The following is a 60,948-nucleotide window of genomic DNA, read 5'->3' on the forward strand; positions in this document are numbered from 1 at the left end:
AGAGGCTGTCACTTCTTACTGAAACTGGCAGAGAGTTAGCCATTGATGATTAAGTAGCTAGGAACTAAAGTTTTTTTTCCTTTTTGCAATTACTGATTATAGCTTTTAGCTGTTTAACCCACCCATTGTTAACTGTGCTGTTTAGGCACTATGCTGACTCCCACTAGGTTCCTATAGATAATATCTCCCTGGAGCCTGGGTCACCATGGTAATGGGTGGGTGAGCTGTTTTTCACGAATTAGAACTCCTTGTCCACTTCAGGCCGGTTGAGACCACCAACTCATCAACTGGACCCATGCAGATGTCCGATAGGCGACCTTTTGATGTCAAGACTAAAAACTCCACCCTCAGATCATGCTAATGCCACCGTTTTGTGAACATGGGTCCTATGAAGAGGCATGAAGTCTGACTACGCTTGTGCAGATCATCAGTTACCTCACCTCTCACCTCCAATCACCTCTCTCCGCATTTCAGACCACCTTGCCACCTATCCTGTAAATATCCCTGAGTCCCTATTTTCAGGGAAGCGAATTTGAGACTCATGCTCTCGCTCCCTCGTGTGGCTTCCTTGTGAGTAAACTCTCTGCTCGGTGTTTGGCTTTCTGGGCAGTGGGCAAAAACAAACCTGGTTCAGTAACATTATACTGCATATTTTCAGCCCATTTCCCATAGCCAGGGCTGTTAACTGCCAAGTCCTGATCTGTGTTCAGTGTTTTGGCATTTATGGTTTCACTTTTTCTTTCTGGGGGTGATCTTTTCTGTGCTAACTGTAAGCCCTTTGCTCTTTCGTGAAGTCTTTTCAGCCTTGCTCACCCTCCTTTCTGCACCCACTGGCTTTAGTGGCGGTGGATGGACTTCAGGAGCTCTGTTGGAATTTGTTTCTTTTCTTCCTCCTCTACTTATTTGAAAGTTGCTGTGTAATGCTGAAGGCATAGGTCCTGAATGTTTTCTTTCTTCTCTTTGTTGACTTTACAGTTGTTTCGGGAGAGTAAGGAGGAGATTTGGAATTTGGTTACTGCCCTTGTTCTCCAAACCCAGAAGTTACAGAAAACATTTTTGATAAAATTTAATATCCATTCATGACAAGAATGCTTAATAAAGTAGGATTACAAGGGAATATACTTAATTAGATAATGGGTATTTATAAAAAAAACCCATAGTAAATATCATACCTTAACCTCAAAATGGAGAAAAATTTCCCTTTGAGTTCAGGAACAAGACAAGAATGTTTCCTCTAGCATCACTTCTATCAACATTGTACTGGTGGTCTTAGCTAGTAACAGAAAGGGAAGAAAAAGTATAAAGATAAGAAGGCATAAAAATGATTATTCACATATGATTGTATACATAGAAAATCCAAAAGGATCAACAAACAAGTTATTAGAATTAATAAGCGAGTTTAGCAAGATTTCTGGATGCTTCATCAGTGTACAAAAATGAATTGCATTTGTCTGGACCAGCAGCAAGCACTTACAAGATGAAATAAGAAAGATACCATTTATAATAGAAATATAACAAATACCTGGGAATAAACCTAATAAAAAACGTTAAAGATCTCTATTCAGAGAACCATAGAACATTATTGTGAGTCATTAAAGAAGATTTAAATAAATAGAAGGTTATATTCATGACTTGATGTTTCAGTATTGTAAAAATATCATTTCTCCCCCAAGTGATCTAAAGATTCAGTTTGATTCTTGCTGCTGCTTTGTAGAAACTGTCGAGCTGATAATAAAATTCGTATAGAAATGCAAAAATCTACAATAGTCAAGATTCTCTGGAAGATGAAGAAAAGAAGGAGAGCTTGCCCTACCATCCATCAAGGTTTATTATAAAACTACAGTAATTAAGACAGTGTTGTATTGGCACAAGGATAGACAAAAAGTATAGAATATAGAGCCCAGAAACAAACCAATGTACATTTAGATGCTTGATCTATGACCAAGGTGATACTGCAGAGCAGAGGAAAAAGGATATTCTTTTCATGGTTTGGGACAATTAGCTGTATGAATGAAAAAAGAGGGAAAATTTATCCCCATTTCACATTGAATACAAAAATCAATTTCAAGTGGATTAACACGCTAAATATGAGAGGTAAAACAATGAAGCTTCTAGTACATAATGTAGGAGAATATCTTTATGACCTTGCTATAGAGAAAAATTTCTTGATACCAAAGAAATCACTAATAGTTAAATTGGACTGCATTAAAATTAAGAACTGGTGTCAAAAGACACCATTAAGAGGATGAAATTGAAAATGATTGTGTAATACACAAGACTAAGAAAATTCCTATGCCCAGAATATTTAAAGGAGTCAAACAAATCAATAAGATAATCCAGTAGAAAACTGGGCCAGAGACTTAAATAGGTGCTCTATTAGAAGAGACATGCAAGTCGTCAATAAATTTATGAAAGGATGCTTAAAACTGGCTAGCAATTAAAGAAATACAAATTAAAACCACAATGAGACACTACTACACATCCACTGGAACGGCTAAAAGTAAAAAGACTAACTACTATTGGCAAGAATGTGAAACAACCATAACTCTGATGAGATTTTAAATTGGTACGGCTTTGAGAATGAGTTTGGTATTAACTAAGTTGAACATATATGTTATGACCTCATAATTCCATTCCTGGATAAATTCTCAACAGTGATGCATGGACAAGTGCCCTAAGCCATGTAAATGAATGTTCATAGGTGAATAATTCATAGTAGCCAAAAACTGAAAATAATTTGAATGTCCAAAAAAGTAGAATAGATAAATAAATTGTGGCATAGAATACTGCATCTAATTTTTGTTTTATGACATTAACATTTTTGAAGAATCAAGGTCAGTTGTCTGGTAGAAAGTTCGCAGTCAAGATTTGGCTAATTATTTCCATAAAATTAGATTCTGATTAAGCAGTTTTGGCAGAAGTACCACATAGGTAATGTGTTCTTCCCAAAATATCACATCAGAAGGCACATGATGTCAGTTTGTCCCACTATTGATTGATTGTTCACTTAGGTTAATATGGTGTCTGTGTAATATGTTAAGTTATATCTCTCCCCTTTGATCACTATTTTTACATACTCAAGGGTTCTTTTAAATAATTCAACATGTTATACACCATTACTGTCATCCTTTTTGATTCTCAAATTATCTAAAATTTTGCTAATGGGAGGCCCTTCAAGTTTGCTTCTGTGACTTTTTGCTATATCTCTGTCAGTCTTTGAGACCTTGTTTTCTGGCATAACTGGTTTTCTGCTTACTTTATATATCCCTTGCCTGAGAGTTGGATCAGTTATTTCTTCAAGGGGGCCTTTTTTTTCAGTTGGTTTGTTTGAGTTAGAGCCAGTTGGGGTCCATACATTGTGCTTAAGTCTCTCTCTCTTTTTAAAAGTAAACTTTTTATTGTAAAATAGTTTTAGATTTACAGGAACATTGCAAAGATAGTACAGAGAGGTCCTGTACACCCCTGACCTAGTTTCCCCTATTGTTAACATCTTATGTTACTGTGGTATGTTTGTCACAACTAGGAAACCAACATTGGTACATTACTATTAACTAAATTCTACACTTCATTAGGATTTCACTATTTTTGCTTCATGTTTTTTTTTTTTTCTGTTCCAGGATTCTATCCAGGATAGCACTTTACATTTAGATGCCATGTCTCTTTAGCCTCCTCTGATTTATGACATTTCCTCAGACTTTCCATGTTTTTGATGACCTTGACATCAACATACTGGTCAAATGTTTTTGTAAAATATTCCTTAATTAGGACTTTTCTGATTTTTTTCTCATGGTTAGACTGGGATTATAGGTTTAGGGTATGAAGACCACAGAGGTGCAGTCCCATTCTCATCACATCATCTCAAGGATACGTGCTAGTCACATGACTTGTCACTGATGATATTATTTTTGATCACTTGGCTGAGGTACTATTTACCAGCTGTTCCAACTGTAAAGTTACCCCTCCCTCTATACTCCATTCTTTGAAGCAAGTCGCTAAGCATAGCCCACACTCAATGAGTGGGAAGGAGGGAAATTCACTTCCCATCCTGGAGGGGAGAGTGACTGCATAAATAATTTGGACTTCTCTGTAAGGGAGATTTGTCTTTTTTTCTCCTTTTATTTATTCAATCATTTATTTATATCAATATCAATTCATAAATATTTATTTTATACTTTGTGTTATAATACAATGGTACATTACGTTATTGCTCAAATTATTTTAACTTTGGCCATTGTGAGCTCTTTTAGGTTGGCTCCTATGTCTCTTTGACATCTCCTCTCCCCATATCCTCTTTTTTTTTTCACTGAGGAAGATTAGCCCTGAACTAACATCTGTGCCAGTCTTCCTCTACTGTATATGTGGGTCGCCACCACAGCATGGCTGATGAGTGGTGTAGATCTGTGCCCAGGATCCAAACTCATGGACCTGGGCCCCCAAAGTGAAATGCACTTACTTTAACCACTACACCACAGGGCTGGCCCCTTCTCATTATTTTTTTAAAGCATTTCTTTACTTGCTGTCACTACAAGATGCTCCAGTCCCATCTTGTATTTTCTCTGTCCCAATCCTAGAGTCAAACATTTCTTCAAGAGGCCCAGATTCCCTTTATTGGTGAATGGTTTTAGAAACTAAGATCTAGGTGCTGGGTGTGCTCATTGTTACTGGAGTGCCACTGCTTCTAGGCCCTCTCCGCTGACAGTGTTAGAATATATATTTATATGTGTTTACCCATGTATGCATATCTATAATTATTTCTGTATCCATCCATATCTATATTAAGCTAAACATGAATTCATGTTGACATCTCTGACTCTAATCCACTACCACAGGTATCACTTTTGCCTGTTCTCTGGCTTATGTCTAACTTCCCTCTCCAACACTGAGAAACCCGGCATTCACAGTCTACCATCCATTTACTTATTATATCAACTCCAGGCTACATGTATATCTATTTCAGAATGTCTATCCACATATTCCCATGAGAAACAAATTTACCAGCTAGGGTACATTGCTTATGTACGGTTTTTGTCTTTAGTTTTATAGTTCTCAGTCATTTCAGAAGGTACTTAAGTCATGTCCTTTAGTCCCCATCTCCCTTAGTGAGGTTATGTCATACATTTGTAATGCAGTTAGAATCTTTTATCACAGCTTGCATTCTATAGGATCTAAGATCCTCAACCTCCTGATTGGAGTTTTTTAAAATTCTAATTTATTAAGGTTCAATATTTATGTTGTAAAGTTGTTGATTTTGAAAAATGCATAGTGTTGTTTTCAAAGTACAGTATGATACAGATTAGTTCCATCAGCCTAAAAAATCTTCTATGCCTCCCCTAGTCAAATGCCTTCCCCTCCCCAAACTACTGGCAACCCCTGATCTGTTTCCCATCCATATAATCTTGTCTTTCTAGAATGTTATATGAATGGAATCATGTAATATGTAGGCTTTTCAGTTTGCTTCTTTCATTTAACAAAATGCACTTAAGATTCATCCATACTGTTGTGTAAATTAATAGCTCATTCCTTTATATTTTTGGATAGTATCCTATTGTATGAGTGTATCACAGTTTATTTATCCATTTACCTGTTGAAGAACATCTTGATTGCTTTGAATTTTTGAAGATTATGCATAAAGCACCTGTAAACATTTGCATGCAAGTTTTTGTGTAGATTAAGCTTCTCTTGTTTTGTTGAGATAAAATTCACCTAACATAAAATTCACCATTTTAACCATTTTAAAGTGTATAATTCAGTAGTTTTAAGTATATTTACAATGTTGTGCAATCATCACAACTATCTAATTCCAGAACATTTCTATCATCCCAAAAGAAAGCTGGGGTCCATTGAGCAATTACTCCCTATTTCTCCCTTCCCCAACCCTGCCATGCACTAATCTATTTTGTCTCTATGGATTTGCATATTCTGGATGTTTCATATGAATAGAATCATACAATAGGTGGCCTTTTGTGTTTGGCTTCTTTCACTTAGCATAATGTTTTCAAGGTTCACACATGTTGTACCATCTATCAGTACTTTATTCCTTTTTATGGCTGAATAACATTCCATTGTATATATATATATATATATATATATATATATATATATATATATACCACATGTTTATCCATTAATCTGCTGATGGACATTTGGATTGTTTCCACTTTTTGGCTATTATGAATAATGCTGCTATGAAAATTCATGTACAAGATTTTATGTGAATATGTTTTCAATTTTCTTGGGTTTATGCCTAGGAGTAGAATTGCTGGATCATATGGAAAAATGACATCTAAATTTACAAGGAACTGCCAAAGTTTTCCACAGCAGCTGGACCATTTTACTTTCTAACCATTAATGCATGAGGGTTCCAGTTTCTCCACATCCTTGCCAACATTCATTGTTTTTCATTGTTTTGATTATAGTTATCCTAGTGAGTGTCAAATGGTATCTTGTGGTTTTGATTTGCATTTTCCTAATGACTAATGGCGTTGAGCATATTTTATGTGCTTATTACTCATTTGTATATCTTCTTTGGAGAAATGACTATTCAGATCCTTTGCCTGTGTTTTTTAAATTGGGTTGTCTTTTTGTTGCTGAGTTGTAAGAGTCCTTTATTTATTCTGTATACTAGACCCTTGTCAGATATATTATTTTCAAATATTTTCACCCATTATGTGGATTATCATTTCACTCTTTTGATAGTGTCCTTTTATCCACAAAAGTTTTTAATTTTGATGAAATCCAATTTATCTATTTTTTCTTTTGTTGCTTGTGCTTTTGGTGCCATATTTAAGACGCTGTTGCCTAACTTAAGGTCTCGGAGATTTATTCATATGCTTCCTTTTAAGAATTCTACAGTTTTAGGTCTTACATTTAGGTCTTTGATCCACCTGGAATTAATTTCTCTATATGGTGTGTGTAGGCGTCCAAATTCATTCTTCTGCATGTGGATATCCTATTATCCTAGCACCATTTGTTGAAAAGATAATTCTTTCCCCATTGATTGGTCTTGGAGCTCTTGTGAAAAATCAATTGACCATGGACACATGGGTTTATATCTGGACCCTGAATTATGTTCCATTGGTCTGCATGTCTATCCTTATGCCCATATCATACTATTTTGATTAGTGTAGCTGTGGTGAAATCAGGCACTGTGCATCTTCTTATTTTGTTCTTTTTCAAGATTGTTTTTACTATTTGGCATCTCTTGAAATTCCATATGAATTTTAGGATCAGCTTGTCCATTTCTGCAAAGAAGGCAGCTAAGACTTTTAATCATTGAATCTGTAGATCATTTTGGGAGTATTGACATTTTAACAATATTAAGTTTTCTACTCCATAAACATTGAGCATCTTTCCATTTATTTTGGTCTTCTTTAATTTCCTTCAACAATGTTTTATAGCTTTCATTGTACAATTTTTGCACTTATTTGGCTAAATTTATTCCTAAGAATTTTTTATTTTTCATGGAAAATGGAATTTTTTTAAATATCATTTTGGATTATTCATTGTTAGTATGAAGAAATACAACTGATTTTTGAATATTGATCTTGTATCCTGTAACTTTGCTGAACTCGTTTATTAGCTTTAATAGTTTGTGTGTGTTTATTCTTTAAGGCTTTCAAGATACAAGATCATGTCATCATGAATAGAGATAGTTTTACTTGTGCCTTTCGAATCTGCATGGCTTTTATTTATTTATTTATTTATTTATTTATCTTCTAAATTTCCTTGGCTAAAGCTTCCAGTACAGTGTTGAATAGAAGTGGCAAGAATGGACATTCTTGTCTTGTTCCTGATCTTAGGGAGAAAGCTTTCAGTCTTTTACTGTTAAGTATGGTGTCAGCTGTGCGTTTTTTCATAGATGCCCTTAAGCTGGTTGAGGAAGTTCCCTTCTTTTCCTAGTTTGTTGAGTGGTTTTTGTATATTCTTTTAATTGTGAAAGGGTGTTAGATTTTGTCAAAGCTTTTTCTGCATCTGTTGAGATGATCAAGTGTCTTTTTTTCCCCTTCATTCTATTAATAAGGTGTATTAGATTGATATTTTTGTGTTGAATCATCCTGCATTCCTGGTATAAATCCATTTAGCCATGGTATATAATACTTTCAATATGCTGCTGGAATCAGTTTACTCGTGTTTTGTTGAGGATTTTGTCATCTGTATTGATAGGAGATATTAGCTAGTCTTCATATTATTTTGGTGGCATCTTTTGTCTAGCTTTGATATTAGGGTAATATTGGCCTCATAAAATAAATTAGGAAGTGTTTCCTCTTCTTATATTTTCTTTGAGTCATTCGTCCATCAAGCCACTAGACAGGTCAAAACAACTACCCACAGTTCTTTGTGGATGAGGTTTGTTCTGCTCCCTCTAGTACCTTGGCTGCAAATAGGGGCCATTATCTTCAAGGCCACTGCTGAACTGGGGAGCGTAGAATGGGACCAGTTAAAATGCCACAAAGTTAAAATGCCACAAAGCTTGCTGTTCTTACTAAGATTCAGCTACTTTTCTTTGATTAAGCATTCCACTGGTTGCTGCAAGCTTTTGGTTAATTTCTAAAATTTCAAAAATGTTGATTCTAGAATTCAAAAGCAGTTTTTGTGGGGCCACCTCATGGCGGAGTGGTTAAGTTCATGTGCTCCACTTCAGTGACCCAGGGTTTTGCTGGTTTGGATCCTGGGTGCAGACATGGCACCGCTCATCAGGCCATGCTGAGGTGGCATGCCACATAGCACAACCAGAAGGATCTACAACTAGAATATACAACTGTGTACTGGGGGTGCTTTGGGGAGAAGAAGAAGGAAAAAAAAAAAAAAAAAAAGGAGATTGGCAACAGATGTTAGCTCAGGTGCCAATCTTTAAAAAAAAGTTTTTGCTAGAATTGCTTTGGTTGCTTTTTGGAGGGGGGACTTTTGGAGTTCCTTACTCTGCCATTTTCTCTGCCATTTTCAAGTCTCTTAATTTATAACAGTCTCCTTTCTTTTTCCCCCATGTCATTTGCTTGTTGTTGAAGAAACAGGGTCATTTGTCACGTAGAATTTCCTATAGTCTGGATTTTGATAATTACATGATAGTAATGTCATTTAATGATTCATTTGTCTGCTGTAATTTCTATAAACTGGAGGTTATAGCTAAAGACTGTATTAGATTCAGTTTCAGTTTTCTGACAAGAATCCATATATCTGGGGCTTTGTTCTTATTTCAATACCTCAGGAGGCATGTGATGGCTTAATGTTTCACTGTTAATGATCAGTGGGTTCAGGTGTCATCAATCTGATTTATACATTATAAAGATCTCCATCTACCTTCCTCCTAATAGTGTAACATCTTTTACGTTTGGCATTCTAGGTCCTCTACAGAGTACTGTTCAGTAAATGTTCACAACTGTGTTTCTGCCCACAGGTTCTCTGGATAGAGGCCTCAGTTTGGAGGTTAAAAGTACAGCTCAAATGCCAGAGATGGAGGTGAGCCTCCAAGGAAATTGCACCTCTGAAGAGAAGTCATAGTCTGAAGAGAAGCTTTAGCTTCCAGCTCCTTTCAGACATCTTCTGAACGGCTGTTTGGAGGAAAAGCTGGTAGTGCTGGATCAGTCAACAGACAAATAGGACAAAGCTGACTTAGAGGTCCTCAGAGCATTGGCACTGGCAAGATCAGAGAGATGGGGAATTACTTGTGCTGAAGCAATTCCAGACCCTCTTGAGCAAGGAATCTAAAATTTGTCTGAAAATAATGAAAACTCTGTGTCTCTGGAAGATTTAACCCAAATGAGGAGATAAGTATGACTTACAGAAAGCATACACTAATGGACTAGACTCAGAAGAAGGCAGTCGGTAAAGTGAAAGTAGGAAACATAATTTTTCCTTACCTTTCTTTAGGCATAGGGTCAATCCTAGGTAATTTTATTTTTTATTATTGCACAAGCTTTGTAACAGTAATGGAAAGGGGAAGAAATCAGCCAGAATCTCATTTCCATAACACATCAAGTGTATTTTCCATGTGTCCTTCCTGTCCTTGCCTATATAAATGCATACTTTTTACTCAGTTATAATTGTGGAGTAGAAACAATAATTGTTTCAGACTTTTCATTCTATCACAAGCATTTTATGCATTGGCTGTGTAGTTTTCATAATTACTTTGACAGTGGTGTGTTATTCCCTCAAGATGCCATTTCGATACTTTGTAAATTTTGTTTCTTTTTATGGGATATTTGCATTGTTTGGAATTTCTGATGTTTTCGTGATGCAGGACTCATCTTGTAGCATGTGGCATTTTTCTGTTTTGTTTTGTTTTGTTTTCTGCTAAGGAAGATTCACCCTGAGCTAACATCTCTGCCAATCTTCCTCTATTTTGTATGTGGGTCGCCACCACAGAATGGCTGCTGATGAGTGGTGTAGGTCCACGCCCAGGAACCAAACCCAGGCCGCCGGAGTGGAGTGTGCCAAACATAAATACTAGGCCACTGGGCTGGCCCCTGTTTTTTTTTTAAATGATTTCTTTATAAGTAATTGCTAACAGTACTATTACTGCAAAGAAATTCTGAACAATTCTGTGATATGAGAGGCCAAATTGCTTTCCAAAGAGGTCATAACAATTTACACTGCTTGAGCACCTTAATGAAGTGGAGTTTCTCCTTAGTACTCTCATCTTCCTTTTTGTACCTATTTCTACCTCCTAGTGTTCCCCTGTCCAGGCAGCCTATGTCCTCATGATCCCCTTTCAGTTTCTGCCCGTAAGAGCATCCAGATAACTGTTGCCTGCAACCCACTTTGATAACAGAGATAGGAATTCTTTTCTCTGAATCTCGGGAACTGGAAATTACATCTATCCTTTTGCTTTCTTTGATAGCTTTCTTTGTAGAGCAGGTAGGGGTCACATCTGTTGTTCTGGGGGGCTTACTGACCAGTAATTTGTCTTTGGACTCCATGTTCTTCTGACATCTCTATCTTCGTAGGGTTCTCCCTCCCCTCACAATGGTGCACAAAGGAGAGAGTCTGGCTACCATGCTTCTGATTGCAAGGCACCAGGTAAGTAAGAGTTTGTTCCCAACAGAAATGACATTCAAGTGTTCACAGCATTAACACGTTTTACTCTCTCACCTTGAAATTTATGTTCTCATATGAGAATTCTGAAATCAAATGTTATTTGGCTTATTGTGGTAAATGGTAGGTTCTGTAGAGAAAGCTCTCTCTCAACAGTACCATTCTTTAGTAATTAGCTCCTCAAGCCATGCATTTATTTATGCATCCAGTAAACATTTTATATTAGTTTCCTATTGCTGCATAACAAATTACCACAGATTTCACAGCTGAAAACAACACCCATTTATTATCTCACATTTTTGTAGGTCAGAAGTCAGAGCAGGGCTCATCTAAGTTCTCTGTTGAGGTTTTCATATAAGCTGAAATCAGGGTGTCAGCTGAAGTCACGAGCGCATCTGAGGCTTGCAATCCTCTTTTAAATAAACTCACTTAGTTTGTTTGGCAGAATTCAGTTCCTTGTTTGTAGGACTAAAGTCCCATTTTCTTTCTGGTTGTTTTCTGGGCATTGTTCTCACAACTAGAGGCTGTCCTCAGGTCTTAGACATGTGGCCCTTTCACCACATGGCAGCTTGCTTCTTCAAAGTCAGCAGGAGAATCTGTCCAGTCTGCTGCCATACAGTCTTATATAATGTAACCTAATGAAGGGAATGATTATCCAATTGTAGTCACGGGAGCTGCTCACACTCAAAGAGAAAAGATTATACAGAGTGAGTACAATGGGAGTAGAAAACTAGGAGACACCTAGAATTCTGCCCACCATACATTTATGGAAAACTTAGTAATTAATTCAAGCAGTGCTTATTAAGTATTCACTATGTGTTTTCTTGGGGATGCTAGAGAAGTAGGAAATAGAATTTCTACCTTCAAGGAGCTTGGCATCTGAGTGAGGAAGTCAACATACAAGTAATACCATTGTAGCAGTCTTAGGTAGTAAATGACTAGTATTTTTGAAAGGAGTGGTACAGAAAAGAAGTGCTCTAGGAATTTTAAGATAGAAAGTATGGACTGCAAGGATCAGGAAAATTTCAAGTAAGAGGTGGAATCTATGTTGAGATGTGAAGGATGCATAGAATTTGAAAAATCTGGGAAGTGTGAGAAACACTATGATGGAGACTGTGGTTGTCTCCCAATATCCATATTCCTCTTCTCAGTAACAGAACCCCTAAATTTTAGCTAGCCACATGGCCAGAAAGAATAAATGCCATGCTTTTCCTGCTTCTTTTGCCCCTGTTTCATGTGACTAACTTCTAGTTGATGTATGCAAAAGTGTCAGGTGACAGCTTCTGGGAAACTTTCTGAAGAAATGGCTGATATGTGCCCTTCTTTTCCCTTCTGCCCTTCTGCAGCCATCTTGGATTATGAAGTAAGTTCATACATGATGGACCAACAAGATAGAAGAGCCTGGGTCCCTGATGCTTTGGAATGCCACGGCAGCCCTCACCACCTACCTAGACTTTTTGTGTGGTCTCTGGTTAAGTCACTGTTATTTTGAGGTTTTGGTTAGTTATAACTGAACTGAGTCTTAATTAATGAAAGTATATTTCCAACAAAGTGAATAATACAATCAAATGCTAAGAAATGAGACTAGTTCAGCTGATAAATGAGAAGTTCAGCTGGTAGAAATAAAGCAGTTGTGCTAGAAAATAGAAGAAAATAAGACTAAATTATATGGTAGTCTAGATTGTGACAAAAGAAGCACCAATGGGCCAGCTGAGTAATTTGTAATTTATCTTGCATATAAACTAGAGCCAATGGAGTATTTTTTAAAAGAAATAGGCCATAGTGAATGTAATGTTTGAGAATGAAATTATAACCAAATGGATATATGAGGTAAAGGAAAGTGAAGAATTGAAAATGGTATGCTGGTATCCTTGAGAAATGGAGTCCTGAGGAAGAAGGGACATATTTAGGATTGAGTTAGTTCTGAAGATATTGCTTTTGAGATGATAAGAACATGAAGTGAACATGGTTTATGGGTAACTGAAGATTCAGAACTAGAGCTTGAGGTGTCGGTTCTTTATTTAGAGGAACAGTGCTAATAGCTGAAACAAAAAGAATATAGAGAGAATTGCCATGCCCAAGGCCTGAGCTTTGAGAAATACTCCCATAAAAAGCATAAAAGGTAGAAGGTATCATGAAAGATCAGAGAGATAGAAGAGCCAGAATAAAAGGAAGGGGAATGTATGGACAAGGAGTGAGTTTCATGACATGAAGGATGTCATCAAATCCAGCAGAAAAATCGAAAAGAATGAGGACAAAGATAGTGGACAAAGATAGTGGGTTTAGGTGTAGCAAAGGGAGTAATTGTTATCTCAAAGGCTGAATCTCAGAAATAGCCTGGGAAAACTAAAGATTTGCAGTTCCACAAGGAAGGAACTTTTCAGTCTTCAAGAAAAGAAATCCTAGCAGGCTGTAGTGTATAGAAGGAGAGACTAAAGTATAATTGGGGCTTTTGCTAGTTGGTCCCAAGCTTATTTATGTGGTTAAAGAGATCATTTACTCACAGTGAGGGTGGAGTGTGGAGGAGATTGAAGAAAAATCTGAATGATACCCATCAGAGAAGAGAATAACCTAGGGAGTCCATGTAATACAAATAGTAGTGTTGTCTAACAGCAGTGAGGGATATATTGAAGATGGTCTGAGAGAACTTTTATTTATTTATTTTTACCAAGTCAATATATCAATTGAGAATGCTTTTGGCTACAAATAACAGAACATTTAAACTAATAGCTTAAACTATAGTCTACAGCAGAGTATGGCAAACTAGGGCCTATAGGCCAAATCTGGCCTGTTTATGTAAATAAAATTTTAATGGAACACAGCCATGCCATTTGTTTACATATTGTCTGTGGCTGCTAGAGCACTATAATGGCAGAATTGAGTAATTGGGACATAGACTGGATGGCCTGTAAAGCCTAAATTATTTACTGTCTTTTCCTTTACAGAAGACATTTGCCACCGCTGGTCTAGACTAGAGGAACATTTAGTGCCTACTCAACCAGAAGTCTAAAGATAGACAGATTCAAGGTTGATTCACTGGTTCAATAATATAAGGAAATTATTATCCCTGCATATCTCTTCCTTATTTCTTATTGTTGCAAGATGGCTGCCACAGCTCCAACCATCATTCTACAGTGTTTAATGCAGGAAGAAAAGGCAAGAGATATGTGGCAGATGGCCATTTTCTCCTAAAGTGATTTTTTTCCTTTTATTAAGGAGCAAAAACTTCTAAGAAGTGCCCATCAGTGCCCTTAACTTTTCATTGGCCCAAACCATGAGACACTGAGAAATATTACTGCATAGAATACACAAGTGATGATAGTTCTCCTTCCCTAAGATCCAGTAGGTCATATTTCCAGTGTTTAAGGGGTGAGGAGAGGAAAAGGAACACACAGAGGAGATATAGGAAGAGTAGTCCTTCAGCTACAAGAAGAAGTAGAAGTGAGAATTGTTGAGGAAGACAAGGAAGTGGAGAGTTAAAAGAAAGAGGAGCAACCAAGCAGAGATTCTATAAGATAAGGACAAAAAATGCCCACAATATTTGGCAATTGAGTGGCCGCTGCTGACTTTAGTCTTTGCCGCAGTCTTTTAGACTTTGAGAGCAGAAGTCAGACTGAAGTTGAAAGTAAGGAAGTCAAACAGTGTAAGAAAGGGGAAAAAAAAGACTGAATAAATATTAACCAGAAGAAAGATATGGGTTAAAGAAAGGGAATTTTAGGTTGAGAAATGACCTGAATATTTTTAAAGGACAAGGAGAAAGAGCCATTGAGATGAGAGAGTTGAGGATGCAAAGAAGAGACTGACTGCTGGAGTGAGATTCCAAAGGAGACGAGGAGATGAGGTCAGAGGTGCAGAAGATAAGATTAGCCTGGGGCAGGAGGGATGCTTAATCTCTGGGGTTGGAGGAAAACAGGTGAAGCGATGTGTAGAAAGAAACAAAAGTACCAGTTTGGGTGCTTTCATATGCTAGTAACTGAATACTAATGAGAGGTATCTTTAGCAGGAATTTTTAAATCATACACAAGAAATCCAGAGGTAGTTACAGCGTTGATTAATTCAGCCACTAAATGTGGAAAGTTCTGGAATGGCTTCTCTATGATTCTCTTAGCTTTCTCCTCTTAGTTGCAAGATGCGTGCCACAGATTCAAGCCCCATGTCCTCTCATAACAATGTTCAAAGGTGGGCCGGGGTAAGAATTCTTATCTTTCCCTGTCTGTCTTTTTTTTCTTTTGTTCTTTTTATTTTAATGTTTCAAACCTATTAAAAATTTGCAATAATAATGCGAGGAACTCCCATATGCTCTTCATCTAGATTCAGCAATTGTTTACATTTTGCATCATTTGCTTTATAATTCTGTGTGTGTATAATTTTTTTCTGAATCATATCTAAGCATGTTGCCAGCCCGATGCTTTTTTTCACTCCCATATACTTCTATGTATTTCCTAAAAACAAGGATATTCTCTTACAGTCATAGTATAATATCAAAATGTGGAAAATTAACATTGATACAATATAATTATTTAATCCACAATCCATATTCAAATTTCTCCTTGGTTGTACCACTAATGTCCTATATAGCTACCTTTTCCCCTTGTCCAGGATCCAGGCTGGACTCACTTGTATTAAGTTGCCATGTATTTAGGCTCCTTTGGAATAGTTCCTTAGGTTACTTAGCTTCTTTGTCTTTCTTGTTTTAACATGTTTGAAGAGCACAGGCCAGTAATTTTGTAGACTGTCCCTCAATTTGGATCTTCCTGATATTTCCTCATGAATAGATTTAGGTCACGCAGTTTGTGCAGGAATAACAGTGTGGTGTGGTGTCCTTCACCATGCATGATATCAGGGTTCACATGATATCTATTTGTCCCAATATTGGTGATATTAACCTTGATCACTTAACAGTTTTCACCACTGTTAAATTATTTTTTCCCTTGGTAGTTCGTAAGCAATTTGTGGTGAGACACTTTGACAGTATGTAAATATCCTATACTTCATCAACCTTTCACCCATTAGTGTTATTATCCATTGATGATTTTTAAATTCCGTCATTCCTTCTACATTTATTCGTTGGCATTCTCCTGTAGGGAAGAACTCTCCCTTCACTTATATTCATTTATTTATTTATATCAGTATAGCCTTATGGATTCTTATTTTAGTCAATGAGATATAATCCATTATTATCATTATTTATTTTAATGCTTAAAGCATCTCAGATTTGGCCAATGGCAGTCCCTACAGTCTGGCTTCTGTGTTCTTTTAACACGTCCTCATTATTTTTGGAGCAGTTCCTTGTTTTTTGGCACAAGATATTTGGGGCTTATCTTGTTCTTTCCCTGACCCAGCCAGTCTTCAAATCAGCTATTACTCTACAGAGCTCCATTTTAGTGGAGCATGAAATTTAGACATGAAGGTTGGGACACTAAGTGCCACTCTTCTTCTGGGGTGTCATTGCCTCTAGGCCCTGTCAGTAACAGAGCTAACAAATAAGTCCTCCCCACCCCATTTACATATATATACACACATCTATTTTTGTATCATCTGTAGATAGATATAAAGCCATGAGTTTTTACTGATAACTCCAATTTCAGTCCATCAATAAAGAGTTCATTGTATTCTGCTGTCTTTCCGTAATTATTACTCACTTTTCTAAACCTGTCTCCCATTTGCCTCCACTTATTTAGTCATTTGCTCAAGCCTAGAATACACAGGCATTATTTTCAGATTTCCTAATCCATACAACTGTAATAGAAAACCTACTAACTAGAGTTTGACATTTGTTTACAGTTCTTTTTTGAGATAAGATTATATACAGTGAAATGCACAGATGATATGTTTAAATTTGATAAATTTTAATAAATGCTTATACCCATTTAATAACCACCTTAATCAAGATATAGAATATTTCTATTAACCCACAAAGTTTCTTCATTCTCCCAATCAGTTCCCACCCCACTCCCTGTAAGCAACCACTGTTCTGATTTTTATCTCAATAGATTTTGCCTGTTCTTGAACTTAATGTACATGGAATCCTATTATTATGTTCTCTATTGTGTCTGCTGTTTTCCCTCAACATAATGTTTTTCAGATTTGTCCATATCCTGGGTGTATCAGTATTGCATTCCTATTTATTGCTGAGTAGTATTTATTGTGTGAATAGAACACAGTTTATTTGTTCATTTACTTTTTGATGGACAGTCAAGTTTTTCCCAGTTTTTGGCAATTAGGAATAAAGCTGTTATAAACGTTCTTGTACAAGTCTTTTGTGTACATATATTTTACTTTCTTGTGGGTCAATACCTAGGAGGGGAGTTTTGGGGTCATAAGGTAGTTGTATATTTAACTTTATGTAGAACTGCTGAACAATTTTCCATTTACATTCCCCTTAGCAATATATGATAGATCTAGTTACTCCACATCCTTAACCAACAATCTTTTTAATTTTAACCATTCTAGTGGGGGCAAGTGATGTCAGTAAAATAGGGGCATAGGAATTTCTAACGCTCATTCCTCCCCCTCACCCACCATCAGTTTGAACAACTATCCATGCACAAAAATACCTTCAAAGAGCCAAGGATTCTACTTGAGGGATTATAGCACCTGAGTGAAGCACAGAAGTAAGAAAAGATGCATTGAGGAGGATCAGAAAGCTAGATTTACACTACTCCCATCACCCCTCCAATAAGCCCCAGGAGCCCAGCACAGAGAGAAACAGCCTCTTCACAGAAGAAGGAGAGTGAAGTGAGTGCCTGACTTCACCACAAACCCCAGAGCCAGCTGCCCCAGCACCAAGCTGACTTTCACAGTCCTAAGTGGCTTTCTGCTGGATCCCATAAATCCACGCCCCTGGCTCACCCCAGTGCCTGCTGGCTCCAGTGGCCTCAGGCATCCTCCGTGGCACCAGGCTCCTGGCAGTCTTCTTTGAATCCAAGCCCTGGGTTCACCCCAGGGCCTGACAGCTCCAGGGGCCCCAGGTGGCTCCTGTGGCTCCAGGTGGCCTCCTCTGTTCCAGACTCCCAGGAGGCCCTCATTAGCCAATTTCCTCAGCCCACCCAGGTGCTGGCTGGCTCCAGCAGCCCCAGGTAGCTTCTATAGCACCAAGCACCAGGTGGGCTCTCATGAACACAGGCCCCCAATCTGCCTTGGCACCTGCTGGCTCCCATGGCCCCAGGAGGCTCCTGTGGCCTCAGGCACCCAATCACTCCCCATGAACCCAGGTGCCAAGTGAGCACCTATGAACCCAGGTTCCCAGGCAGGCCAAGCACAAGGCTAGTTACTGCAGTACCAGATTCTGATCTACCCCGGTACCAGGCTGGGTCCCATGGCCCCGGGCTCTCAAGTGCCCCAACATTAGGCCAGCCCACATGGTCCTAGCCTTGAGATTGGCTCTTACACACCCAGGCTCCTACCCTGCCCCAGTGCCAGACTGGCCCCTGCAGACGCAACCTCCAGGCTGGCCCCTAAGTCCACTGGTTACAGGCTGACTCCTGTGGTCCCAGGCTCCAAGCTTACCCTAGTGCATATAAAATTACAAATTTCCCTCTAGGCAATCCCTTTTAGCTATATCTCATGAATTTTGCTAGGTTGTACTTTTACTATCATTTAATTTGAAATATTTTCTAATTCCCCTGGTGATTTTTCTTTTGACTCATGAGTTACTTAGAAATGTGTTTTTTTAAATTTCCAAATATTTCAGGCTTTTCTGGATATCATATTGTTACTGATTACAAATTTGGTTCTGCTGTGGTTAGAATATATTATATTCAAGATTTCAACTCTGAAATTTATTGAAACTTAGACATATGGTGAAATAGTCTACTTTGAAAGATAAAATCAGCTGAGTAACTGACTGGTATGTAATCATCAGACAGACCAAGCTGTCAGAAAAATCGAGTTAAAGGAAAGGCATTCATCCATTCATTATGTATTTAGTAAGTATCTACTATTTACTCAGTTCTATTCAATATGCATAAATGAGCAAAAATTTCTGTTCTCATGGAATATGCAAGTAATGGGAGGAGGAGAGACAATTAGCACAATAAGTAGACTAGTATATTAGAGGCTGGTTCTGCCACCAGTTTGGTGGGATTTTCAGTCCTTCTTGGAAGCTACTGTTTGTTTTTTTCTCTCAAATAGGGCCCTCCAGGTCACCCTTCTGACCTCAAGATACTTTCCACTCTCCAGTTCTCACCTCCTAGATAAATTAGAAGATAATTTCTCATGGTTTCCCCCAAAGACCTCCCTTTGTCCTTTGGATCTTAACTGAACTGTGAATATGTTGCTCAGTCTGCTTCATGGCTTCTATCACCCCCACCCCAAGAAGGACTGAGAATCCCACAAATTTGATGGCCAAGCTAGCTTCTGTCTATATCCACAGAGAGAAGTTCAAGTTCCTGTAGGGCAGAAGTGAGTGGCATCATGTAGGATGAGAGATATGTACTCCCTAAACTTGCCCACTTCCAATCTTATATTTTTATTCTTAAGTAGAAGCCCATCTTTAAAATGCCACCCTCACCTTATATAAAATGAAGGAAAGAGGGATGTCATGATGGGTTGGTACTCTCTGTACTCTTGGAACGTCCTGGCAGGAGTAGCTATGCAGGCTCCAGAAAGTGGGGCTAGCACAGAGTAAGAAGGGAAACCTAGAGGGCAGCGATGGTGACATCTGTTAGTGTTGCTCCTTCCTTCCTGGTGTCTGATGTTATGTACTGCTTCTGTGCTGTCTTCTCGGACATTTAAATTTCATCACAGCACTTGCTGCTCAGAAGCCTCCAGTGACTTCCTGTCTCACTCAAGAGTAAAAGCCAAAGTCCTTACATTCACTTATTAGGCCTCTTATTTCTTACCACTCTCCTTCTCACTCATTTTGATTCAGCCATACTGACTTCCTTGATAAACCTCAAACCCACTCTTGTACTTGCCATTTCTTTTCTCTGGAATATTATTCTTATGTATCTGCAGCCTTGCTTCCTTACCTACTCCGTCTTTGCATAGGATTCACCCTCTCAGTGATACTTGCCTTGACCACCTTATTTAAAATCGCTACCCTCATCCACCGCCCCCCCCATATTGTACCTACTCCTCCTGTTTGTGAAATAAAGCATCTTATAATATGTGGTTTATTAATTTTATTTTTATCACTGCACACACTAGAAAGTAAGCTCTATGAACACAGGGATTGTTCTGTGTCGTTTATGACTTTATGCCAGGCACCTGGTGCTTGGCACACAGTAGGAGTTGGACAAATATTTACTGAATGAATCTTGACCTCTGTGTTTTGAATTTTTTCTCCATTAAAACTCAGATTTTGGGGGAAATTTTTCTCAGATAAAAACTCAGCTTTTATCATACACAAAATATAATTATTCTATGTATCCTTTTTTTTTTTTTCTAAATGTTTGTCAAAACACAGTATTGGGGGCCAGCCCGGTGGTGCAGTGGTTAAGTTCGCACGTTCTGCTTTGGCGGACCAGGGGTTTGTTGGTTCGGATCCCATGTGCAGACCTAAGCACTGCTTGTCAAGCAATGCTGTGGCAAGCATCCCACGTAAAATAGAAGAAAATTGGCAAGAATGTTAGCTCAGGGCCAGTCTTCCTCAGCAAAAAAAGGAAGGAAGGTTGGCAGCAGATGTTAGCTCAGGGCTAATCTTCCTCAAAAAAAATCCCAAAAAACGTCAGTGTTGGAAGATGCATTAGAATTCATCTGAAGCATAAATATTTAACCCAATCAAAGCCAGTGAACCCTTTTTATAATAAATATTTCATAATGCTTCCTTTACCTTCTTGAAATTTCATAGATAATTAAAACTATATACACACTTCATTTTAAAAATCAATATAATGCTCTAATTGTAACATGAAGAAAAAACAAAAGGAGAGCAATTTATATAAAATAATATGTATGTCAACTTGTAAATGCTCAGGCATGACTGCCCTGGACCACATAATGAAGGTGCCAAATGCTTGCACCTAAAAATGAGGAACAAGCTTGGCTTTAAGACAAGGAAGACAATATTGAATTGAATATCATCTAGAATTTTTTAAAATATTTTATGTATTCAAATAAGGGCTAAATAAGTATATTAATATATACGTAGAATATCCATGAATGTACAGTTACAAATGTAGACCAAGGACAAGTGTCTCGTCCTCTTGTATCGACAACTCAAATACCATGAGTGGCACTGTATCAATGAACAACTCTTGGCAAATATCTGAACAAAACAAAGTCCTCTTTTATCTTGATTCATCTGGCAGCTGCATCTTTGGAAAATTCAGACATTGTTAAAATCACACAAAAAGTACTGCATGTTTATTTAAAAAATGGACTTAGGTTTATATTCAGATAATTAAAAACTAATTTTTCACGTATACGAATACACAATTTTTTACTGTGTGGGACTGTCGAGCAGTACATTGCAGAATATCTGGCATATCTGGTCCCTGCTCACTAAATTCCATTATATCTTTTAATCATAGTGACAACTAAGAACTGCTCAACCCATTCCAGAATGCCTTCTGGGGTATTATACTGTCCCTGTTGAGAACAACAGATCTAACCCTATCACCTTTTCAATGACTGAGTCCTTTTTCTAACATCCTACCAAATAACCATCCAGGCTATGCTCGAACACATCAAGGGAGGGGGATTTGCTGCTTTTCAAGAGAGCCTCACCCAGTGTCGGATTATTTTGACAAACTTTCCCCTTATAAACAGACCAAGTTTATTTCTAGTTATCCATCCTTTAATGTGTATAAGCAAATGTATTAAGTTTCTTGAGGGCACACAGACAGTATTTGATACTTCTTTATCCTGGCAAAATTCTTAGCATAGAGCAGGTATCCAAAATATACTTGATTGACTTCAGGCACTCAGAGCCTTAAGCTCCACTAACCACTTGACTTCATTCTGTTCATTCTCCTAAAACGTCTGGCGAACAAGTATTTGTCTGTTTTTTAGGAATCCGTGACTTTTTGAGCTGTGGCTGTGTGTTTTACTCAGGAAGAGTGGCGGTGCCTGGACTCCATTCAGAGGGATTTACACAGAGATGTGATGCTGGAGAACTACAGAAATCTGGTCTCCGCTGGAAATCACAGTTTTCCCTTGAGATTCAGCATTGATCCAGTAGAGCAAATTGGGCTGTTAATAGCTGTGTGAAAAGGGCATACTTAAGTGGTGATTTGGGGTCATGCATCACAAACTGCACATGCTCCTTAGGTTTAGCAATAGTGTTTCTGCTACTCATTCCCAAGGGAATGTCTACTGTTAGAGTTGGAAATAGGCAGTGGGGCTGCCATGTCTTTGGCTGCCCTTAAGGATTCTCTCCAGGGAGCAGGGTTGATGGGGTGAGAGAGCCCTTTCTCAGTAGCAAGACAAATAATAAATGAATCTTCCCATGTCGGAATGACCTCCTTACCATGGTCCCCTTCCTATGAACATAATGCTGACTCACTTTCCCTTTCCTCTCTTTGTTGCCTTCAAAAGAAGTCTCGTGAGCCTCCTTCCAAGACTCCCTGTATTCTTATGTGATGAAATAATAAACAGTTTCAGATCTTATTATGTCTACTACTAACTGCCAGGTCACATGCCTTTCCTTATGAGTAGGGCTGCCAGTTTCCAAGCCTGATGCGATCATTTACCTACAACAAAGGGAAGAACCATGGCTGTTGAAGAGAGAATTTCCTACAGAAACCTCTTTAGGTGAGTGAGAACAATGGAAGTCAATGGAAGAAGCAACCCAATTGTTTGGTAACATATCTGAGGTAAGTTAGAGTTGTTCCTCATAGCCTAGCAAATCACTCTCCCCACATATTATCTAACATGTGTTTCTGGTCTCAGAGAAAGTGGCGTTCTTCCCTAAAGCTAATTACTCTCCCTGAGTTCTGGATCTCACCTCTGGATGTGGTTTTTTGGGACCTACCTAGCTCCTTCTCAAGCATCATCAGTATTTCATTTTCTATATTCTCCTTCCCTTGTGCCTTCAAACATTTATTGCTTTCCCTTATCTTAAAATTGCCAATTCTAGCTACTATTCAGTTTTTTTCTCCTGTCTTCTCTCAACGAATTCCAGGTTTGTGTGATATGCACCTGCTACCTCCACTTCTTTACCTTTTGTTTTTCTCCTTTGTAATTTGCCTTTCATTCATTCTCCTGAAAGTTATCTTCAGGAAGTTCTCAGCTTGCTTTGTTATATCTACCCCCTGCCATTTTATTTATTTATTCCCTTTTATCCTCATTCTGCATGCCTATTTCCCTCACTCTCTGTAGGCAACATTGTTTTTGAAATTAATCTATGTTGTTTGTGTATCAGCAGTTGGTTCTTTTTCACTGCTATGTAATAATGTGTATTTTTTTGGTAATGTTATAAGATTTCTATGGTTATTTTTAATTTACCTAAATGATTTTGTGTTACAAAGCTCATTTTGTTTCTTATTTTCTTCTCTTAATACTGTGTCTCTGGAGGTTGCTCTGAGCATCTCTAATCTGGTGCTTCTAATTGCCGTATGGTGTACACCCATCACATTTTCCCAGTGATGGGTACTCAGATTGCCTCCAACTCCCCATGACCAAAGTCATGCTGCTATAAAATCATGAGACTTCTCCTAGTGATCTATGTGGGAATTTCTTTGGCATGTATATCTGTGACTTGCTCACTTTATTCTAGTCATGTTCATGGCCTCCTTTTCTTCTCTGTCATTTTTGACACAGTGGACTAACTCTACTTAGTGCTCTCCACTTCCCTCTAGTATCTTTCATCATTCTTCTTTCTGTTCTCTAATAGTGTGTCTAAATTATTCATTTTTCATACTTCTGTTTCTCTTTGCCAGTGGTTTTCAACCAAGAGTGCTACTACTCCAGTAGGGGATATTTAGGGGGCATTTAGAAATATGTGGGGATGTATTAGAGGTGGAAGCACTACTAGTATTTAGTTCCTAGGGATGTTAAACATTTTATAACGCATGGGACATTCTATACAATGAAGAATTGCCCCTCTCACAATGCCCATACTGTCCCTATGGAAACCCTGCATGCTGATGACTTGGCTCCACCTCTCCAGCTCTAACCTCTCACCTTCCTCCATCTTCTTGTGTCACGTGCCCACATGTATGACCATCCATTCCCATAAGCTCAACTTGTCTAAGTCTAACTCATCATTGTTTCATAATCTCTCTTCTCAATATCCTGTTTCTTCAGTGAATTTGCTTTATAAACATTTTACTTTTTAAAAACTATTATGGAAAATCTCAAACATTTACAAAAGCCAACAAAATACTATAATAAAGCTCCATGTACCTATTGTCTAGCTTCAACAATATTCAACACATGGCAAATCTCATCTCATTTCCTTATTTTTTGAGTCTCTTAGGCTGAACATGATGGAATCATCTAACTATTCATTATCTTTTACTATCATATTCCTTTACTAGGATTGCTGTCATGTCCTATAGGGTCTTTAAAAGGTCTGTTAGATTAATCTTTGTTTTTTAAGACAAGTGGGAGTGTTCATTGATCTATTACTCAAGAAGTATTTTTTGAGTGCCTGCTGTGTGCCAGGCGATCTTCAAAGTCCTGATGATGCAGCAGTAAACAGAACAGACAAAAATCCCACCCTTCAAGGAGGGAGTTTTTATAGTTGAGGGAATAATTTAACAAATAAGATAGTGTTAAGGGTTAGGGAAAAATAAAATCAGAGAATAGGCATAGGGAAGGCCAGGGTGAAGGAGAGATGCAATTTTAAATATGATGGTCAGGGAAGGCCTCCTGGAGAAAGTGATAACTGAGCAAAGATTTAACAGAAGGAAGTGAGTCATGGGGGTGTTAGGTAAAAAAGCAGACCAGGCAGGGAGAAAAAAGTCCCTGGCATGTCCAAGGAACACGAAAGAGACCAGCATGCTTGGGGGTCAGCTAGCAAAGGAGAAAGAAGTAGAAATTCATGTCAGAGGGTAACATGGGGCAAGATTGTTAGAGTCTTGTAGGCCCTTGTAAGGATTTTGATTCTACTCTGAGTGAGGTAGGAGACATGACAGGGTCCTGAGCAAAGGAGTGACATGACCTAACTTGCCTTTTAACCAGATCACTTTGCTTGTGGTGTTGAGATTGTGGGGAGCAGATTGGGAGAATATGGATGGTTGCAATGAGGAGAAACTGTCAGTCATGAGTTAGCCAGGAGACTCGCATAATTTAAGCACAAAGACCTGGATTCTAAGCTCAGATTCCTTTCCACAATTACTGTACATTGCATGTTTAAAGTAGGCTCGGGATTGGTGGGAAGAGAGCCTTCTCACAACGCCCCCAAAAAGAAACCCTGGACATTTCTAAACTAATTAGCCAACCATCTTCAAACTTGAAGGTTAGGTGGTCTGATAGAGCAGGAAGGAATGCAGCGTATCTCACCCTGGCTCACTACATTCCCCAGAACCCCCCCAACAAAGGCCAGATACCTGAAGATGATACTGTTTTGCACTTGGTGAGGTTTTCAGGTCATAAAGCTTAGTTTCATGATGTACCACATAGTTGTATATTTTGGGCATTTGTCACTATTCAGGAAGCACAATGCTTTCATTTAAAGAATGTTTACTCATATCGGGCTTTACTGGTTCTGGTATTGAAAACACCAGCAGGAAATGATATTCTCATTTGAGTGCCCAAGCATCTCTGAGCAATTGCTCTGCCTCCAGCTTTTCAGTACTTTCCCCCTCATCTCCCTAACACTCATCCCCCTACCCCCACCCCAATGCATTTCCCTGCAAATCCCATCATCATTTTCTTTTTGTCTGGGCCATGTGTCTAATTTCTGAAGATGCTTCCCACTGGATCACCTTCCTTCCTTCCCTCACATTTTGAAATATGCATATAGATTGATATGGCCCCCTTTCCCACAATTCTTTTCCTATGTCTGCCTTTTCTCCTTCCCCATCCCTGTGTGCTGTTAAATGCGAAGACATATTTAAGAGTGTAAGAGCCATATATATATATATATCTGTGGACATATTTTCATGATACCAGTTCATCTTCACCAATTCCCTGTCACTTAGCACAAGAGACATACATTAAAAAAATTTCTTTCAGGCTGGGAAAATAGTCTGGAGCAAGGAATCTATTGAAAACCAGGATGTTTCTTAAGAAGACTCAGCCTTGTGGCAGTAATGGAAAGACCCACCAATGATGGTCCTTGGAACTTAAACTTGGGAGAAGATGGGGAATGTGAGAATAAGTTGGAGAGCCAAAAGGGAGACCAGCAACAAGTATAGGATCAAAAATCAGTTGCTAGCAAGAAAATACTCAACAAAGAGAGGGGCCAGGCAAAGAGAAAATTTGCAAGAACTTTTCTTATTACACAACAAGAAATTCCTACAGGAAAGAGACCATATAAATGTGATATGACTGAAAATATTTTCAAACGGAATACAGAGCGAATGAAACATCATAAAATATGCAGTGTAGAGAAACCATACAAATGTAAGGAATAAAAACTCAGTTACCATTCTTTTCTTAATAGTCATATAATGATTCATTGTTTCTCATTTCATTTTGGAGAGAAATCTTCTGAATATAATAATTGGAAAGTCGTCAGAGATAATGTAACTTTTTTCAACATCAGAAAATACACAGTGGAGGGAAACCCTTTAAATGCAATGACTGTGTGAAAACTTTCAGCAGGAGTTCTTCTCTTATTAAACATTAGAGAACTCATGCTGGTGAGAAACACTATGAGTGTAAGGAGTATGGGAAGTCCTTCAGCAAGAGTTCATCACTTATTAACTATAAAGAATACACACTGGTGAGAAACTCTGTGAGTGTAAATAATGTGAAAAAGCCTTCCAAAACCAGTCAACTCTTATTCAGTATCAGCTAATATACACTGGAGAGAAACCTTATGAATTTAATGAGTGTGGGGAAAGCCTCTGGCCAAAAGTCATCCCTGACTCATTATCAGAGAACACATAAGGGAGAAAAATCCTATAAATGTGTTGATTGTGGGAAGGCCTGCAGAGACCACTGCTCTCAGAAGTCATTCCAGAACTCACACTGGAGACAAACCCTACAGATGTAATGAATGTGGAAGAGTCTTAGCCAGAGTTCACACCTTACCATACATCAAGTAATCCACACTGGAGGGAAGCCTTGTGAATATAATGAATGTGGGAAGGCCTATAGCCAGAGTGGAAATCTTGTCAAACATCAGAAAATCACACTGAAGAGAGACCTTGTGAACATAGCCAGTGTGGGAAAGCCTTCAGTCAGAGTTCACACCTTACCACACATCAGATAAACCATACTGGAGAGAAACCCTAGGAATATGGTGAATGTGGCAAAGTCTTCAGCCACAGTGCAAGTCTCACCAAATATCCAAAGAATACTCACTGGAGAAAGACCCTGTGAATGTAGTCAGTGTGAAAACGCCTTTAACCAGAGTGCAATTCTTTAAGCAACTGCTAACTCACACTTCCTAGAAAGTCTGTGAATGTGATGAGTACTAATGACTTCTAGTAAATACTAATGACTTCTGGTAAATATTGGTCATCACCAGAGATCAAAGATTTTACTGGTAGGACAAGGAAAATTTAAGTAAGTCTTGACATTTCATGAAAGGTCAGCAAGTTAATGTTGTGAGCAAGAGACCACTAAATAAATTTTGTAAGATACTTGAGGAGAGGTATTGCGTGGTTTTGACATTCTTTAGTAGCTTTTTATTAGGGTTTTGTACAAAGACTCAACAGTAAATGCTTGTATCATTTACTAATACATTTTTGGTCAAATCTTTTGTACGCTCACCCTCAGAAACTTTCTGAGGATTTTTAAAATAGGAATGCCCCAACTGGAAATGGAACTACCTAAATAAAATTGAGAAAGTGCTTTTAAGTGGGAAGAGCATCCCAAATTCTATATCTACAAGTTCTATTCAGAGAAGCCAGGAATCCAGGTATCTATCATGGGTCTTCTCAACTGTGAGAGATCAATACTAGAGGACTTGTAGGAGCAAAAGGATACCCTTTAAATAACTGACCCCTTTAACAGAGCAGTTCCATCACTATGCTTCTCTTTACCTCTTCATCCTCAACATCACAAGGTTGTATCTAAAGAGGAAAGACACGTGGGAAGAGAGTGACGTTCAAGATTTATTTCACAAGAATAAATTTTTACAGGATGTAGGCATGTACTCTTTGAAACCTATCTTGTCTCCTTTGAACACACCAGTGAACAAGTAAAAGATTAGGAAAGACACACAGATACTATATCTCTGAGCCTGTTCCATATTTCTTGGCACTTGGTTTACAAAGCACCATGTAATTTTTCTTCATGCATGAATCCTAATTACTCATATTAAATGAGCCCATGCCGTTTTAAGAGATTGGGCCTTAGGTAGAAAGGTAAGATGATAGTAAATCAGAGTTCCCTTGAGATACCCACAACATACGAAGATGAAACCAGAAATGACCTAAACATGATGAAATCAGGAAACCTGACTTACTTCTTGCTTTCCCTTCATAGAAATGCTCTGCTCCCTCTTTAAAATTAATTTATATTTAGCTTTAGTTTACTGTTAATCAGTATAAGTTCAAATACGACTAAAGTATACTCCAAATTGTATGGCACTGCAGTAATTGCAATACAGACAAATAATGACAACAGAAATAGCAGCAATATATGGAAATTATTTCTCTAAACTTTTAGGCCCATATTCAGTATGATAAAATGGAAAATACAAGTTAAACTTCAATTAACTTCAATTTTATCCATCCATTGATGAGTTAATGACAGTGTCCTTATTTGGGTACAGCTCTAACAGCTGGCATTTTGGGCAGTTTGAGTATGTTAAAGTCAATAATGCTAGTTTTCATTTGAAAAATCAGTCAAAGTTAGTTAAATGCCAAAACACATAGCCTCAAACAAAGTACTACATAAATTTTCATTACAGAATCTATGAATCAAATATATTTTTAATAAAAATTTCTGATTTCATATATTTAATGGGAATACATTAAAATGTTATATACAGAGATACTGCCTGCCAAAGGGCACAAAGGAACTTTCTGGGGAGATAAAAATGTTCTATATCATGATTGGGGGTGGTGGTCATTCAGGTGTATACATCTGTCAAGCCGTTTACCTGTATACTTAAAAATTATACATCAATAAACCTTTTAAAAAATAATATGTAAACAGCCCATTCAAAAATTTCTATTATTTCTCTTTCAAATCACGTAATTTTTTTTTCTTCAAAATATGTACACTTTCTTGAGAAGTTTGTAAAACTAGGTCTTTATTTAGATTTGCAGTCCACAAGATCCAGATTTGAGTTCAGCAGCATCTACTTCTCTCTCCACACATACATGTATGTCACACACACACATACACGCATTTTCATCTCTTGCTGCATCATTGAAGGCCATGAACTTTAATCTTGCCTAGTTTATTTTAACAATAACTATTCTCATTTTTTCAGATAGCATTGCTTGTATTTTTCCAATTTTGCTTTATTTGAATCTTTCATGGCAGTTTTTCATTTGGGAGCACTGAGTTTCTAGATATTTAATTCTGAGTTCTGTTTGACTCTCTCTTAACTTCCCAGTTTCCTTGAGATGCTCCTTGTGTCATTTGCCAGGCTGTGTTCTCAGCAGCATTACATTATTAACGCGTTTAATCTTCACAACAACCTATAGAAGGAACCACCGATATGCACTAAAGGAGAAAGCCACATACTTGGAGGGGTCTCAAATTTTGCCCATTCGTAACCAAAGGATTGTGCAAGACTTGTTTAGATATAGGAATCAAGAAATGTAAAGAGCCAATCAGACAAATCCATTGATCGTTGTTTTCCCAGGCTTGTCCATTTAGGAAGGAACTGAAGAGCTTAAGACACTTTAAGAGAGACAGATATAGCAGCACTTATTCAGCACCATGCACTGTGCTTTTCTGTGCATTACTGACTTCTCAAAACAACTCATGTGCTCCTCAGTGCTAGGCCCCTTAACGTTCATCACTGTTAGAATGAACAACTGACATCAAGGCCATACCTTACCAAGGAATGGAACCTGGTTTAGTTTCCATTTTAAGTATGAAGCTAATGGAAACTTTAAGCAAGTGATATCTTGGGCCTGTTTTTATTTTTGCCTTTGGAAAGTAGTAAGGCACATAGCACAATAATTAAGAATGTGAGCTCCTGTAGCCAAATCGTATGGGTGACTTTGGGGTGAGTTACTTCTCTGAGCCAGTTTCATCATGTGTAAAATGAAGTTAATTATGACCTCAGTCATTCGTTCAAAAAATATTTGATTATCTACAATGTGCCAGTCTCTGTTCAAGCTTATGTTTTGAAGTAAAATGTGTTAAAGCACATCTGATAAGAACTACTAGGAATAAATTTATAGTCCAACAAAATTAGGCTTACTCATTCTCTGCAACAAAGTAGACTAGCACGAGCAGAAACCATGGGGCATCTCACAAAGGATGAAACAGGGGTATTGTAGGATTTTGAGGGAGGGTTTAAAAGAAGCAGTCTTTTGATTGGCTCAATGCAAGGCCACTCTGGATTAAAAGGTGGACTTAGGGTCCTGTTTCTTTGGAAATCTGTTAAGATAAATGTGATATGTCGTGACTGCAAATGCTGTATCTGAAGCTCTGCAGCTGGTTTGGAAATAGAGAATTTTTTTCTCTGCCAAAGATGGCTCTGATTCTCCAGGCAAGACTGGGATGTTCATTTATTCTGATATGATGTCAATTAGTCTCTAACAGCCTATGATTTTAGCAAACAAGATTTCTTAGTAATTTTTTTTTTAGTGGCAGTAGCAAGGCAAAGGCGGAGATGTCATTTGTAAGAAAGCAGTAATTATTTAAAGAGGATCATTATGACACTTTACAGCTGCAGTATGATTTTGGGAGAAATAACGTTTCCTGTTAACTTTGCAGCAGGTTTTATCAGTGTCATCCAGGTCTGGTTAATGGTGGGCAGGTTTTTGCTTTTTCAAAGGAGACAACACATAAAATGTGTTTAAAAGAGGGCCTGGCACACAGAATGTGCTTAATAGTAATTGACTATTGTTATTATAAAGTAAAGGAGTCTGATTTTCCTGTGTTCCAGTGACTTTTAATTAGCTGTTTATGTTGTAAAAAAATAATAGGAACCTACCTTTGTCCTTTGCTTAGTAGAGAACAGTCAATGTTGTAATACAGAGGAACTCTGCTACATGCAAATTATTGACGTATACCCTAGTTACCGCAGAAGAGTCTCATAAATCATGACCCCAAGCAAAATAGCCAGACAAGCAACGCTCTCCAGTGGCCACGCCTCTGTCCAATTAGGATCACCTGGGCCGGCTCTAGCCACGCCCCTGTCCCTGAATCAGCACAGCCGCAGACATGCCTGGGAAATGTAGTCCGCGGAGGGAGAGTGGCTCCAGCCGTGGCAAGCACCGCCCAGGCGTAGTTCTTCTGGGACTGGGGAACCCTTTGTTGGTACTCCTGCCGCGCGCCGTGAGGCTGAGGTGTCTGCAGCACGGCGCAAGCGGGTCCTAGGTTTCACGGGTTCTGAAGCTTCGCGAGGCCTGGAGCTTCGCGGGGGCTGGGCCTTGCCCTTTCGGAAAGATTGGGGGAGAGGGGCGGCGGTGTGCGGGCTGGAGAGGTGGGAGCGGTTCACCTTTTTACCTGCGGCTGTCTCTAACCCAGGAGGCGCGGGAAGAAACCAGGACGGTCCCTCCAGGCCACTGGACCTGCAGTGTCTCCGCGGGTACTCAAACCAGCTCAGGACCGTGCGGGATCGGGGGTCCCGAGCCCCGGGGTTGGGGCGGCTTCTGGGCATTGGAGCCTGGGGCTGAGACTATCCAGAGAGTGACGGCGGCTGGCCGGCGCCAGTGATAAAATACGAGGCCCAGCCTAGTGCCAAGGGGTCAGAAATAGGTGGGGGCAGAGAGGAGAACTCCCTGAGAGCCACAAACTGGAGAATAGACGCCCCTTGGCTAGTCTAGGGGCTTGTCTGGAGGAGGCCCAGGATCACTAAGGAAGCAGAACTAGCGGTAGTATAGGAAACAGCCTGTGTGATGTCACAGAGCCGGGAGCACTGCAAGGTGCAGGGGACGACTTTCCGTGAAGAAAGAGGTAAGAAATAGACCACGTCGGGTGTGGGAGTGATCCGAAGACTGAATTTGAGGAAAGGTAGCCTTCCTTTTGCTCACCTTAAGAATCCTGGGGAAAGAGCTTTGTGTGAGAAGGTGGGAAGAGAGCTTCTTTCCACGCCAGTGGTGGGGGCTGCATGAGAGGGAACGTTTGAAGCCTTGGCCGAAACCCCTCGTGTCACTTCGCATGACGCATTTTTCCCACGCCAGCCTTTTATCTATCATGGCACAATGGAAACAGTCTGGTTTGTTTTACTTAGTTATTTTTTAAAATGTCATACGGTGAAATTGATATGAGAGGGGCGTACTGTTCTAACATATGTATAGATTCGTGTAAGCACCACCACACTCAGGATGCAGAGCTGTTTTATTCACTCCAAAAACCTTCCTTGTGCTATCCCTTTATATTCACCCCCCCCCCCCCCCGCCATTAACCCCTGGCAGCCACTGATTGTTCTCCATTTCTATGGTTTTGTCTTTTCCAGAATGTCATATCAATGGAATCATATGCTGTGTAACCTTTTGAGACTTGCTTCTGTCACTCAGCACAATGCCTTTCAGACTCATCCATCTTGTGTATGTGAGTTCCTTCTTACTGCTCAGTAATATTCCACTGAATAGTACCACAGTTTTTTTAATCCATTCATCTGTTAATGGAATTTGGATTGTTTCCAGATGCTTTTGGTAGTTATGAATTATGCTACTATAAATGTTCATGCACAGATTTTTGTGTGAACTTCAGTTTTCATTCAGCCTAGTGTTTGAAGGCAAACACATCAGAATTTGAATCCTGACTTTGAGACTTATGGCCTGTGTGGTAACCTTGGGCAAGTTAACTTTTTTGACTACCTTCATCAGGGAGTTGTTGTGAGGTTAAATGACCCAATGTATCAGTGTTCTCAACTCTTTCAGACCCAACAGGCCCTTTTTATAACAAATATTTTGTAATGCCCTTGTTTCTATTCTGAAAAGAAATTCATTAAATTGGTAAAACTAACCTACATGCATAAATTTTTAAAGCTATGTAATGCCCTTACTCTAAAATTAAGGAGAAATAAAAGGGAACACATTGCAACTCAAGAGAAAAAAATCACTGTATATTAGCACTGGGAAGAAAAACCCAAAACCAAAATTCTGTGGTTATGTATAAAAAAAGAGGTTCTGAGCTCTGATAAGTATCAACAGATTTTCACCCATGTGGATGTTCGGCAGGACATTTGAAAATTGTATGGAACTGTCCTGTGCTGAAGGGTGTGTAGCATCGCTGGCTCTCACACATTAAATGCTAGTGGGGCTCCTTTCTCTGGTCATAAGGATTGGTTCCTGTCCACTGAGAGCCTCTGATTTATGTGAAATGTTCAGTATATTTACTAACTCATGGCAGCCGCAAGCAACAACATTCTGAAACTCCAAGAGGAGATTCTCCATTGTTTTAGTAATTTGGGGACTGGCTCAACAGTTTCACCTTCTTCTAAACCAGTGCTTCTCAAACTTGAGTGTGCATCAGAATCACCTGGAGGATTTGTTCAACACGGATTACAAACCCACTGCTGGAGTTTCTGATTCAGTAGGTCTGGAGTGGGACCTAAGAATTTGTGTTTCTGGGAAGTTCCACGGTGATGCCGATGCTGCTGGTCTAGGGAGCACATTTTAAGAAGCAGTGTTCTAAACCTCTCCCTTCAAATGTTTAAATTCAGTAGGTCTTTTAAAAATTTTAATCTTGGTTAATCTCCGTAAAATTCTGTAAAGCAGTGGAAACAGATACTCTTATCCCTGTTATTTTGTCACTGAGGAAACTAATGTTCAAAGACATTAGTGACTTGCTCAATGCTTTACAGCATTTTGCTCACCTAGATATTAGAATCCAAGGTTCTTCATTCCCAGTTGAGTGTTTTTTCCTTTAAGTAACACTGCTTGTGATAATAAAGGCAGTATGTGCTATATTGAAAGAATTTGAAAAGCAATTTCTCCTAGATCCTTGAAGAACCAAGGGAGATGGCACTATTTTATATCACTTAATGATCCATTCTTCATTTCTTACACTCCCCTAGCTTACTACACTCTCCAGCCCCGCTAGCCTCCTGTTCTTCCTAGAGCATGCTGAGGGTATTCCTGCCTCAGGGTTTTGATGAAGGGACTTTGCACTTGCTTTTCTCTCAGTGTACCCTCAGATGTCTTCGTGGCTCACTCCCTGTTTTTATTCAAGTCTAATCAAATGTTGCCTCCCCAGAAAATCTTCCCTGGCCATCCTATCTAAAATAAAGGTCTTCTTTATCCACTTACCCTACTCTTTTGATAGCATTTATCACTACCTGAGGTTGTATATGCTTGTATGTATTTGTTGGGTTTTTTTTTGCTGTGTCTTTCTGAGGGACTTTTTTCTGTTGTGTCATTGTCACATCCCCAGTGCTTACAAGTGTCCTTAGCACAGAGTTGAATAGATACTTGAATCCAGTATGTTAGTAATTGGATTATGACTCCAACACAGATTTCAGCCCAGTTTATTCAGTTCAGCAAACATGTTGAGCACCCATCATATGTAGGTATGCACAGTGTTGGTATTAGGGATGTAAAGATGGATAAAATTTGATTCCTGCCTGAGGGAAGGGAGGAGAAAAGACACTCAAAAAAGTCATTTCAATACAGATAGTAAGTGCTATGATAGAGACTAGATTACTGCTCTTATTCTCTGGAACCTACTTTGGTCATTCATAGGATACAGCATGGGACTGAGGCCACAGTCTCTGTGGCCCCTCTGTGGTCATGGGATGGCACAGAATATCTAGATGCCCTTACTCACTGGAACTGAAGATTCAGTTGGTGTCGTCTCACAAAGTACCACATATGTGGATTTCTAGACCAGTGCTGTCCAATAGAACTTTCTGTGAATATGTTTTAAATCCGTGCTGTCCAGTACCATAGCCACTAACCACATTGGCCTTTGAGCAATTGAAATTTAGCTATTTCAATTCAAGAATTAAGTCATTAATTTTATTTAAGTAACTTAAATTTAGACAGCTACATGTGGCTAGTGGCTACCATATTGGAGAGTGCAGTTCTAGAATGTCAACTGTTGTAGCTGTAGACACAAACTGACTTCTTCATAGCTCCTGTCTCTCCCCTCAGTGCCACCATCTCAAGACTCTGCCCTTCCTCAAGAGCCCAAAAGAGGAGGGAAAGGCTGACACTAGGCCCATGATAGCCATGTTCAGGGTGAGTTGGATCTCCTTCCTAAATCCTAAAGTGTTAGCTTACATTTCCTACTTTCATTCTGTTGGTTTAGGTCCCAACAAAATCCAGCACAGTGATCTGACCCCAGATATTTTCTTCCCCAGTAAGTAAGGCCTAGTCTCTGACCATAGGCTTCATAAGGCTTGTCATCATTTGCCTCCTGCCTTCCCATGGTTTTTCTGTCTTTCATTAGGTAAGCAGCCGTAGCAGTTAGGTTCTCAAGTAAGCCATTGTCTGTGGTACTTAGTCCTTGAGGAGTCTATGGCCCAACCAAGGAGTTAAGGAAAAATTCAAGGAAAGACATAAATTATTTTCAAGTGATAAAGACAAAATATCCCACAGAAGTTCAGAGGAGAGAGAGTATAATTTGGAAAATTTCATGAAGGGGATAGAATTTTGGTCGGCACTAAAATATGGTTGGAATTTAGTCAAAGGCAGGACAGAGGGCCTTTAAGGGGAGAAAACATAAGGCCAGCCTTAGGAGTAAAAGTGAGCATGTTTCCTGTGGGGCAATAGGTGGTAGGTTTATATTGAAAATTGTGAGGGTGAGATTGAGTATACTAGATAGGAATGAGGCGTTTGGATTTTACTGTATGGCTGATGGTGAATTAGTAGAAATTTTTGAAAAAGAAAATCCCATAATGAAGCTTGTTTGGTTTGATTTAGATATAGGGGATAAAAGAGAGTAGAGTTAAAAATGACTCCAGTTGGGGAACCTGGAAGATTCGAGAGAAATTAGATGATTTGGAAGGGAAACCAGTGTGCTGTGGAGAGGATTCTGGTGGGAAGCTAATTAGGATGAGCTAATTTTTTAAGAATATATTTACAGCAAGGCATATAAGGCAAGTGAAAAGAGACCTCAAACTTAGATGAAGATAGGATTCCAGAGGTGAGGACTTGACGTGTACAGGCAGGGACCTGCCTGTGGTCTGCGTTATAGTAAGCACACTTTCTGAAGCTCTACAGTCTGGCCCTCATTACATCTCTGACCTCATCTCTTATCATGCTTCCCTTTATTCCTTTATTTCCAGCTGCGTTGATTTCTGTTTTTTTTGCATTGACTTCTTTTCTTTTCCTTGAATGTACCAGGCTCATTCTCTTGCCTCCTTCAAGTCTTTGCTCACATGTAACCCACTCAATGAAGCCTTTCCTGACTACTCAAGTTAAAATTGCACCACTATCCCCCTTACTCACGTCAGCATTTTCTATCTCCTTTGCCTGATCTATATTTCCCTACCGTACTTTTCACCTTTTAATATAATCTACAATTTATTTATGTGGTTAGCATATTTTTTGTCTTCCCCTACTATGGAGTACGCTCTATACAGGCAGAGTTTCTCTTTCTTTTCTTCCTTGTTTTTGTTTCTTATCCACTGCTATATCATCTGTGCCTAGAATAGTGCCTGATATATAGTAGCTACCCATTAAATTTGTGTTAAATGTTGAATGATTTAATACAATTATAAATTTATGATTTCCAGCCTCACATTGCCCCTTGATAATCTTGGTAATCCTTGACGCTTCTGTGGAAAACTTAGACTGCTATATCTATTTCACACTTCTTTTGTTTCCTCAGACCCTGAACCACTCTATTCTCTTCACAGATTACAAAGAAAATACAGTCTCTTAGATGGGAATCCTTTCACCATCCTGAAACGAACATCAGCCTGCCTAAATCTGTATAGTCCCGTTCTTTATCCCTCCCGTTTGAGTTGAGGAGCTCTATCTACCCTTCTGTAACAATTCTTCTACCTGTGCTTTGGATCTCATCTTTCCTGTATCTTCAATACCTTTATTCTGTTTCCCTTCTCCCTCTTTCTATTTTATACACCCTTGGCAGTTGACTCCTTCCTGTTATTTTTTCCCAGCTTTAAGGTATATTTTACATGAAATAAAATTCATCAATTTCATCTGAATGTTTTGATTTTTAACAATTGTTTACAGTTGTGTAACTTCTACCACATCAAGATATAGAACTCTTTGTCCAGTATAGTACCCACTAGCCATATGCAGCTATTTAAAATTAAATTAATTAAAATTAAATGAAATTAAAAGTTTATTTCCTTGCTTGTACTAGTAACATTTCAAATGCTTAGTAGTCACATGCGGCCAGCAGCTACTGTATTTGACAGTACAAGTATACAGTGCTTTGATCATTTCAGAAAGCTCTATTGGACAAGGCTACTGAGTGCTGCTGTAACTATGTCTCATAAATTTTGATATGATTACATATATTACCATTATATTTGAAATATTTTCTTATATTTTTTGTAATTTCTTTGACTAATTGACTTAGCACTACGTTGTTTAATTTCCAAATATCTAGGGATTTTTCCACATATCTTATTGTTATTGATTGCTAGCTCAATTCCACTTTCCTCAGAGAATATATTCTGAATGATCTCAATCTTCTTATGTCTGAAAAATGCTTTTATTTTACTTTCATTTTTTAAAGATACTTCCTCTGGGTGTATAATTCTAGGTTGACAAGTTTTGTTTTTCTATCAGTACTTTAAAGAAGATGCGCCTCTGTCTTCCCAACTGCATGATTTCTGGTGTGAAATCTGCTGTCATCTTATCTTTGTTCCTCTATGTGTAATATGTCTTTTTTTCCTCTGGCTGATTTTAAGATTTTCTCTTTATCACTAGTTTTGACCAATTTGATAAAGTGCATTGGTTCTGTTCTCCATGTTTCTTGTGCCTAGAATTTGTTGAGCTTCTTGGGTCAGTGGTTTAGTAGTTTTCATCAAATTTGTACAGTTATAAGCCACTATTTCTTCTAATATTTTTTTCTGCCTCGCTCCCCCAATTTGGGAATTCCAGTTACACAAACATTGGTCTGTTTAAATTTGTCCCACAGTTCATTGATGCTCTGTTCATTTCTTTTTTAAAAAACATTCATCGTTCTCTGTTTCTTTTTGGATAGTTTTTATTGCTATGTCTTCAAGTTCACTGATCTTTTCTTCTGCAATTTTTAGTCTACCTTTAATTCTATCAGTGTATTTTTCATCTTGGTCATTTTAATTTTTATCACTAGAAATTCAATTTCAGTCTTTTTTATTTCATCCACGATTCTCTACTTAACTCTTTGGACATATGGAATATAGCTATAATAATTCTAATTCTAACATCTGTCAGTTCTGGATTGGTTTTGATTAATTGTTTTTTGTTGTGAGTTGTAGTTTTCTTCTTATTTTTCCTAGTAATCTTTGTTTGGATTCCAAACATTAATTTTATCTTCTTGGGTGTTAGATGTTTTTGTATTCCTAGAAATATTTAAGAGCTTTTATCTGAGATGCAATTAAGTTACTTAGAAATGGTTTAATCCTTTCTGGTCTTACTTTTAAGATTTTAAGGTTAAGAGATATATATATATATATATAGTAGATCTATTTTCCTTTAACAAACCTTTTCTGATGGGTAACACACTCCTGCGTGTTTCTCCTTTACTCTCATACTACTACCACACTCACAGCACTTCTGACACCAGATGTGTGGGATGTTTTTCCCACACCAAGCAGTTCACTATGACACCAGCTGTGTGTCCTACAATTCAATTCAGTTCTGACACTAGTCAGAGTTAGTGAAGACCCCACAGGTTAAGGGCTTTTTCCTACAGGATTGCCTCCCCCTTCAGATGCCAATTGCAATTAGTAGGCCCCCAGGTTGCCCACAACTTCTGTCTGACTTGGCTACAAATTGGACCGTCCCATGACCTCCCTTTTTGGATTCAGTCATTTGCTGTAACAGCTCACAGAACTCAGGGAAACACTTACTTATGTATTCCAGTTTTTTATGTCATAAAGGATGCAGATGAACAGCCAGATGAAGAGATATAAAGGGCAAGGTACAGAGGGTTGGAGCATAGGAACTTTTGTCTCTATGGAGTTGAAGTGTGCCACCCTCCCAGTACATAGATGGTTTCACCAACCTGGGGGCTCTCCAAACTTTGTACTTTGGGGATTTTTTAGGGAGGATTCATCATATAGGCATGACTGACTATTCATTCAATCTGTAGCCCCTCTCCCCTCCCTGGAGGATGGGAGGGTGGGGCTGAAAGTTCTAAGCTTCTAATCATGGCTTGGTCTTTCTGGTGACGAGCCCCTATCCTCAGGCTGTTCAGGAGCCTATCAAGAGTAACCTCAGAACAAAGGACACTCCTATCACTCAGAAATTCCAGGGGATTTAGGAACTCTTTGTCGGGAACCAAGGACAAAGACCAAATATTAGAACAAAAGATACTCCTGGTGCTTTTATCACTTAGGAAATTACAGGATATTTTAGGAGCTCTGTGCCAGGAATGGGGTCAGAGACCAATATATGTTCTTTCTGTTATTTCTCACCTTATATTTTCTTTATGACAGTGCATTTGAGTACTTGTAATACCGAATACTTTGTAAATGCTTTTGTATTATATGAATAATTTCTGTGTTTAAAAGAAAGAGTCATGCAGTATATTTTAGATCCTACATTGCTTCACAGATAGAGACTGATGAAGAGTCATTTATTTATTCAACCAGACTCATTGTACACTTTCTATGTACCAGGCACTAAGTGTGCCCAGGCACTACTTTGTTGTTACATGTTTTATGTATTGGCTATGTTCTCTCTGATATTCCTGGTGAGAGAGGCAGACTTATTTTTATCTGATCCTGAGCAATGTCACAATTCTCTTGTTCATTGTTTTTTATTGCTTCAACTATACCAGTTTGCATACTAAGTTTTCAAGATATTATTTGTCAAATCTAGTTGTTATATTTGGCCTTCAACATAATTAGCTGGTTGCTACTCTCCATATCCTTCTGCCCTCACACATGCATAATCTCTCTCATATCAACATGACTCATGAGGATGGTACTTTTTTTTTTAATCAATGATGAACCTACAGTGACATGGCATAATCACTCAAAGTCCATAGTTTACCATAGGGTTTTCACTTTTGGTGTTGTACATTCTATGGGTTTGGACAAATGTATAATGCCATATACCTGTCATTATTATGTCATACAGAGTATTTTCATTGCCCTAAAAATCACCTGTGCTCTGCCTATTCATCTTTCCCCTCACCCCCAACCCCTGATCTTTTTTTTTAATTAAGATTACATTTGTTTATAACATTATGTAAATTTCAGGTGTACATCATTATATTTTGATGTCTGTATAGACTGCATAGTGTTCACCACCCAAAGTCTGGTTTCCATCCATCAGCACTGGTGTTTTTATTGTCTCCATAGTTTTGCTTTTTTCAGAATGTCATATAATTGGAATTATACAACATAGAGTCTTTTCAGATTGACTTCTTTTACTTAGTAATATGTGTTTAAGTTTTCTCCATGTCCTTTCATCACTTGATAGCTCATTTCTTTTTAGCACTGAACAATATTCCATTGTTTGGGTGTACCACAATTTATTTATCCATTCACCTACTGAAGGATATCTTGGTTGCTTCCAAGTTTTGGCAGTTGTGAATAGAGCTGCTATAAATATCCATGTGCAGGTTTTTGTGTGGACGTAAGGTTCAGCTCATTTGGGTATATACCAAGGAGCATGATTACTGGATCATTTGGTAAGAGTATGTTTAGTTTTATAAGAAACTGCCAAAGTGTCTTCCAAAGTGGCTGTAGCATTTTGCATTCCCACTAGCAATGTAGGAGAGTTCCTGTTGTTCCACATCCTCCCCAGCATTTGGTGTTGTCATTGTTTCAGATTTTGGCCGTTCTAACAGGTGTGTAGTGGTGTCGCTTTGTTTTGATTTGCATTTCCCTGGTGACATATGATGTGGAACATTTTTTCATATGCTTTATTTGCCATCTGTATATCTTTTTTGGTGAAGTGTCTGTTAAGATCTTTGGTCCATTTTTAAATCAGCTTGTTTGTTTTCTTATTGTTGAGTTTTAAGAATTTTTCTGTGTTTTATTAACAATGCTTTAACAGATATGTCTTTTGCAAGTGTTTTCTTTCAGTATGACTTGTCTTCTAATTCTCTTGATACAGTCTTTTGCAGAGCAGAAGTTTTTAATTTTAATGAAGTCCAGCTTATCAATTATTTCTTTCATGCATTGTTTTGTATCTAAAAAGGCAATCAGCATACCCAATGTTATCTAGGTTTTCTCCTATGTTACTTCCAGGAATTTTATAGTTTTGCAGTTTATATTTGGGTCTGCAATCCATTCTGAGTGAATTTTTGTGAAGGGTGTAAGGGTCTGTGTCTAGGTTCACTTTTTGCATGTGGATGTCCAGTTGTTCCAGTACTATTTGTTGAAGAGACCATCTTTGCTCCATTTTTTAAAGTCTTTATTCCGTTGTCAAAGATCAGTTGAGTATATTTATGTGGGATTATTTCAGGGCTCTCTATTCTGTTTCATTGTCTATTTTTGACCACACTTTCTTGATTACTATAGCTTTATAATGAGTTTTGAAGTTGGGTGGTGTCAGTCCTCCAACTTTGTTCTTCACCTTCAATATTGCGTTGGCTATTCTGGGTCTTTTTCATTTCCGTATAAACTTTAAAATCACTTTGTTGATAGTCATAAGATAACTTCTTGGGGTTTTGATAAGGATTGCATTGAATCTATAGGTGAAGTTGGGAAGAACTGATATCTTGAAAATATTGAGTCTTCCTATCCATAAATATGGGATATCTCTCCATTTATTATTTCTTCTTTGATTTCATTCACCAGAATTTTGTAATTTTCTTCATATTGATTTGTACCTATTTTGTTAGATTTATGGCTAAGCGTTTCATTTTCTTTCAGTGCTCACATAAATGGTATTGTGGTTTTAATTTCAGATTCCACTGTTCATTGTTTGTATACAGGAAAGCAGTTGGCTTTTGTGTATTAACCTGGTATCCTGCAGTCCTGCTATAATGCCTTATAAGTTCCAGGAGTTTCTTTGTCTTTTATTTCAGATTTTCCACAGATGATCATGTCATCTGTGAACAAAGACAGTTTTATATCTTTCTTCCCAATTTGTATGTGTACCTTTTAATTACTTCTCTTGTTTTATTGCATTAGCAAAGACTTCTGGTACAGTGTTGAAAAGGAATGGTGAGAGTGGACATCCTTGCATAGTACCTGATGTTAGCCAGAAAGCTTCCAGTTTCTCACCATTAAGAATGATGTTAGCTGTTAGTTTTTTAAAAATAGTCTGTATCAAGTTGAGAAAGTTCCCCTCTATTCTTAGTTTACTGAGAATTTTTTGTCATGAATGATTGTTGGATTTTGTCAAATGCTTTTTCCGCATCTATTAATGTGATCGTATGGTTTCTCTTTTTTAGTTTGTTGATGTAATGGATTACATTAAGTGAAACTAGCCTTGCATACCTGGGATAAATCCAACTTGGTTGTGGTGTATAATTATTTTTATGCATCGTTGGATTCAATTTGCTAGTTTTTTTGTTGAGGATTTTTTGCATCTATGTTCATGAGAGATATTGGTCTATAGTTTCTTTTCCTGTAGTGTCTTTATCTGGTTTTGGTGTTAGGGTAATGCTGGCCTCATAGAATGAGTTACAAAGTATTCCCTCTGCTTCTATCCTCTGGAAGAGATTATAGAAAATTGGTACAATTTCTTCTTTAAGTGTTTGGTAGAATTCATCAGTGAACCCATCTGGGCCTAGTGCTTTCTGTTTTGGAATATTATTAATTAGTTATTCCACGTCTTTAATAGCTATAGGCCTATTCAAATTGTGTATTTCTTCTTGTATGAGTTTTGGCAGATTGTCTTTCAATCTGCCAAATAGACCAGGAATTGGTCTGTTTCATCTAGGTTGTCCAATTTGTGGGCATTGAATCATTCATAGTATTCCTTTATTATCCTTTTAATGCATATGAAATCTTTAGTGATGTCTTCTCTTTATTTCTGATATTAGTAATTGGTATCATTTTTCTTTTTTTCTTCATTAGCCTGAGTAGAGGCCTATCAATTTTATTGATCATCTCAGCTTTTGGTTTTATTGATTTCTCTATTGATTTCCTGTTTACAATTTCATTGATTTCTACTCTAATTCTTTTTTTTTTTTTTCCCTTCTGCTCACTTTGGATTTAATTTGTGCTGCTTTTTCTAGTTTCCTAAGGTGGAAACTTAGATTATTGATTTTAGATCTTTCTTCTTTTCTAATATATGCGTTCGGTGCTATAAATTTCCCTCTAAACACTACTTTCACTGCATCTCACAAATTTTGATAAATTGTTTTCATTTTCGTTTAGTTCAAAGTATTTTAAAATTTCTCTCACGAATTCTTCCTTGACCCATTTGTTATGTAGAAGTGTGTTTTTACATTTTTTTCTTTTTGAGGAAGATTAGCCCTGAGTTAACATCTGCTGCCATTCCTCCTCTTTTTACTGAGGAAGACTGTCCCTGAGCTAACATCCATGCCCATCTTCCTCTACTTCCTATGTGGGATGCCTGCCACAGCATAGCTTGCCAAGCAGTGCCATGTCTGCACCCAGGATCTGAGCTGGTGAACCCCAGGCCACCAAAGCAGAATGTGTGAACTTAACTGCTGCACCACCAGGCTGGCCCCTGTAGAAGTGTGTTTTTAAATCTCCATGTATTTTGGGATTTTCCAGTTATCTTTCTCTCATTGATTTCTAGTTTAATTCCACTGTGGTCTGAAAGCAGATATTGCACGATTTCTGATCTTTTAAATTTGTTAAGGTGTGTTTTATGGCCCAGGATGTGGTCTGTCTTGGTGAATGTTCCCTATTAGCTTGAGAAAAATATGTATTTTGCTGTTGTTGGATGAAGTAGTCTATAGATGTACATTATATCCACTTGATTGATGATGATGTTGCATTCAGCTGTGTACTTACTGATTTTCTGCCTGCTGGATCTGTCCATTTCTGAGAGAAGTTGAAGTCTCCAATTATGGCAGTGGGTTCAGCTGTTTCTCCCTGTAGTTCTATCAGTTTTTGCCTCATATAGTTTGCCTCTCTATTGTTAGGTGCATACACGTTAAGAATTATTATGCCTTCTCGGAGGATTGACCACTTTGTCATTAGCTAAATGTCCTTCTTTATCCCTGATAACTTTTCTTACTTTGAGGTCTGCTCTGTCTGAAATTAATATAGCTGCTCCTGCTTTCTTTTGATTAGTGTTAGCATGATATATTTTTTCCATCCATTTATTTTTAATCTATATGTGTCTTTATATTTAAAGTGGATTTCTGGTAGACAATATATAGTTGGATCTTGTTTTTTGATCCACTCTGACAATCTCTGTCTTTTAATTGGTTCATTTAGACCATTCAAATAATCACCATTCAAAGTGATTATTGATATAGTTGGATTAATATCTACCATATTTGTTAGTGTTTTTTATTCTTCCACTCTTATTCTGCCTTTTGTGGTTGTAATTGAGCATTTTATATGATTCCATTTTCTCTCCTTTCTTAGTATATCAGTTATGCATTTTTAATTTTTTTAGCGGTTGCCGTAGAGTTTGTAATATATGTTTACAACTAATCCAAGTCCACTTTCAAATAATACTATACCACTTCACGGGTAGTGTGAGTACCTTATAATAACAAAATAATCCTAATTCCTTCTTCCTTTGTCTTGTATCATTGCTGTCATTTATTTCGTTAATACACAAGCATACGTATTATACATAGATATAGGATATATACATAAGCATACGTAATCTATTATTGATATTTAAAAAAAACTGTTATCTGTTAAATCAATTAAGAATAAAAATATTAAGTTTTTATTTTACCTTACTTATTCCATCTTTGGTGTGCCTCCTTTCTTTATGTAGATCTGAGTTTCTGACCTATATTATTTTCCTTCTCTCTAAAGAACTTCTTTTAACATTTTTTGCAAGGCAGGTCTGCTGGCAAATTCTGTCAAGTTTTGTCTGAGAAAGTCTTTATTTCTCCTTCACTTTTGAAGGATAATTTCACAGGGTATAGAATTCTAGGTTAATTTTTTTTTCTGTCAATACTTTAAATGTTTCACTCCACTTTCTTGCTTGCAAGATTTCTGAGGAGAAGTTGGATGTAATTCTTATCTTCGTTCCTTTCTAGGTAAGGTATTTTTGTCCTCTGACTTCTTTCAGGAGTTTTTCTTTATTTTTTATTTTCTATAATTCAAAAATGATATGTCTAGCTGTAGTTTTTTGGGTGCTTATCCTGCTTGGTGTTTTCTGGGCTTCCTGGATCTGTAGTTTAGTGTCTGACATTAATGTGTGTCATTGTTTCAGATATTTCTTCTGTTCCTTTTTCTCTTTTCTTGTCCTTCTGTTATTCCCATTATACTTATTATACTTTCTGTAGTTGTCCCACAGTATTTGGATATTCTGTTCTGTTTTTTCAGACTTTATACTCTTTGCTTTTCAGTTTTTGAGGATTCTGTTGATAATATCCTCTTGGAGATTCTTTCCTCAGCTGTGTCCAGTCAACTAATGTGTCTCTCAAAGGCATTCTTCATTTCTGTTACAGTTTCTCTTTTTATCTCTGGCATTTTTCTGTTATTCTTTCTTAGGATTTCCATCTCTCTGCTTACATTGCCCATCTGTTTTTGAATGCTGTCTACTTTATCCTTTAGAGCCCTTAGCATATTAATCATAGTAGTTTTAAATTCCCAGTCTGATAAATCCAGTATCCCTGCTATATCTGGTTCTGATGCTTGCTGTGTCTCTTCAAATTGTGTTTTTTGCCTTTTGGTAATTTTTCATTGATAATTGAACATGATGTACTGGGTAAAAGGAACTGCTGGAAATAGGCCTTCAGTAATGTGGTGGTAAGATATTGGGGGAAGGCAGGCATTCTATGGTCCTATGATTAGGTCTTAGTCCTTTAGTGAGCCTTTCTCTCTGGACTGTGAACCTCAAAAGTGTTTCTTTGTTTTTTCCTTCTCCCTTCGTCCCACAGGATAGCAGGAATGGGTTAGAGGATTTCTGCCATGTCAAAGGCCAGAGCCAGTTGGAGTTGGGTATTTCCCTTCTTTTAAGGTGAGTTAGGCTCTGATAAAACCCAAGCAGGTTAGGCTGAGGTTAACTAATTTCCCCTGAGGGTCAGCCCTGTTAAGAAGAACAGAATGTTCTGAGTTATTTCAGAATGGATCCTTTCTCCCTTCCCCTGCCAAAAGCCCAAGAGGACTTTTCTCAGATGTTTACTTTGGGAATTTAGTCGAGCTCTTGGAGCTAAATCTCACAATATTATGGATGCCCTCCCTCCCCATGACTGCATCCCCCTAGAGTGTTTTACTCTCAGAGTTGTCCACACTGAGCCTTCAGCAATTCATTAGTTATAGTTCAGATTTTTCTACCCCTGGCACTGGTTCCTGCAGCATTTTCCACTGGTGAGTCTCTGCTCCTATAAGTTATGACTGCCTGTATTCCTCTGTCTTTCCCTTCTTGGGGGCAGTGGTTTGCCCTGTGTCCTGTGGTCTCTTAAGGATCAAAGAAGAATTGTTGATTTTTCAGTTGTCCACCTTTGTATTTGTTGTTAGGATAGAGTGGTGACTTCCAAGCTCCTTATATGCAGAAGCAGAAACCTGATATTTCTTAAAGTATGGATTATTCCATCATGTAGACTTAGGAAATTTGATTTTTTTGGGGGGGGGGCAGCCTCCACATAGAGCTACAAACTGCTAAAGTCTAAGAGTAATGGAATGGACAACCTGGAAGAATCAAAATAGGAGGTTTTGGTGAGAATGTGTGTGATGTTTGTGAGTTCAAATTTCAGAGATTTAGCACTCTGTGGAGATGGCTCAGTCTTACAGTTGACTTTGGGAATGGGTACAAGAATTATATAGAAAAATTAGAAACAAGATTTCTATATAAAATGAAAGCTGAAAGATCAAACATGCCACTTATAATAAAAACTGTAAATTGGATTAAAATACTTTCTAAGTATTCTAAATGCTTTACATATTTACATATTATTTACATATTAACTCATTTAATCTTTGTGATAAGCCTGAATTGTAGTACTTGTTATTGTCCCTATTTAAAGTACAGCCTCTTGGTTTAGTTGTGTTTTGGTTTTTGAACCAAAGTGATAAAGAAAGATTTCAAATAAAAGATTATACAGATATAAATAAAAAGGAAGCTGAACTACAGAATTAATTTAAAAATAGAATTTATAGCCAAAGAAAATAAGACAAAGGAGGTCTTTTAGGATTATGATTGTTTGCTTTTTTTGAATATCTAATACATCCATATAGTTCAAAAATAAGAAATTGGAAAAGATATACAGTGAAAGGCCTTCTTCATGTTCTTTTTCTGCCCAGTTCCAGCTCCCCACCCTCCTTAGATAATCCTGTTCTTATCTGACCAGACTTTATAACAAAAAAAGAACACGTTATGCATACTGTTTACCATCTTGCTCTTTTCACTATATCTTGGGGATCTTTCCATATCAGTATGTAGATCTTCCTGTTTTTTTACAACTGTGTATAATTCTGTTTTTAAATTTAACCAGTCAGTTCCCTATTGAGGAATATTTGGGTTTCCAGATAATGCTGCAATGAATTCCTCCATATATATGAATTTCCCAAAGTAGAATTGCTAGATAAAAGGTTCAGTTATGTACCTGTAATTTTGGTAAATATTACCAAATTGCTTACCATTAGGGCTATCCTAGTTTATACACCCTTCAGCAGGGTATGAGTATGTCTGTTCCCTATGGCCAAGATAAGCATTTTTGTTAATTTGAGAGGTATAATCTACAATAAAGACATACCATGGCTTTTTCTATCCTGAATAGCATAGCACCAGAGTTTATAAATATATATAAATAAAATATACATATACGATATACAAAATATGTTAAAAATGCAAAAGAAATATTGACAAGTGTACAAAGATAATATGCCTTTCTTACTACTAGACAGAATCAAGCAAACAAAAAATGAAGATGTGTTGGTGCCGGGCCAGTGTCATAGTGGTTAAGATTGCAAGCTCCGTTTTGGCAGCCCAGGGTTTACAGATTCAGATCCCAGGCGCAGATGTAGCATCACTCATCAAGCCACACTGTGGCCGCATCCCACGTAAAATAGAGGAAGAATGACACAGATGTTAGCTCAGGGCCAATCTTCCTCACACACACACACAAAATAAATAAATAAAAAATAAAGATGTGGAATGTCTGGATAATTCATTAAAGTTGATTATGTACCTCTACAAATGGAGCATACATTTTCTACTATAAAATCCAGGGAAAATTACAAGGTTAATCATATATATTACGCAACCTAGCAAACCCTAATAAAGTTGTTGAAAACTTTCAGGCTCAATTATCTGAATCTCATGCTCATTTTTATCTTAGTCTCTTTATTCATGTTCTTCCATCTACTGTGCATGCTTCCTTTTATGCCAATCCTTGTGGCGGGTATTTACAGAGTTCCGCAGAATGATACACAAAAGAACATTATTTATGCTAACAGTTATATATTAGTGGAATTAGTTATAGTATTCATGATCTTGATATATATAATTTTTTTAAGTAAATACTTTTTTGAATCAAGTTAATTTCTTTTAAAAGTGGTCATTAATGTTGCTTTTTTAATGATCACACATTTATTTCTTGACTCTATAGTTTATTTATCCCTCACCACTGTACTATAAATATGCTCATGAAGGGCATTCATTATTCCTTTCCTTTCAAAAGAATCTAGTGACTTTTTCTTAGCCCTCTTTTATCTTCTTAGATAAAATTGAGTTCATTGTCCTTATGAAACCATCTTTTTATGCTGTGCATGAGAGTGTAAAACTCTGATTTACCTAATTTTCTAACTACTCCATGAGCTCCTTTCGTGGTTTCTCTTTCTGTCTCTTAGTAATGGGTATCTGTGAAAAGTTGTCTCTGCAGTGGTTGTTACGGTTTATAGGTTGAATCTCCCCCTTAGCATTTATGCCTGTAATTATTTAAAAAGTAGAAACTTGCCACCAAACATTTACTTTTCCAAAAATTAGGATAGTGCTTTTATCTTAACTTTTGCTTTGAACAGTTTCCAGGGCTTAGTTAAAAAAAAAAAAAGTGACTGGACTGATTTTTAAAAACTACTGTCATTGTGGCATTCTCATTAAAAAAAAAAAAACAACCAACATTTGTCCACTCACCAAACATTTGGCAAACATATGCTGTGTGCCAGATATTGTGCCAGGAGTTGAGGGCTCAAATGTTAAAGACTTCAGTCTCTCATCTCCAGGAGTTCAGGGTCTAGTAAAAGAGGCTGTGATAAGTGCTGTGGTGAAGAATATGCTGACCCAACATGGGGAGCAGTGGTGAAGAAAGTGGACTCTGGGCCCCAGCTGACTGGGTTGAATCCTGGCTCTGCCACTTACTAGCTCTGTAGCCTTGAGAAAATTTCTTAATCTCTCTAAGCTAGCACTGATCAATAGAAATATAATGCGAGCCACATATGTAATTTAAAATTTTCTAGTAGCCATGTTTAAAAAAAATAATGAGAAACAGGTAAAATTAATTTTAATCTTATCCCATAACCTAAAACATCATCTTAACATGTACTCAATATAAAAATTTATTAATGAGATATTTTACATTTTTTTTTGTACTGGATCTTCAAAGTCTGGTATATATTTTACACTTATAGCACAGCTCAATTTGGACTAGCCATATTTCTAATGCTCAGTAGCCGCATGTGGCTAGAGGTTACTGTATGGGATAATACAATTTTATGCCCCATTTATTCATTCATAAAATGGGGATAATAATAGTTTCTATCTCATGGAGTTCTAGTGAGGAATAGGTGATTAAATACGTGTAAAGTACTTAGAACAGTGATGGTTCTAAGCATGGTAAGCACTCATTAAATGTTAGCTGTTATTATTTTTAAGGATAATTATTTTATTGTTGTAGAGGCCATGAGAATATAGATAAGGAGCCTAGAAGAGGTGATGTTAAAATTGAATCCTGAAGAATGGGCAGGAATTAGAGCAAAGACTAGGTGATGGGAGGGGAGTTCTACATGAAAAGAGCATGTACAGGGAGACATAAGAAATTTGATGAATACTAGGAAGTAAAAACAGTATGGTTAGAGTATAAGGTATGTGTGAAACTGACAGATGATGAGGCTGGATTGGTAGGTGGATCAAATCGTTAAGGACCTTTATCTCAAAGGGTCGGTCAATGACAAGCCACATATATGATGGTGATCCCATAAGATTAGTACCGGATAGCCTAGGTGTGTAGTAGGCTATGCCATCACATATAGCATGTATGAGTACAGTTTATGATGTTTGCATAAGGATGAAATTGCCTAATGACACATTTCTCAGAACATATCCTGGTCGTTAAGCGATGCATTTCTGTATTTGAAAGATCACAGTATCAGCAGTATTGAGGGTTGGAAAGGGGCCAAATGAGAGGACTTCTTCTGATTTCACAGAGAGTCAGTAGAAAGCTGAGATTAAAACTGAGGATTTTATGAACCTGTAGCCATAATAATTTCTACTACTTCAGACAGAGCAGTAGAGATTAAGTGCTTGGACTCTGGAGTTCTGGCTTATGTGTTTCTTGAGGCAAGTGACTTCAGCACTCTGAACCTCCTTTGAAATAGAAATTCCATTATCCACCTGATAGGCTTCTAATTAACTATTGTTAATATTGTGAGGCAGCTTGGCATAAACTCAATACAACCAAAAAAGGCATCAAAGTTTCTTTCTCTTTCCTCTAAGACATGAAGTAGTGACTCTGGAGACACATATATGCACACATGAGATAATAGATAAACAATGTAAAACACTGCTTTTAAGTGCTAAAATTAGAAGTTAAAACAGTAGAGCAAATATTGTGGGAGATCAGGAAAACTGGGGAATTAGGAATGTCATGAGAATAGTATAATTTGAGTGGGGCTATGAAATATGGTCAAGAATTAGATGAGCAAAACAAAGCAGGAAGGGCTTTTTGGGCAGGAGAAGCAACAATAAATTAGTTACAATGAGGAATGAATGTTGAATGTTAGTACAGTTAATTAAGTCATTAATTCCTCTTGTTTAATGCTTGCTTATTATATGCCAGCATCTAGGGGTCACACTGAAGGCATGTTTAAGTGAAAATCTACATACTGAATAAAGAGGCTGCCCCTCAATTTTTTCTTTCACTTGACTCAACATGGGCAGTCAGGCTTCTGCATACCACTCCTTCCCCAAGTAGAAGGTTGAAGTATTTCATTCTGGGGAAACTAATCAGCCCAAAATGAAAGACAATAGGTGCCAACGTTTGGGGGGTCCATTAACGATATGGGCAGGTGTCTGCCCAGTAATCCTGCAGTGAAACCCATTATTGATCGTGCCTTTACACACAGACACTTAACTTTCGATCAACATATTAGAAACTCACTCTTAAGTATTAACCCATAGTGAAGGACTACTTCTAGATATGCTGATATATAAAAAGAAGGATCATCTGTCTTTTGTCCTCTATGCTTAATGTTTCTTGCCTTTCTGTCCATGACTGAGAGTAAAAACAATCTAGATTTGTCTTAGGAAAGCCCTAAGAATTGTTTTTCACTTTAAAAGAGTAAATTTTCCCCTTTTCAACCTTTCTTTTTTCCTTTAGACCTAGTTTCTGCTCTTACATCAAATGTAAAGCAGTAATATTAGCAATTATTCTGCAAAAAGGGATTAGGTAAAAGTATTGCTTTGTGTAAGTCAAAAAACCAAATCTAGTAGAAAAGTTTATTTAAAATACATTTAAAGAGCTCTTAATTGGCTTTAAGATAATAGTTTAAATGTTGAGTAAGTAGTTTTCTCACTGGAGGCTCCCTAAAAGACCATCTCTCTTTGATAACAGTTTTTCTTTCTTTTTCTTTTTGTTTTTTTTTTTTTTTTGAGCAAGATTAGCCCTGAGCTAACTACTGCCAGTCCTCCTCTTTTTTGCTGAGGAAGCCTGGCCCTGAGCTAATGTCTGTGCCCATCTTCCTCTGCTTTATATGTGGGACACCTACCACAGCATGGTGTGCCAAGTGGTGCCATGTCCGCACCTGGGATTCGAACCAGCGAACCCCAGGCCGCTGAGAAACAGAACGTGCAAACTTAACCGCTCTGCCACCTGGCTGGCCCCACAGTTTTTCTTTCTTAATCCTTGCTTATCTTCATGTGTTTTTTTTTCCACTCTCTGTAATTTAGCATTTTCCCTAATCATCCTTCTCTCCTGACAGCGTTTGCTTCATTCTCTTTGATTACATTATGTCTTGAATCAGACTCTTTCATACCACTAGCATTTTGAGTTAACCCCTCCCTAGATTACGAGGCCATGTTTATATTCCCAGTATGCTATGTTCTCGGTATTTGTAATTTCATTATCTCATTCCTAATATAGCAGCTTCTTTTCTCCCAGCATTGGACATATAGTAGATTTGTATTTTTATGTCTTTTAGATGAGAAGTCTGGACCTAAAGCCAACAAATCAACAGTAAAGCAGCAGGACATTTTCAATGAAGGTTCATTCCAAGGAATAAAGATGGAAGAAATTACAAAGAGAAAGTCTGTATTGGGAGAAACCTGGAAATCTAGAGGCCAGTTTAAGAATCAGCACCTAAACCAGGAGAATTATCTGGGACAAGATATACTCACCTGCATGGAAATTCCTGCCAAAGAAAGAGATATAGAGTCTAATGAATTTGGAAAAGGTTTCAGTATAAGATCAGTAGTTGTTTTGGAGCAGAATGATCCTGTAGGAGAGTGTTGTCATGAATATGGTACACCTGGAAAAATATTCCAACAAAACTCAGATTTAATTAGACAGAAGAAGTGTGATGGAAAGAAACCTTGTAAATGTAGTGAATGTGGGAAAACCTTCAGAGACCACACTACTCTTATTCAGCATCAAAGAACTCATACTGGAGAGCGACCCTATAAATGTAATGAATGTGGAAAGAGGTTTAACCAGAGTTCCCACTTAACAAACCATCAGAAGACTCATACAGGAGAAAAGCCCTACAAATGCAATGAATGTGGGAAGGCCTTCAGTTATTGCTCAGTCCTTATTCAACATCAGAGAATTCATAGTGGGGAGAGACCTTATGAGTGCGTTGAATGTGGCAAGACATTCAGTCGTAGTACATACCTTACTCAGCATCAAAGAATTCACACTGGTGAGAAACCCTATAAATGTCTCGAATGTGGGAAGGCTTTTAGCCAGAGCACACATCTTACTCTCCATCAGAGAATTCATACTGGAGAGAAACCTTATGAATGCAATGAATGTGGTAAAACCTTTAGTCAGAGTGCACATCTTACTCAACATCAAAGAATTCACACAGGAGAAAAGCCCTATGAATGTAATGAATGTGGGAAAGCCTTCAGTGATCACTCAGCTCTTATTCGACATCATATTGTCCATACTGGCGAGAAACCTTATGAATGTAATGACTGTGGGAAAGCTTTCAGTTACTGTTCAGACCTTATTCAACATCAAAGAATGCATACTGGAGAGAAACCATACAGATGCAATGAATGTGGGAGTTCCTTTAGTGATTGTTCAGCCCTTATTCAGCATCAAAGAACTCACACTGGAGAGAAGCCCTACGAGTGTAATGAATGTGGGAAAGCTTTTGGTAACTACTCAGCTCTTATTCGACATCAAAGAATTCATACTGGAGAGAAACCCTATGAATGTAAGGAATGTGGAAAAGCCTTCAGCAGAAGTACATACCTTACTCAACATCAGAGAAGTCATACAGGAGAGAAACCATATAAATGTAATGAATGTGAGAAAAGTTTCACCCAGAGTTCATTCCTTACTCAACACATGAGAGTTCATACTGGAGAAAAACCCTACAAATGTATTGAATGTGGGAAAGCTTTTAGTGACCGCTCAGGGCATATTCAGCATCAGAGAACTCACACTGGAGAGAAGCCCTATGAATGTAATGATTGTGGGAAAGCTTTCAGTTTCTGTTCAGCTCTTATTCAGCATAAGAGAGTTCATACTGGGGAGAAGCCCTATAAATGCAATGACTGTGGAAAAGCCTTCAGTGATCGGTCAGCACTTATTCAACATCAGAGAACTCACACTGGAGAAAAGCCCTATAAATGTAATGTATGTGGAAAAGCCTTCAGTCAGAGTACAAACCTCACAAATCACCAGAAAACTCATACTAGTGAAAAATCTTATAAATGTAATGAATGTGGGAAAGCTTTTAGTTACTGTTCAGGCCTTATTCAACATCAGATGACTCATAGTGGAGAGAAACCTTATGAATGCAGTAAATGTGGGAAAGCCTTCAGCTGGAGGACAGACCATAAAAAACATCAGAAAACTCATACTGAAGAGAAACTCTACAAATGTAATGAGTGTGGGAAAGCCTTTAGCCAGAGCACATATCTTACAAAACACCAGAAAATTCATAGTTGAGAGAAAGCAAATACACATACTGAATGTAGGAAAACCTTCAGACAAAACTCTTCTGTTCCGCATGAAAAACCTCACACTGGAGAGAAGTCCTCTGAATACCTTGGGAGTTTGGCCAGTATGGTGACTCTTCCCAAGGAAACAGAAGGAGGATCTTGAAAACTGTCAGCTACCTAGAGTGGCCACATGGCTTAGTGGAAAGAGCACAATTCTGAGTTTTAGAAGTCCTGGACTCTAATTTCAGCTCTCTTACTAACTAGGTCTAGTACTTACTTCAGGGTAAGTTACTTTACCTCTTTAGACCTTAATTTATTCATCTGAAAAATTGGAATGCCTGATTAATCTTTAAGATTCACATTTATTTTATTTACTACTAGTGCAGGCTTTTATAGATGTGATTCTTAATTTGTGACTTATTTATAATAAATACATCAGGTGTGATTCACAGTGTGAGCATGTAGTAGTCATTAAGGATTCAATAAAAATGTAGACCACATGCTATATATACTATTTATTACCTTTGCATTGGTTCTCCAAAGTTCAGCATATCATGAATATTGAAGAAAATTGAGAGATAAAATAGTATAAGTTCTATGAATTATTGCAGTGGGAAAGTTGAGATCTTTTCTTGGTTAAGAATCTGGTTGTTAGATAAAACCTTAGAAAAGAATGAACTAAAATGTTGGTAAAGGCTAGATTACCTAGAATCTGTCCAAACTTAGTCTTGAAATATAAACTTTCTCTACTAAGTTTAGTATGGTTGCCATCATGTCCCAGATGAAAAGGAACTAGAAAACATGTCTTGGGCAGGTTACCAAGAAAAGATGAAATTGGAAAGTTTGTTATTTCCATACCTAAATATATGAAGGCCAGGTGGATGAGAATAAATGCTGAGATCCAACACATCTAGAAAAGTCTATTGTTCTATTGTCTGACTTTTTCCTGTGACTACAGAGACAATGGCCTGAAAATATGAAGATTTACCCCAGAAACCTGTGATTTTATTGACCAGCTAGGGACAGAAAAAAGATAGAACTTATCCAATGTATGGTTTTGGAGACTCTTCTAGACTTACTGAATCTGGAGTTCATTTTGGTGTCCAAGAAGATTGTTCACACGTAAGGGTAGATTATTATGGACTTGCTACACAAGCTTTGAGAAAACCTGGACTTAAGGAAGTTGTGTTTAAGCCTGACTGAATTTATGTATCCTTCTAAGAACATGTGAAAGTCATGCTTTCTCATCAGAAAAATATGGGACAGATTTCATACAGTTTTGTGAGCAGTTACAATATATATATATATAATACTGGTAGTTCTATAATCACATATATATTATACTAACAATAGTTCATTTGAAAGTGTAATGGAGAAGAGATTCTATTCACAATAGCTATAGAAATATAAAATATTTAGGAATGAATTTAGTAAGAAATATGTAAGACCAAAAATTCATTAAAAATTTTTTTATAGTGTGGCCCCGTGGCCGAGTGGTTAAGTTTGCGCGCTCCGCTGCAGGCGGCCCAGTGTTTCGTTGGTTCGAATCCTGGGTGCGGACATGGCACTGCTCATCAGACCACGCTGAGGCAGCGTCCCATATGCCACAACTAGAAGAACCCACAACAAAGAATACACAACTATGTACCGGGGGGCTTTGGGGAGAAAAAGGAAAAAATAAAATCTTTAAAAAAAAATAAAATAAAAATAAAAAAATAAAAAAATAAAAAATAAAAAATAAAAAAAATTTTTTATAGTGGCAATAAGTTAATCAGTACACGAGAAATGTATCATGTACCTGTAGGGGATGAGTGAATAAAATTGTTAGTTAAAATCATTAATTAGCAAATTTAATTTGAGGTTATCTAAGTTTAATATGAAAGAAAAAAGGGATGAGAATGGGCAAAATATTTCCAAAATATAATAAAGCTGGGGTGGGGAGGTGTGCAAAAACAATTGATCCATAAAGCAGAAAAGAAGACTCTGAAACAGGCCCAGTACATAAAAGAATTTAGCATGTGAAATTCTTCATTAGGAGTGGTTGGATAACTAATTCAGTAACGGTTTTCAGGCAAGTAGCTAACCTTTATAGTAAATAAATTTACCAAGTGGATTAAAGATCAAATGTAAAAATGAAACTATGAGAGAAACAAATATGTGTAGATAAATACCTAACTGATCTTGAGTTGTGGAAGCTTTCCAAACTGTTCACAAGAAACAATAGTTATTACTACCAAAAAAAAAAAGCTAAAATTTGTGTTTCAACATACCTCAAAAAGTGAAAAAGCAAATGACGGATTAGGAAAAGAACTTTCTTGGTGGTATATATGATGAAAAAAGGGTTAATATCTATTATATATGAGATTTTATGAAATAAAAAAAAGTAAAGGAAAACAAGGATATGACACAAAAGAAGAAATACAAGTAGCCAATAAAATGTGAAAAATAGCCTTATTTGTTTTCAGAGAATTGTGGATTAGAACAATTATTTATACATTTTTTGTTTCAACAAATTGACAAAGTACAAAAAATACAGTGTTATTCAATTTTGAAGGATGAATGCTCTAACCCAACCTTGAATACTATGTTTATTGGTACAGTATTTCTGGAGGCACTTTGACTCTATGTAACATGAGACTTAGGAATATATGTGTTGGTTAACCTAGTTAGGTTGGTTAACCGAAGTGGATATCACTTCTAGAAATGTATTCTAAGCAGCAGTCGTTGATGTGCACACACAGTTATCACCAAGGATTTCTATTTTAGCATTGTTACATGGATGAAAAGCTGGAAACAACCAATTTGTGTCAGACAATAAGAAACTGGCTACATCTGGAATATTTTGCAATCTTTAAAAATAATCTTATAGAAGAATATTTAGTGAAAACTAATTGATATGAAATAAAAAACAGGTAAAAACAGTAAGTACTATATATATCTATGTATAGGAAAAAGGCTGGAATTATATACAGCAAAATGTGTTTATTTTTGGTGGTTATAGTTAATTTTGCCAAATTTTCTGTAATGCCTATGTATTGTTTTATAACCAGAGAAACTATTTTTTAAAGGAAATTGATAACTAAGCAAATTTAATGGTTTTGTAGAATATGAGAACACCTTAGTGAATTATGCAGTGGATTTAAATAGTATGGGTACAAGTGTAAGACTGTCATAAAGCTGTTACTTTATGACTTTTTTGTTGCTATTTCAACCTGAGACAATGTGTTCACTTCTTACACCTTCTCCATACAGCAAACACCACTCCACTAACTGAGATAGTTTCAGTCAGGCAGTTCTCACACTCCTGCTCCCGACAATTTGACCGTTGTGCTAACTGCAATTGGAATACCTCCTCATTTACTTTCCTTATTCCTGTCTCTTTCAAACTACATTTTATGGCCTAGCACATACATAGTGTCAGATTATTATTATTATTTGCCTTCAACAGCTCCTTGCAGTACTCATTTCTTCTTTCTTTGAATTTCTGTGGCATTTATTCACATGGTATTTAGTACTTAATGATTCTTTGATGTTCAATAATAAGTTATTTGAGTAGGATTCATACCTTAGAGTTTTATGACTTCACAGAGGCTAAGTAGAAGTGGATATATAGTAGATGCTCAGTAAATTTTCTTTGACTAGGAAGGGAGAGTGCTGTAGTAATATGGACTGAGGAAGGGATGATGCTGTAGTATGAAGACATGTGCTTTATCTGATTTTCAAGATGGCTCTTAGAACTCGCTGTCTTGTTCAGCCTACAAATATATAATCACATTTGCTTTTTACAATATATATTTTGTAAACTAATTAAAATTTAGAGTGATTATATTACAATCGAAGGTGATACCATACATCAGTCTTTTTTCTTCTCTAAGAGACAGCTAAGGTCCATGAATATAGTTCTCCACAATAATTTCTAATTCCTATTTCAACACAACTATCTCGGAATTTTTTTTAACCTAACTTCCTCAATCTTCTCCAGCAACTTGCCACTGAACTCCAGCTACGAATACTGGACCTTCACACATATTTATTCTGACATGTTCTTTCATATCTTGCTTTGGAGATAACTCTTCTGCTGAATTATTGAATCAATCATTCATTTTGGTCTCCATGAAGTATCCAGTTCCCTTCTCCTGTTTATAATAGAAGCCAGTTAGTTTTTATAAATGTAAGATCATTTCTTCCATTTTCTCTTTAGATGAGTGAGGTTAATTATTTCTTATACCTAGTTGATTTCCTTTATCAACCCGTTAGCAACCAGGTTTGACTTTGTATTCAAAGAGTTACATTTGTTAGGATATAGGGATATCTCTTTTAACAGACCCAAAATATCAGTGGTTATACAGAATATGGACATAAACAACCCAGAGTTCCTGGCTGTAGGAACTCTGTGATGTCAGGAACACAGGATCTGTTAATCTTGGTGCTCCACCATCCTCAGTGTGTGCTTCTATCTTGAGGTCCAGGCATCTTACCTGTTTTCAAGCCAGCAGGAATGGAAAGACATCTCATTCCCATTAGGGGCATGACCAGGAAGTTTTGTGCATTATATTACTCATATCCCGTTGACCATAAATGAGTTATATGACCTCATGTACCTGTGAAGGAGAATGAGGAAAGTTTTATATATAGTTTTAAGGGGAAGAATGATGATAAACAGCAGAGATCTTAAAGCAATTGTCTCTCTTATTGGTTAAATTGCAATCGAAAATGACCTGGTTTCATAAAGTCATAGGCCATGAATTCAGTCTGGAGGGTGGGCTGGTTAGATGTTCCAACTAGGGTAATCCAATAACAGAGGAAGTGGAAAGACTGAGAGCAAGCGTCTCCCTAGGCCAGCTGCACTCTCAGCAGGTGCAGGCCATGTTCAGCATGTGGCAGGTTAGCCCCATCCAAAAGGGGGATTTGAGCTTAATTCATTAACTTTTAATAGGCCTTTCTTTCCAAGTGATGTGCCCAGTTCTGAGTCAAGCCGAGTATAGGCACCCCCAAAACATATTACAAAGGAAATCTGAATCACATTTCAAGCAAGGTGAAGGTTTGTTGCTCTGTTATGTACTCATGTACTCTCCACTCAAATCTGTCAGGGGAATTGGAGCATTTGTTTTACTCCAGCTTACCTGGAAACCAGAGTGATCTCTCTGCTACTCTTTCAGGCTAGTTCAGACGTAAAACTTAGTAGCCAGACTAGATCCTGTGCACCCCTGACAGTATAATGTGGAGCAGTCTACATATTCCCTTAAGAAATGGAATGCTCAGTTGAGGAAACTAGTACGAAAAATGGTTAAGGGCACCAATTCCTCCACAAACCAATTGTGTAATATTTCCTCAGATAATATAATCTCTCAGAGTTAATTCCTTCATCTGTAAAATAGGGACAAGATTACCTATGTCAGAGTTACCTTAAGGATTAAATGAGATAATTTATAGAAAGCGTCACTTTGTTGGTACTTTATTATTGTTGTAGTTATATATTATACCTATTATATAACTTATGTGAACTGCTATTTTTATAATGCATTGATGACATAAGTTATGAATTATTGAGTCAGTCATAAAATGATAGGCTCAGAGGGAGTAGGAGATATCCTTTCTATTGAACAATAATACATAATGGCCCTGAATCCAAAATTAATTGGAAATGTCAACTTGCCAAAGGACATTTTTACAAGTTAGGTTTATTGAGGTATACTTGGATCAATAATTTAAAATCTTCCCACAACAAAGGCTCTAGGCACTGATGGCTTTACCAATGGATTCTATCAAACAGTAAAGAAAGAACTGTTCCATTGTTCCAGAAAGTAGAGCGTGTGCTCTCCCCAACTCATTCTGGGTGTAGTATAATCCTGATACAAAAATTGGACAAGGACAATATTTAGAAAGGACGATTATAAGCCAGTCTCATTGATGAACATAAATGTAAAACTCTTGAGTATATTATTGACCCACTGTCTAGTAATGTATGTGTGAAGGATAATATAGTGTGGCTAAGTTGGAGTTATCCAAAGAGTGAAAGATTGGCTGAAAGTCAAAAATCAAGCCACGTTAATTCATCACATTGAAAGATTGAAGGAGAAACACATCTGGTCATCTCAATGGATACAGAAAAGGTGTTTGGTAAAATTCAACATACACTAATAATAATAATTTTAAGCAAACTAGGAATAGAAGAAAACTTCCTTTATCTGAAAAAGAATGTGTACAAAAAGCCAAAGGTAACGTCATACTTAAGTGAAATTGTGAAAGCTAT

General features: G+C 37.5%; 1 protein-coding gene across 1 annotated transcript; it reads left to right on the forward strand.

Moving 5' to 3' along the window:
* Window positions 1-31,717: 31,717 nt before the first annotated feature.
* LOC124226290 (zinc finger protein 345-like) lies at window positions 31,718-55,913 on the forward strand. The gene is made up of 3 exons (XM_046639380.1): window positions 31,718-32,124; window positions 32,627-32,721; window positions 52,724-55,913. The coding sequence occupies exons 2-3, from the start codon at window positions 32,628-32,630 to the stop codon at window positions 54,700-54,702; spliced, it is 2,073 nt and encodes a 690-aa protein (XP_046495336.1). The 5' UTR covers window positions 31,718-32,124; window position 32,627; the 3' UTR covers window positions 54,703-55,913.
* Window positions 55,914-60,948: the final 5,035 nt, after the last annotated feature.

The sequence above is a fragment of the Equus quagga genome, chromosome 15, assembly GCF_021613505.1.
Source record: "Equus quagga isolate Etosha38 chromosome 15, UCLA_HA_Equagga_1.0, whole genome shotgun sequence".
Taxonomy (NCBI): Eukaryota; Metazoa; Chordata; class Mammalia; order Perissodactyla; family Equidae; genus Equus; species Equus quagga.

What these genes read in the sequence shown, in the direction of transcription:
- LOC124226290 (XM_046639380.1), top strand. Translation starts at nt 32,628, where the DNA reads ATGTCATATCAATGGAATCATATGCTGTGTAACCTTTTGAGACTTGCT. An exon ending in GACTCATCCATCTTGTGTAT is followed by an intron (nt 32,722 to 52,723) that starts GTGAGTTCCTTC and finishes TATGTCTTTTAG; the next exon opens with ATGAGAAGTCTGGACCTAAA.